Source organism: Salvelinus alpinus, chromosome 10, assembly GCF_045679555.1.
Source record: "Salvelinus alpinus chromosome 10, SLU_Salpinus.1, whole genome shotgun sequence".
In the NCBI taxonomy this organism is placed as follows: Eukaryota; Metazoa; Chordata; class Actinopteri; order Salmoniformes; family Salmonidae; genus Salvelinus; species Salvelinus alpinus.
In genome coordinates, this window is record NC_092095.1 from 13,020,131 (window position 1) to 13,092,219 (window position 72,089).

The following is a 72,089-nucleotide window of genomic DNA, read 5'->3' on the forward strand; positions in this document are numbered from 1 at the left end:
TCAGTCCTATATAATACCTCTAGTCAGTCCTATATAACACCTCTCTAGTCAGTCATACATTTAACACCTCTCTAGTTAGTACTTTATACCACCTCTCTAGTCAGTCCTATATATCACCTCTCTAGTCAGTCATATATAATTTTTTTTTTTTTTTTACCTTTATTTATCCAGGCAAGTCAGTTAAGAACGACAGATTTGTACCTTGTCAGCTCGGGGATTTGAACTTGCAACCTTTCGGTTACTAGTCCAACGCTCTAACCACTAGGCTACCCTGCCGCCCGATATAACACCAATCCTTTGAGTAATTGCAGTAAGGAGTGTTCTACAATAATAAAGTGCTTTTGAGACTCTGTGTTCCAAAGTTACGAGAGGAATGCCATTGCTAACTCTTACTGGTACTGTATATCGATGACAAGAAGACCCTTTGTCTAGCATGAATAGCAGCAGATCAGTAGCCATGACTTTGCTGTACTCTTCACATGTGGAGCTAGTCTTGATGTACATTGCGCTAGCTGACAGAACAAGGTTACTACAGAATTGGAGAAAGGAACTGAACTGCTCTGACTCGATACGAACCTCAAAGACCACAAATCAAGTGATATTCAAATAGGCTGTGAAGTTTCTCACCCTTCTCATCTGGCATGAGTACAGGATCAATGAGGAACTGTGCATCACTCTTCTCATCTTGCATGAGTACAGGATCAATGAGGAACTGTGCATCACTCTTCTCATCTGGCATGAGTACAGGATCAATGAGGAACTGTGCATCACTCTTCTCATCTGGCATGAGTACAGGATCAATGAGGAACTGTGCATCACTCTTCTCATCTGGCATGAGTACAGGATCAATGAGGAACTGTGCATCACTCTTCTCATCTGGCATGAGTACAGGATCAATGAGGAACTGTGCATCACTCTTCTCATCTGGCATGAGTACAGGATCAATGAGGAACTGTGCATCACTCTTCTCATCTGGCATGAGTACAGGATCAATGAGGAACTGTGCATCACCCTTCTCATCTGGCATGAGTACAGGATCAATGAGGAACTGTGCATCACTCTTCTCATCTGGCATGAGTACAGGATCAATGAGGAACTGTGCATCAGTCTTCTCATCTGGCATGAGTACAGGATCAATGAGGAACTGTGCATCACCCTTCTCATCTGGCATGAGTACAGGATCAATGAGGAACTGTGCATCACTCTTCTCATCTGGCATGAGTACAGGATCAATGAGGAACTGTGCATCACTCTTCTCATCTGGCATGAGTACAGGATCAATGAGGAACTGTGCATCACTCTTCTCATCTTGCATGAGTACAGGATCAATGAGGAACTGTGCATCACTCTTCTCATCTGGCATGAGTACAGGATCAATGAGGAACTGTGCATCACTCTTCTCATCTGGCATGAGTACAGGATCAATGAGGAACTGTGCATCACTCTTCTCATCTGGCATGAGTACAGGATCAATGAGGAACTGTGCATCACTCTTCTCATCTGGCATGAGTACAGGATCAATGAGGAACTGTGCATCACTCTTCTCATCTGGCATGAGTACAGGATCAATGAGGAACTGTGCATCAGTCTTCTCATCTGGCATGAGTACAGGATCAATGAGGAACTGTGCATCACTCTTCTCATCTGGCATGAGTACAGGATCAATGAGGAACTGTGCATCACTCTTCTCATCTGGCATGAGTACAGGATCAATGAGGAACTGTGCATCACTCTTCTCATCTGGCACGAGTACAGGATCAATGAGGAACTGTGCATCACCCTTCTCATCTGGGATGAGTACAGGATCAATGCGGAACTGTGCATCACTCTTCTCATCTGGCATGAGTACAGGATCAATGAGGAACTGTGCATCACTCTTCTCATCTGGCATGAGTACAGGATCAATGAGGAACTGTGCATCACTCTTCTCATCTGGCATGAGTACAGGATCAATGAGGAACTGTGCATCACTCTTCTCAAGACTCTACAGTCTAGAAGCTTCGTTTTCAACACAACCACTTCAAGGAATGTCTTTTTTTTTTAGAAGTTTAAATTCTCTTAGATTTCAGAGTCCTGTGTTAGAATAGTCAATATGTTTTTGCCTTCCATTTTCGTGCCTGGTCAACCTTGGGTTTGTGTGTGTTTCTGTTTCAGAACCCTTACATGTTCTGTAAAGTGGAGAGAGGGCTTCTCTATATCTCAGTTTCACCTCAATTACTCCATTTCTGCACTGTTTCCCCAAACCATCCTCAAAGACTCACAGCTTCCACTGAAATCCCCTCCACTCCACGATGAATCATTTTCAGTTCAAAAGGGTGTGAAGAGGTTTTTTTTTCATCCCTCTCTCTTTCTTTCTCTCTATTTTTTCCATCCGTCCCTTTTTTCTGAGAATAATTATTGTGGGAATATTAGAAAGAAAGAGAGATAAAAAAGGTATGAAATAATTTAATCTTATTCTATTCAAATTTCTGGGTGACCTCTTTGATTTCCATATTGTGTGTGGAAGGTAACATGGAGGGCTGTGACAAACTGTCATCCTCCCCCTGGGGGCCGGGAGAGCTCTGAGAACTGGTCTCTGGACCTCCTTAATGATGAGGCTCGCTGTTTTGATGAGGCTCGCTTAACTAGAGAGAGAGGCAAGGTGACAGGGAGAGAGACAGAGAGAGGCAAGGTGACAGGGAGAGAGACAGAGAGAGAGGAAGGTGACAGGGAGAGAGACAGAGAGACAGGCAAGGTGACAGGGAGAGAGATAGAGAGAGAGAGGCAAGGTGACAGGGAGAGAGACAGAGAGAGAGGCAAGGTGACAGGGAGAGAGACAGAGAGAGAGAGGCAAGGTGACAGGGAGAGAGACAGAGAGAGAGGCAAGGTGACAGGGAGAGAGACAGAGAGAGAGGCAAGGTGACAGGGAGAGAGACAGAGAGAGAGGCAAGGTGACAGGGAGAGAGACAGAGAGAGAGGCAAGGTGACAGGGAGAGAGACAGAGAGAGAGGCAAGGTGACAGGGAGAGAGACAGTGAGAGAAGCAAGGTGACAGGGACAGAGACAGAGAGAGAGAGGCAAGGTGACAGGGAGAGAGACAGAGAGAGAGGGAGAGAGGGAGAGACAGAGAGAGGGAGAGTGGGAGAGACAGAGAGAGGGACAGTGGTGGCGAGAGAGGAGGAGAGAGACAGAGGGAGAGGGAGAGACAGAGAGAGGGAGAGAGGGAGAGACAGAGAGAGGGAGAGTGACGGAGAGACAGAGGAGAGAGATGTGGAGGGGGAGATGGGGAGGGAGCGAAAGAGAGAACAGAAAGAGAGACAGAGAAAGAGAGAGAAATATACACACAGACATGCAAAACTTTCTGGCGTGGTTGAACTTCTCCTTTCCTCTACTTCACAAAGTTTAAAGCAGGTGTCTCAGAGGTCCGTAGTCATGCTGGTTCTCCAAGGCAAGTCATCGATTCGTTAATATCATTGACTGGCAAAGATCTCACATAGGCTACCTGGTCAGTCAAGTATAACTAAGTCTCTGATTAAAAAGTAAGGATTAAAACCAATAGACAGTCCATCCCTAAAGCACCAGGTGCGCGTATGAGCAAACTTAAACATTCTAAGACTAAATTTGCCGTGCTTTAATTTGACAATAAATCAATCATAAATGCCAAGCGATTGTGGCACTTGAAATTACAACGTTTACCTATTCATCTTGCAAATCTCAAGGTGCGTCAGACAACTTCATAACAGCTCATATAAACATAAGCAATAACACTGAAGTTGTTGTATGCGCGCACAGTGTAATGTAAATATGAAAAGAATAAATCTAGAGGACTAGTACTTCATCAGTGTGTATCCATTAGATGCTCTTCACCAACTATACTTTGTTTGTCTTCAATCATTCAGTAATTGATGATGTGGCATTTCACATTCACATTACCCAAAACACATTACCCCCCCCTCCTTCTCGCCCTCCCTCAGTCTCTTTCTCTCCAAAACACATTACCCCCCTCCAACTAGCCTTCCCTCATTCTCTCTCTCTCTCTCTCCAATCACGCTATCCCCCTTCATCTCGCACTCCCTCAGTCTCTCTCTCTCTTTCTCCAAAACACATTACCCCCTCCATCTCGCACTCCCTCAGTCTCTCTCTCTCTTTCTCCAAAACACATTACCCCCCTCCATATTGCCCACCCTCAGTCTCTCTCTCTCTTTCTCCAAAACACATTACCCCCCTCCATATTGCCCTCCCTCAGTCTCTCTCTCTCTCTCTCTCTCTCTCCAAAACACATTACCCCCCTCCATCTCGCACTCCCTCAGTCTCTCTCTCTCTTTCTCCAAAACACATTACCCCCCTCCATATTGCCCACCCTCAGTCTCTCTCCAAAAACACATTACCCCCCTCCATATTGCCCTCCCTCAGTCTCTCTCTCTCTTTCTCCAAAACACATTACCCCCTCCATCTCGCCCTCCCTCAGTCTCTCTCTCTCTCTCTCTCTCTCTCTCCAAAACACATTACCCCCCTCCATATTGCCCTCCCTCAGTCTCTCTCTCTCTCTCTCCAAAACACATTACCCCTCCATCTCGCCCTCCCTCAGTCTCTCTCCAAAAACACATTACCCCCCTCCATATTGCCCTCCCTCAGTCTCTCTCTCTCTTTCTCCAAAACACATTACCCCCCCCTCCTTCTCGCCCTCCCTCAGTCTCTCTCTCTCTCTCTCTCTCTCTCTCTCTCTCTCTCTCTCTCTCTCTCTCTCTCTCTCTCTTTCTCTTTCTCTTTCTCTTTCTCTCTCTCTCTTTCTCTCCAAAACACATTACCCCCTCCTTCTCGCCCTCCCTCAGTCTCTCTCTCTCTCTCTCTCTCTCTCTCTCTCTCTCTCTCTCTCTCTCTCTCTCTCTCTCTCTCTCTCTCTCTCTCTCTCTCTCTCTTTCTCTTTCTCTTTCTCTCTCTCTTTCTCTCTCTCTCTCTCTCTCTCCAAAACACATTACCCCCCTCCATCTCGCCCTCCCTCAGTCTCTCTCTCTCTCCAAAACACATTACCCCCCCTCCTTCTCGCCCTCTCTCAGTCTCTCTCTCTCTCCAAAACACATTACCCCCTCCTTCTCGCCCTCCCTCAGTCTCTCTCTCTCTCCAAAACACATTACCCCCCCCCTCCTTCTCGCCCTCCCTCAGTCTCTCTCTCTCTCCAAAACACATTACCCCCCCCTCCTTCTCGCCCTCCCTCAGTCTCTCTCTCTCTCCAAAACACATTACCCCCCCTCCTTCTCGCCCTCCCTCAGTCTCTCTCTCTCTCTCCAAAATACATTACCCCCCTCCTTCTCGCCCTCCCTCAGTCTCTCTCTCTCTCCAAAACACATTACCCCCCCTCCTTCTCGCCCTCCCTCAGTCTCTCTCTCTCTCCAAAATACATTACCCCCCTCCTTCTCGCCCTCCCTCAGTCTCTCTCTCTCTCCAAAATACATTACCCCCCTCCTTCTCGCCCTCCCTCAGTCTCTCTCTCTCTCCAAAATACATTACCCCCCTCCTTCTCGCCCTCCCTCAGTCTCTCTCTCTCTCCAAAATACATTACCCCCCTCCTTCTCGCCCTCCCTCAGTCTCTCTCTCTCTCCAAAATACATTACCCCCCTCCATCTCGCCCTCCCTCAGTCTCTCTCTCTCTCCAAAACACATTACCCCCCCTCCTTCTCGCCCTCCCTCAGTCTCTCTCTCTCTCCAAAACACATTACCCCCCCTCCTTCTCGCCCTCCCTCAGTCTCTCTCTCTCTCCAAAACACATTACCCCCCCTCCTTCTCGCCCTCCCTCAGTCTCTCTCTCTCTCCAAAACACATTACCCCCCTCCTTCTCGCCCTCCCTCAGTCTCTCTCTCTCTCCAAAACACATTACCCCCCCTCCTTCTCGCCCTCCCTCAGTCTCTCTCTCTCTCCAAAACACATTACCCCCCCTCCTTCTCGCCCTCCCTCAGTCTCTCTATCTCTCCAAAACACATTACCCCCCCCTCCTTCTCGCCCTCTCTCAGTCTCTCTCTCTCTCCAAAACACATTACCCCCCCTCCTTCTCGCCCTCTCTCGGTCTCGCTCTCTCTCCAAAACACATTACCCCCCCCTCCTTCTCGCCCTCTCTCGGTCTCTCTCTCTCTCCAAAACACATTACCCCCCCCCTCCTTCTCGCCCTCTCTCAGTCTCGCTCTCTCTCCAAAACACATTACCCCCCCTCCTTCTCGCCCTCCCTCAGTCTCTCTCTCTCTCCAAAACACATTACCCCCTCTCCTTCTCGCCCTCCCTCAGTCTCTCTCTCTCTCCAAAACACATTACCCCCTCTCCTTCTCGCCCTCCCTCAGTCTCTCTCTCTCTCTCCAAACACATTACCCCCTCCTTCTCGCCCTCTCTCAGTCTCTCTCTCCACAACATCCAAAGCTTCTTCTTCTTCTTCTCTCCCTGCATATTTTAGTTTAGATTGATTTCAGCTCTCCTGGAAGCCAATTTGTCCTGTTTGCATGTCCTGATATTCTCCTGATGCGATTCACAGGGGCATGGTTGTTAGCTGAAGAGAGACAACCGTGCTGAGAATTTGTGGGGTTAGATCTCATATAAAAAAAATGGTAATGGATGTAAAATATCAGGGGCGTTGGAAGGGAGGGGAGGGAGACTATGACGAGGCCTGTATCAGTAGGCTAGGGGTGAGGAGAGACTATGATGAGGCCTGTATCAGTAGACTAGGGGTGAGTAGAGGGAGGCTATGACGAGGCCTTTAACAGTAGAATAGGGGTGAGGAGCGACTATGACGAGGCCTGTATCAGTAGAATAGGGGTGAGGAGAGGGAGACTATGACGAGGCCTGTATCAATAGACTAGGGGTGAGGAGAGACTATGACGAGGCCTGTATCAGTAGACTAGGGGTGAGGAGAGGGAGACTATGACGAGGCCTGTATCAGTAGAATAGGGGTGAGGAGAGGGAGACTATGACGAGGCCTGTATCAATAGACTAGGGGTGAGGAGAGACTATGACGAGGCCTGTATCAGTAGACTAGGGGTGAGGAGAGGGAGACTATGACGAGGCCTGTATCAGTAGAAAAGGGGTGAGGAGAGACTATGACAAGGCCTGTCTATCTTTCTATCTTGACCTTTGTACATTAATAAATCACACGAGTGATGGAAGAACCTGGGGATAGAGATTGTGTGTGTGTGTGTGTGTGGGGGGGTTTGTGTGTGTGCGCGCGCGTGTGTGCGTGCATGCGCTTGTGCGCGTGTGTGTGTGTGATCATCCGTGCCACATGTAATGCAGTGTTTGAGAGATACTGCATAGGTTACGGGTGTGTATGCGATACATTTGTGTGTCCCTGCCGGGGGGAATTGTGAGATTGTGTGCTGTTTGAGGGTGGCAGTGTGGAGACCCTACTACATCTCCTCAATACAGCTGACTACATCCTGGAACACACATCCCACTGCAACCATCCCACTGCACACATCCAACTGCACACATCCAACTGCACACATCACACTGCAACCATCCCACTGCACACATCACACTATACACATCCAACTGCACATATCACACATCCCACTGCACACATCCCACTGCAACCATCCCACTGCACACGTCCCACTGCACACATCCCACTGCAGACATTCCACTGCACACATCCCACTGCACACAGCCCACTGCACACGTCCCACTGCACACATCCCACTGCACACATCACACTGCAACCATCCCACTGCACACATCACACTGCAACCATCCCACTGCACATATCACATATCCCACTGCACATATCCCACTGCACACATCCAACTGCACACATCCCACTGCACATATCACATATCCCACTGCACATATCCCACTGCACACATCCCACTGCACACATCACACTGCAACCATCCCACTGCACACATCACACTGCAACCATCCCACTGCACACATCCAACTGCACATATCACATATCCCACTGTACATATCCCACTGCACACATCAAACTGCACATATCACATATCCCACTGCACACGTCCCACTGCACACATCCCACTGCACACATCCCACTATACACATCCAACTGCACATATCACATATCCCACTGCACATATCACATATCCCACTGCACACATCCCACTGCACACATCCAACTGCACATATCACATATCAAACTGCACACATCCCACTGCACACATCCCACTGCACACATCCAACTGCACACATCCCACTGCACACATCCCACTGCACACATCCTACTGCACACATCACACTGCACACATCACACTATACACATCCAACTGCACATATCACACATCCCACTGCACACATCCCACTGCACACATCACACTATACACATCCAACTGCACATATCACACATCCCACTGCACACATCCCACTGCACACATCACACTATACACATCCAACTGCACATATCTCACATCCAACTGCACACATTGCACTGCACATATAACACCGCACACTGCACACATCCCACTACACATACCACTATACAGAACGCACTGCAAACATCCCACTATACACATCCCACTATAGAGAACGCACTGCACACATCCCACTATACAGAACGCACTGCATACATCCCTCTATACAGAACGCACTGCACACATCCCTCTATACAGAACGCACTGCACACATCCCACTATACAGAACGCACTGCACACATCCCTCTATACAGAACACACTGCACACATCCCTCTCTACAGAACGAACTGCACACATCCCACTAAACAGAACACACTGCACACATCCCACTATACAGAACGCACTGCACACATCCCACTATATAGAACACACTGCACACATCCCTCTATACAGAACGCACTGCACACATCCCACTATACAGAACACACTGCACACATCCCACTATACAGAACACACTGCACACATCCCTCTATACAGAACGCACTGCACACATCCCTCTATACAGAACGCACTGCACACATCCCTCTATACAGAACGCACTGCACACATCCCACTATACAGAACGCACTGCACACATCCCACTATACAGAACACACTGCACACATCCCACTATACAGAACGCACTGCACACATCCCACTATACAGAACACACTGCACACATCCCACTATACAGAACACACTGCACACATCCCTCTATACAGAACACACTGCACACATCCCTCTATACAGAACGCACTGCACACATCCCACTATACAGAACACACTGCACACATCCCTCTATACAGAACGCACTGCACACATCCCACTATACAGAACACACTGCACACATCCCTCTATATAGAACACACTGCACACATCCCTCTATACAGAACGCACTGCACACATCCCACTATACAGAACACACTGCACACATCCCACTATACAGAACGCACTGCACACATCCCTCTATATAGAACACACTGCACACATCCCACTATACAGAACGCACTGCACCATCCCTCTATACAGAACACACTGCACACATCCCACTATAGAGAACGCATTGCACACATCCCTCTATACAGAACGCACTGCACACATCCCACTATACAGAACACACTGCACACATCCCTCTATACAGAACGCACTGCACACATCCCACTATAGAGAACGCACTGCACACATCCCACTATACAGAACGCACTGCACACATCCCACTATACAGAACGCACTGCACAGTAAAAGTCAAGCTAGTTCTCTTCAACTCCTGTGAAGTAAAGTCAGAAAGAAAAGTGTTGCAGAGAGCATAAAGACAGATTTAAGACACAGGCATCGTCTGGAGGACTAGAAGGAGAGCGAGAGAGAGAGAGAGAGAGAGAGAAGAAGAAGGAGGAGGAGGAGGAGGGAGGGGACAAAGGGATGAGGCTACACTCTGTGAGAAGGATCCACAGTTTATATTTGTGTTTAAAAACCTCCTACATTTTGAGATATAAAAGGTATGAGCAAAAAACGCAGGACACAAAGGAATATTTAAGGAAATGTCTTTAGGGTTATTTTCAGGATGATCATCATATCTGACATGTTAGAAGATATAGCGACAATTGTTGACAGACGTTGCAGAGGTAGTCGGTGTTATTCCATGGAGAGAGAAGTGAACTTCTCCAACTTCACTCTCTTCCATCTCTCTAAATAATGTTAACTCTCCCACCTGTGACATCAAACAGCAGGAGGTATTCACTCGTTACCTCCAAGCTCTCACTATAATCTACCCCGACACGCCAGAACCTGTGTCAATGCCACTAAGACGCAAAAGGCTAAGTAAGTATTGGTGGTGAGGGGAAATGACACACTAAAACGCTGTGCCAGCCCCCAAGCGATTATAGTGTGTAGGACTCTTTACAACGTTAGACAATCCCTTATTCTTGTTGTTGATCAATGTATTTGGGAAAGGTATTCTATTTAACCAACAATTGCCATGATGTTGTCCAATATTTTGCTGCAGAGAATCTTGATCCTTCACGCTCTAGGGATAGGTCATGTGGAAGTCCGAGATGTCCTGCTGCCTCTTCAGATGAGAGATCCCCCCCTCACCAAGCATCGCAAAGCCTCCGACCCTTTTACTATGCCGGAAGCAAGTAAGACATTTAATTTGTACTTTTTAAAAAATATTATTGATAACAGTCTCTTATATTTGGATGAGAACAAATGTAAATCTACCTTGTTTCAGAATATCAAAAATAATCCTATATCTCTATTGTGAGATCTTTTTAAAGGACAGTCACACAAGTCCGGTTGAGGAATTCGACATCAACCTGAGCTAGACGGAAGATTTACTTAAGATGGAAAAGCAGTTAAATGGAGAATAATTTTTGAAAACGCATGGCTAGAAATTAAATGTTTAATTGGTATGAGTTGAATGACAGACTGCAATATAATATGTTTCTTATTTTTTATGCAATTCATATATATGTTATGAATGCCATTTCGTACAATTTGTTATAAATGTATAAGTGCTTAAGATCCCAGACTGGATCTTCAGTCATCTATGAAAACTGTCTTGGAGTATACTGGATTTTATAGGACACTTTCTCCCAGGGATCACCAGCGTATGCACACGCACGCACGCACGCACGCACACATGTGCAAAGGCGCACACACACACACACACACACACACACACACACACACACACACACACACACACACACACACACACACACACACACACACACACACACACACACACACACACACACACACACACACACACACACACACACTCTCTCTGTTGATGTTGAAAAAGACCGTGTGCATTGCCGAGCTTCAGGGAAGAGAACTCAGGGAAACTTCAAGCAGGAAGTGAAGAGCAGAGAAAGGAGATGGGAGAGGTGACGAGAGAGGAGATGAGAGAGGAGACGAGAGAGGAGACGAGAGAGGAGACGAGAGAGGAGACGAGAGAGGAGATGACAGAGGAGACGAGAGACGAGAGAGGAGATGAGAGCGGAGATGAGAGAGGAGACTAGAGATGAGATGAGAGCGGAGACGAGAGAGGAGACGAGAGACGAGAGAGGAGATGAGAGAGGAGATGACAGAGGAGACGAGAGACGAGAGAGGAGATGAGAGCGGAGATGAGAGAGGAGACTAGAGATGAGATGAGAGCGGAGACGAGAGCGCTGTGAAAACAACTGATTTCCATCAAAACAGATTGTCAAACCAAATTACTATTTTTTTTAACTAGGCAAGTCAGTTAAGAACAAATTCTTACTTACAATGACGACCTAGGAACAGTGGGTTAACTTCTTATGGCTGGGGGCTCTATTTTCACATTCGGATGAAAAGCGTGCCCAGAGTAAACTGCCTGCTACTCAGGCCCAGAAGCTACGATATTCATATTATTAGTAGATTTGGATAGAAAACACTCTGAAGTTTCTAAAACTGTTTGAATGATGTCTGTGAGTATAACAGAACTCATATGGCAGGCAAAGACCTGAGAAGAATCACACCAGGAAGTGGGAAATCTGAGGTTTGTAGTTTTTCAAGTGATTGCCTATCCAATATACTTTGTAAAATTTGGTCCGATTGCACCTCCTAAGGCTTTCACTGGATGTCAACAGTCTTTAGAACATTGTTTCAGGCTTCTACTGTGAAGGGGGAGCAAATAAGAGCTGTTTGAATCAGGGGTCTGGCTGAAAGCCATTAGTTTAGTCACATGTGTGGCCGTGCGGCCACGAGCTCTCTTCCTTTTCATTTCTAAAGACAAAGGAATTGTCCGGTTGAAACATTATTGAAGATTTATGATAAAAACATCCTAAAGATTGATTCTATACATCGTTTGATGTTTCTACGAACTGTATTAGAACTTTTTTTACTTTTCGTCTGGATTTAGGGATCGCGCCTTGTGCATTTGGATTACTTGACTAAACGCGTGAACAAAAAGGAGGTATTTGGACATATATGATGGACTTTATCGAACAAAACTAACATTTATTGTGGAACTGGGATTCCTGTTAGTGCATTCCGATGAAGATCATCAAAGGTAAGTGAATATTTATAATGCTATTTCTGACTTTTGTTGACTCCACAACATGGCGGGTATCTGTTTGGTGGCTGAGCGCTGTACTCAGATTATCGCATGGTGTGCTTTTGCCGTAAAGCTTTTCTGAAATCTGACACAGCGGTTGCATTAAGGAGAAGTATATATTTAATTCTATGCATAACATTTGTATCTTTCATCAACGTTTATGATGATTATTCCTGTAAATTGATGTGGCTCTCTGCAAAATCACCGGATGTTTTGGAAGCAAGACATTACTGAACATAACGCGCCAATGTAAACTGAAATTTTTGGATATAAATATGAACTTTATCGAACAAAACATACATGTATTGTGTAACATGAAGTCCTATGAGTGCCATCTGATGAAGATCATCAAAGGTTAGTGATTCATTTTATCTATATTTCTGCTTTTTTGACTCCTCTTTTTGGCTGGAAAATGACTGTGTTTTTGTGACTAGGCGCTGACCTAACATAATCGCATGGTATGCTTTCGTCGTAAAGCCTTTTTGAAATCGGACACTGTGGTGGGATTAACAACAAGTTTATCTTTAAATGGTGTATAATACTTGTATATTTGAGGAATTTGAATTATGAGATTTCTGTTGTTTGAATTTGGCGCCCTGCACTTTCACTGCCTGTTGTCAAATCGATCACGTTAACGGGATTTCAGCCGTAAGAAGTCAGGGGCAGAACGACAGAGTTGTACCTTTTCAGCTTGGGGATTCGATCTAACAACCGTTCGATTACTGGTACAGTGCTCTAACCACTAGGCTACCTGCCACCTCTGCACTCTAACCTCTAGGCTACCTGCCACCTCTACACTCTAACCTCTAGGCTACCTGCCACCTCTACACTCTAACCTCTAGGCTACCTGCCACCTCTACACTCTAACCACTAGGCTACCTGCCACCTCTACACTCTAACCACTAGGCTACCTGCCAACTCTGCACTCTAACCTCTAGGCTACCTGCCACCTCTACACTCTAACCACTAGGCTACCTGCTATCTCTACACTCTAACCACTAGGCTACCTCACCAGAACTGGTGCAGGATAGATGGATGCAAGGGATGGGTAGAGAGACTTTGATTGGTTAAATGTGCCATCTTCAACAACACATAGACTGTACTTTCCTATATACACTGAACAAAAATATAAACCCAACATGTAAAGTGTTGGTCCCATGTCTCATGAGCTGAAATAAAAGATCCCAGAAATGTTCCAGATGCACAAAAAGCTTATTTCTCTCAAATGTTGTCCACATCTTTGTTTACATCCCTGTTAGTGAGCTTTTCTCCTTTTCCAAGATAATCCATCCAACTGACCGGTGTGGCATATCAAGAAGCTGATTAAACAGCATGATCAGGTGCACCTTGTGCTGGAGGACAATAAAAGGCCACACAACACAATGGCACAGATGTCTCAAGTTTTGAGGGAGTGTGCAATTGGCATGCTGACTGCAGGAATGTCCACCAGAGCTGTTGCCAGAGAATCAAATGTTCATTTCTCTACCATAAGCCACTTCCAACGTCGTTTTACAGAACTTGTCAGTATGTCCATCCGGCCTCACAACCGCAGACCGCGTGTATGGCGTCGTGTGGGTGAGTAGTTTGCTGATGTCAACATTGTGAACAGAGTGCCCCATGGTGGCAGTGGGGTTATGGTATGGGCAGGCATAAGCTACGGACAACAAACACAGTTGCATTATATCGATGGCAATTTGAATGCACAGAGATAATGTGATGAGATCCTGAGGCCCGTTGTCGTGCCATTCGTCCACCGCCATCACTTCATGTACCAGCACAATAATGCACGGCCCCGTGTCTGTACAACATTTCTGGAAGTTGAAAATGTCCCAGTTCTTCCACGGACTGCATACTCACCAGATATGTCACCCGTTGAGCATGTTTGGGATGCACTGGATCGACGTTTATGACAGCATGTGTGGAATACTTTGAGTGACAGGCACACATGCTATGTATCCCAAATGGCAAGGGCTCAATTCAACTAAACTTCCATCCAGTATTATTCAGTAGTTCCTATAGTCAGCATGCTTCTAGGGCTCAGAATACGAAGTGCGTGCGCAGAGGCAGTGGTTTGTATAAGCTCACAGTACATGTAGCTATAGCAGGAAGGCTTGGCTTCCAGGCATAGAATCAAACATTCATCATGAAGTCAGCTGATGTATCCAGGGAACACAGCATTTTCTTACTTTTCTGGACTGAAGACTTCCTTTGAACTGCAAAAGGTTAATTTCTCTCTCAGGAGGCTGGTGAGTGTGTGTGTGTGTGTGTGCGTGCTCTTCATGCATGCCCACAGCGTAGTCTATCTAGGCAGTATGTGCAGACGTTCATTAGGTTCCCCCATAGACTCTCATGGCTGGTGGTGTGATTCTGCATGCATTTGGCCATTAGCACATTGCGTTTTGCTACACCTGCACACTGCTCATCAGCCTGCCTGGCTGGCACCGATCTACACAACGACCCACCTTACAACCAAACGAATTCAATGTATCCTTTAAAACAGGCATGCTTAGCCAGTACACACTGTCCTGGGCAGACCAAAAAAGTGTGTGTGTGTCTGTGACTTCCTGTTTCCTGTAAATGACGCAATATAACGTGATTATTTCCCTCTCTGAAATATGATGCTATAATTTACAGTATAGTACCAGGAAGTGGTCTGAAATATGATGCTATAATTGACAGTATAGTACCAGGAAATGGTCTGAAATATGATGCTATAATTTACAGTATAGTACAATGAAATAGTCTGAAATATGATGCTACAATTTACAGTATAGTACCAGGAAATGGTCTGAAATATGATGCTATAATTTACAGTATAGTACCAGGAAGTGGTCTGAAATATGATGCTATAATTTACAGTATAGTACCAGGAAATGGTCTGAAATATGATGCTATAATTTACAGTATAGTACCAGGAAGTGGTCTGAAATATGATGCTATAATTTACAGTATAGTACCAGGAAATGGTCTGAAATATGATGCTATAATTTACAGTATAGTACAAGGAAATGGTCTGAAATATGATGCTATAATTTACAGTATAGTACCAGGAAGTGGTCTGAAATATGATGCTATAATTTACAGTATCGTACCAGGAAGTGGTCTGCAACATACTGGTTGGAGGTTGATCATTGATTCTGAGAAATATATTCCCATTAAAAATATTCCCCTTCACTCTCTGTAGTAGATTGATTGTAGATTAAACTGAAGCCTCCGTAGAAGTATATATTGTGTATTTTGCCCTTTACCACGCCTGTCGTGCCTGTCGTGCCTGTCGTGCGTTCCGGGTCTGCTGTGGAGCCGCAGGCTAAATTCACTCCAGTCTAATTCAATCATTTTGCCAAGTTTTATGTTGGTGATGAACTGAGGTTGGACTTGACACGTTCAAGCTTTTGTTTTTACTGGTAGAGTCTGCTCTGATCCATGACGGACAGACCGTCTGTAGATCTTTAATAGCTTTATGTCTGTCCTGAAAACTTAGGGCTGGATCGCAAACTGACTGCCGGAAAAACATGTTACTCTGTGGACAATCCTTGCTAAGTAAAATATATGATAGCAACCGTGTAACCCCAATATTTCAGACAATCTTTCATTGACATCAGAACTTGAATATCTGGCATATTTTGAGATTGACATGAATACATGATTTACAGTATGTGGAGTTTAAAGATTTACGTGCATCACAACTTAAACTTCTGCTTTCAATGACTAGTTAGTTATGTAAGTCGTGCTTATCTGTGTAGGGTTCTGTATTGTGGTAACTATGGTGATTGTACATTCAGTGTGGATATATTGGCATAAATGTTGTAATAGCTCTGTCCAACCTGCAAATCTCAAATAAATATTTAACATGTTCCTGCTGCTAGTTTAGTTTTGCTGCTTGTTAAATGAAAATTATGGTTTGATATTGGAAGTGTTTCACAGTCCTATACACAAAAGTATAATGTATGTAACCCATCACTGCAAAAACCATTTCCCAAACATTACCCTTGTCTAGCCTACAAGCCACATTTATAACTCAATAACTTCTTGTTCATGAAAAAATCTATCCAGAGTAAATAACAATGCTAGAATAGCACAAAACTTCAACTGGCACAGGTTGTTTACAGACAGGCAGAATACCAACAGGATGTTTACAGACAGGCAGAAGCCCAACAGGATGTTTACAGACAGGCAGAATACCAACAGGATGTTTACAGACAGGCAGAATACCAACAGGCTGTTTACAGAGAGGCAGAATACCAACAGGATGTTTACAGACAGGCAGAAGCCCAACAGGATGTTTACAGAGAGGCAGAAGCCCAACAGGATGTTTACAGAGAGGCAGAAGCCCAACAGGATGTTTACAGAGAGGCAGAAGCCCAACAGGATGTTTACAGAGAGGCAGAATACCAACAGGATGTTTACAGAGAGGCAGAATCCCAACAGGATGTTTACAGAGAGGCAGAATACCAACAGGATGTTTACAGAGAGGCAGAAGCCCAACAGGATGTTTACAGAGAGGCAGAAGCCCAACAGGATGTTTACAGACAGGCAGAATACCAACAGGATGTTTACAGACAGGCATAATCCCAACAGGATGTTTACAGACAGGCAGAAGCCCAACAGGATGTTTACAGACAGGCAGAAGCCCAACAGGATGTTTACAGACAGGCAGAATACCAACAGGATGTTTACAGACAGGCAGAAGCCCAACAGGATGTTTACAGACAGGCAGAATACCAACAGGATGTTTACAGACCAGCAGAATACCAACAGGATGTTTACAGACAGGCAGAATACCAACAGGATGTTTACAGACCAGCAGAATACCAACAGGATGTTTACAGACCAGCAGAATACCAACAGGATGTTTACAGACAGGCAGAATACCAACAGGATGTTTACAGACCAGCAGAATACCAACAGGATGTTTACAGACAGGCAGAATACCAACAGGATGTTTACAGACCAGCAGAATACCAACAGGATGTTTACAGACCAGCAGAATACCAACAGGATGTTTACAGACAGGCAGAATACCAACAGGATGTTTACAGACAGGCAGAATACCAACAGGATGTTTACAGACAGGCAGAAGCCCAACAGGATGTTTACAGACAGGCAGAATACCAACAGGATGTTTACAGACAGGCAGAATCCCAACAAAGGACACATTCTAACCTGATTAACCCTACTGATCTATCAAATGACCATACCCATAGCCCAGAACCTGTAAAAGTGTGTGTGTGTGTGTGTGTGTGTGTGCATGCGTGCGTGTGTGTGTGTGTTTCACTGTGTTGTTTGTCTTGCCACACAGGACAGTACCTGATGTACTTATGACATCCCCCTCTGTGGCAGAGCTTCTCTCAGCTCACATCTCAGTGTGTTTATGTCATCCACCTAGTTCAGCTGCAATGCTGATGCACACTGTTTCCCATTCTAATACCTGGGGTTAAATTGGTAAGGCTATAAGGCTGGTATGTCTCATCCCAGCCTCGGCACTGACTGAATCTATTGTGTAGACAGAGGATTTATTGGGGATTATTACATCATAGAAGTTCCTGTATGACATTGGCTTGCATTGCTTAACTCTACATAGCCTACTGTATGGTCTGTGTAAGTAGGAGGGATAGGGTGTGGGGAGAGGGGGATAGGGGGGAAGGGGGGGGGGGGGGCAGGAGTGGGGGGAAGGGGGGAGAGGGGTGTGCTTCTTTTGGGAATTGCCCGTTTCAGCAGTATGGATAATGAAAGACAATGAATAAACAGAATCTCCCTTTATCTCTATTTCTCTCTCTCTTTCTCTCTCTTTCTCCTCTCTCTCTTTCTCTCTCTTTCTCCTCTCATCTCTCTCTTTCTCTCTATTTCTCCTCTCTTCTCTCTCTCTTTCTCTAATCGTCTCTCTCTCTCTTTCTGTTTCTCCTCTCTTCTCTCTCTATTTCTCCCCTCCTCTCTCTCTTTCTCTCTCTTTCTCCTCTCTTCTCTCTCTCTTTCTCTCTATTTCTCCTCTCTTCTCTCTCTCTTTCTCTCTATTTCTCAAATCTTCTCTCTCTCTTTCTATCTATTTCTCCTCTCTTCTCTCTCTATTTCTCCCCTCTTCTCATCTCTCTTCTCTTTCTCTTTCTTTCTCTCTCCCCCTCCTCTCTCTCTCTGTCTCTTTACATTGCCAAAGCAAGTGAAATAGATAAAAAACAAAAGTGAATTAAACAATAAAAAATTAACAGTAAACATTACACTCACAAAAGTTCCGAAAGAATAGACATAATATGTAAAATTAGGTCTATATACAGTGTTGGAAAGTACAAAAGGGAAAATACATAAACATAAATATGGGTTGTATTTATAATGGTATTTGTTCCTCACTGGTTTCCCTTTTCTTGTGGCAACAGGTCACACATCTAGCTGCTGTGATGGCACACTGTGGTATTTCACCCAATAGATATGGGAGTTGATAAAAATAGTTTTTTTTTATCTTTGTGGGTTCTTTGTGGGTCTGTGTAATCTGAGGGAAATCTGTGTCTCTAATATGTTCGTACATTTGTCAGGTTAGGAAGTGCAGCTCAGTTTCCAATTCATTTTGTGGGCAGTGTGCACATACTGTAGCCTGTCTCCTCTTGAGAGCCAGGTCTGCCTACAGCAGCCTTTGTCAATAGCAAGGCTGTGCTCACTGAGTCTGTACATAGTCAAATATTTCCTTTATGTTTGGTCAGTCACAGTGGTCAGGTATTCTACCACTGTGTACTCTCTGTTTAGGTCCAAATAGCATTCTGGTTTTCTCAGTTTTTTGTAAGTTCTTTCCAATATGTCAAGAAATGATCTTGTCATTTTTTCATGATCTGGTTGGGTCTAATTGTGCTGCTGTCCTGGGGCTCTGTGGGGTCTGTTGGTGTTTGTGAGCAGAGCCCCAGAACCAGCTTGCTTAGGGGACTCTTCTCCAGGTTCATCTCTCTGTAGGTGATGGCTTTGTTATGGAAGGTTTGGGAATCGCTTCTTGTTAGGTGGTTGTAGAATTTAACGGCTCTTTTCTGGATTCTGATAATTAGCGGGGCATGGGCCTAATTCTGCTCTGCATGCATTATTTGGTGTTCTACGTTGTTCACAGAGGATATTTTTGCAGAATTCTGCATGCAGAGTCTCAATTTGGTGTTTGTCCTATTTTGTGAATTCTTGGTTGGTGAGCGGACCCCAGACCTCACAACCATAAAGGGCAATGGGTTCTATAACTGATTCAAGTATTCTTAGCCAGATCCTAATTGGTATGTCGAATGTTATGTTCCTTTTGATGTGATAGAAGGCCCTTCTTGCCTTGTCTCTCAGATCGTTCACAGATTTGTGGAAGTTACCTGTGGTGCTGATGTTTAGACCGAGGTAGGTATAGTTTTTTGTGTGCTCTAGGGAAAAAGTGTCTAGATGGAATTTGTATTTGTGGTCCTTTTTTGGAACGTCATTATTTTTGTCTTACTGAGATTTACTGTCAGGGCCCAGATCTGACAGAATCTGTGCAGAAGATCTAGGTGCTGCTGTAGGCCCTCCTTGGTTGGGGACAGAACCACCAGATCATCAGCAAACAGTAGACATTTGAAATCAGAATCTAGTAGGTTGAGGCCGGGTGCTGCAGACTGTTCTAGTGCCCTCGCCAATTCGTTGATATACATGTTGAAGAGGATGGGGCTTAAGCTGCATCCCTGTCTCACCCCACAGCCCTGTGGAAAGAAATGTGTCTTTTACCAATTTTAAACACACACTTGTTGTTTTTGTACATGGATTTTATAATGTTGTATTTTTTTCCCCCAATACCACTTTCCTTCAATTTGTACAGCAATTTGTACATGCCAAACTTATTCAAATACTTTTTGAAATAAACAAAGCATAAGAATCCTTTGCATTTGTTTTGGTTGTTTGTTTGTCAATTAGGGTGTGCAGGGTGAATATGTGGTCTGTCGTAAGGTAATTTGTTAAAAAGCCAATTTGACATTTTCTCAGTACATTGTTTTTGTGAGGAAATGTACGATTCTGCTGTTAATTAATGATAATGCAGAGATTTTCCAAAGGTTGCTGTTGACGCATATTAGTTATTGGGGTCAAATTTGTCTCCACTTTTGTGGATTGGGGTGATCAGTCCTTTTTTCCAAATATTGGGGAAGATGCCAGAGCTGAGGAGGCGATTAAAGAGTTTAAGTATAACCAATTGGAATTTGTGGTCTGTATATTTTATCATTTTATTTAGGATACCATCAACCCAACAGGCCCTTTTGTGTTGGAAGGTTTGCATTTTGTACTGTAGCGCATTCCATGTAATTTGAGAATCCGGTTGGTTCTGGAAGTCTTTAATAGTTGATTCCAAGATGTTTCTATTTGAGCCAAAGAAATTGGATAAGTGGTTTATCCATACTTCTGCAGAATGAATAGATAACTCTTCGTGTTTGTTTAGAGTTTTATACCTTTTCCCAGAAGTGAAGATTCTAGAAATTCTTAAATTATTCTGATGTGCTGTTCCTTCTTTTTCCGTAGTGTATTTCTGTATTGTTTTAGTGATTCACCATAGTGAAGGTGTAGACTCAGGTTTTCTGGGTCTCTATATTTTTTGTTAGATAGGTTTCTCAATTTCTTTCTTAGGTTTTTGCACACTTCATCAAACCATTTGTCACTGTTGCTAATTTTCTTCGGTTTTCTGTTTGAATTATTTTTATTTGATAGGGAAGCTGAGAGGTCAAATATACTGTTTAGGTTTTCTACTGCCAAGTTTACACCTTCACTACACCTTCACTTCATTCTGTAATACAGGGTATTACAATGAAACCTTCTGTCCAGGAAATTGTTGTTGCCTAATTGTTTTTTGGTAGGTTTCCACCATACATTCCTTTCATCTACAGCATTTCTTAATATTATTCAGTTAATTTGGCTTTAATGCCTCATGATTGAGCATAACTCTGTTCAACTGTGATTTTGCTGTGATCTAATAGGGGTGTCATTGGACTGACTGAGACTGATCTAAGAGACTCTGGGTTGAGGTCAGTCATATTCTACAGTACTACTGCCAAGAGATGAGCTATCGGTGTACCTACCATAGGAGTCCCCTCGAACCCTACATTTGACTATGTACATACCCAGCGTCTGACAAAGCTGCAGTAATTGTTACCCGTTTTGGTTGGTTAAGTTGTTGTAGTTGTGTCTAGGTGGGCATATGGGGAGGGAATACTGTCACCTTCAGGTAGGTGTTTGTCCCCCTGTGTGCTGAGGGTGTGGGGTCCTTATCCAGTTCTGGCATTTAGGTCACCACAGACCATTACACGTCCCTGATCCTGTAAATGGTTGATCTCCCCCTCTGGGATAGAGAAGATGCATCGTTAAAGTATGGGGATTCTATTGGGGGATATAGATAACACACATGAGGACATGTTTCTCTGTTATTCATTCTATTAATTTCTAGCCAAATGTTCCTGTTTTGACTCATTTAATAGAGTGGGTTAGGTCTGCCCTCTACCAAATTAGCATACCACCTGAGTCTCTTCCCTGTTTCACACCTGGTAGTTTGGTGGATGGGACTACCAGCTCTCTGTAACCTAGAGGGCAACCGGTGGGTCCGTCTCCTCTATACCACCCACCTGGTAGTGTGGTGGATGGGACTACTAGCTCTCTGTAACCTAGAGGGCAACCAGTGGGACCTTCTCCTTTATACCATGTTTCTTGTAGGATGACAATGTCTACATTTCAATTTCTTTGATTAAGTCTGGGTTCCTGCTCTTTAGGATAAAGGCAGATGACCTTAAACCTTGTATATTCCAGGATGAGATAGTAAAAACTTTGTGTTTCATCTCTCTCTCTATTTCTCCTCTCTGTTCTTTCTCTCTCTCTCTATTTATCCTCTCTCTTCTTTCTCTCTCTCTATTTATCCACTCTCTTCTTTCTCTCTCTCTATTTCTCCGCTCTCTCGCTCCTCCCTCTCTATTTCTCCGCTCTCTCGCTCCTCCCTCTCTATTTCTCCGCTCTCTCGCTCCTCCCTCTCTATTTCTCCGCTCTCTCGCTCCTCCCTCTCTATTTCTTCTCTCTCTCGCTCCTCCCTCTCTATTTCTCCGCTCTCTCTCTCTCTCTCTCTCTCTCTCTCTCTCTCTCTCTCTCTCTCTCTCTCTCTCTCTCTCTCTCTCTCTCTCTCTCTCTCTCTCTCTCTCTCTCTCTCTCTCTCTCTCTCTCTCTCTCTCTCTCTCTCTCTCTCTCTCTCTCTCTCTCTCTCTCTCTCTCTCTCTCTCTCTCTCTCTCTCTCTCTCTCTCTCTCTCTCTCTCTCTCTCTCTCTCTCTCTCTCTCTCTCTCTCTCTCTCTTCAGGGAACTGATTGACACAGGGGTCCTTCCACAGAGACAGGTGTCTGTCTGATGTTTGGGTGTGTGATATGTGCCTCATTATTTGGTAGGCAAACAGATGCATTATTAACCAGCCACCGTGCCGTGCCCGCCATGCATGCTGTCTAACTCTCCTCTCTGTGTATTATCCCTGCTTGCTACTGTGTCTTCTCATTCATGTGTAAATTAGCCCGGTCAACAGGCGTCCATGACGTGATGGCAGGGGCTTTCAACCTAACAATCACCTTCAACAGAAGGGATAGAAGTTACAGATGCTGCTCACCCTGAGTGGCGCAGCGGTCTAAGGCACTGCTTCTCGGTGTTAGAGGTGTCACTACAGACAGCCTGGTTTGATTCCAGGCTGTCTCAGAACCGTCTGCAATTGGGAGCCTCATAGGGCAGCGCGCAATTGGCCCAGCGTCATCTGGGTTTGGCCGGTGTAGGCTGTCATTGTAAATAAGAATTTGTTCTTAACTGGCTTGCCTGGTTAATTAAAATTAGAAAATAAAAACGTCTACTGGTTGTGAGCAGGTGCTGGATATCAATAAATGATTTAACGTTCCATATCTTGAAAAACTGTGTTTCAATACAGTTACCGTATGATCACTTTCTGAATAGGTTTTTCATCAGCTCTGACCTTTTTGTTGTTGAGATTTGTGACGGGTCTTAGCATTAATATGTGATTGAAGAATAAACATTTTGAGGTTTTATTCCTTTGGAAGAGAAGAGCACAGGTGGTTACGTGCCTGTTGCTATGCAGACAAAACTGTGGCCGTTACTGCAGGGCCATGAAATGAACAGACATCATTTGGAGAGAAACACATGAAAGGAGGTTTTAAAGTTGATATAAAAGAGGTCATTAGGGCTAGCTATAAAGCCTGCCATTCAGCATGCATTTCCTTTTTAGCTTGCAGCCACATTATATATTACATTGAAGAGGAGGTGGGGGGGGGGGCGCTAAGCATCGTTTAAACCCCGAAGGAAGTGCCGCTAGTTTTGCCTGAAAGCACCTGAATATAAAAATACTGCTGTGAAAGGATTATTGTCACCTAGAATCACACTTAGGCCAACTTTAGCCTCAAATGGATAACCGAGGAACACTTGAGAAAATGAGTGGTAGACATTTTGTGTGAGGGATATTAGAGGCAGTGACTACTGGAATTTACTGGACTATTATTCATTGTTGAATAAAAATGTTAAATACAGTACATGGTCCGTGTTTCTCTTGTGATTGTGATGCTTGAGTTGTTCTTCAGCGTCCCCCATGAGGAAAGCATGTAAGCAGGATGGAAGTCCTATCAGTCTTTTTGGATTCGTACAGGGAGACAATAGAACACAGCCTGGATGAAACTCTGAACAGCAGGCGGTGAAACATGTATCCTTCTGCCAAGATGACTATCTCTCCAAAAAATCAGAGAGATAGCGAGCCAATCTGTGTGTCTGATAGCGTCAAACTTTGGGCCAACTACTGGCATCGGCTTGTCGTCATCCGACAAGCAGTCCGGTCCTCTAACGTTTAGAGGACTCTGTAGAGAACAAGATGAAATACTTTTAAAGTGGAGAACAACAGCCCCTCACAATCACATTATGTATGCTGATTCATGAGGTCCACTTGGTTTTTCAGCAAAGAGAAATACACACAGCAATAAATGGTCCAAATGTGTATAGTTACTTCAACCCTTGAGGGCAGGGGTCTCAAAGTCCACTAACAGCTGGTAATTTGAAGGCGCAGGGGTCTCAAAGTCTACTAACAGCTGGTAATTTGAAGGCAATCCGGTGACTAACGGTGATTGTCAATGGGATCCAACTTATTTCCATGGCATATACTCAGTTTTCATGAAGATGTGAGTAGTTATTCACCGTTTTACTCCACTGTTGGAGTACTATTGGTGATAATAAATGAACGGTCTTATTTCAGCTACCGTAGATAGATCAAACGTCAGGCAAGGAAAATATACACAAAAATACTCCCTACATATTGACGATTGAAGGCTATTAAATTCCAACATCGTTACAGTTGTAATGCTCTCTTGATGACAGCCCTCCAATCAACACCAGAGGACATCAACACCAGAGGACATCAACACCAGAGGACATCAATATGGGATTGCTCTAATCGATTTACTGTTGTGTTTTTCTCTGTCAGTTTTGAAATGTTTAGGTACGTGGCATTTTGTTCAAGCCTGCCTGGCTAGGAATTACAGTTGTGTCTCTGCGGGGAGCATCTAAGCGCGTGTGTGTATGTGTGTGTGTGTGTGTGTTTGTGTTTAAGACTCCTCGCCAAACTTACAGTTTAATGAATAACTGAAATTACCATTCACTTAGAACTGGCTGAAGTCACAGATAATATGCCTCGGATGCCTTTAATATGTCATTTAGACTGTAATACATAAAGTATTGTCGTGCTGCATGCTGTGAGGTCCCACATTGAAGTTTACGACCCTGCTGGGTGAGCGGCTAAAATGAAAGATGAGCCCAAAGACAAAGCCACGAAGGATATTTAACAAGAAGCACACCAGCCACCAAGAGACTAACCCTGAAACAAAGGCGTCTTTAAAACATGAAAAGGCTATATTAGCTCAGTGGGTGGTACCAGTTGTATCGTTATATTTATAGGGCCCACAAAGCACAATATGCTGCTGTCTGTACATTCATAAAAGTCCCCCCCCCCTACATAAACAGGGATTGATGGTGCTATTGGGGCAGACACATGGTGTTTTTATCATTTCACATCTTTGATAAATGCCGAAGATATCAAACACCCAATACAACCATGGTTCACACTTATAAACGAGTGCTGCTGCCAGAAGACGTAAAGATGTGCACGTCAGCCAGGTGGCTAACTTTTATATCCCTGCTACATGACGCTAACATCAAATACACTCATCCAGCCAGGTGGCTAACTTTAATATCTGTGCTACATGGCGCTAACATCCAATACACTCATCCAGCCAGGTGGCTAACTTTCATATCCCTGCTACATGGCGCTAACATCAAATACCCTCATCCAGCCAGGTGGCTAACTTTTATATCCCTGCTACATGGCGCTAACATTAAATACACTCATCCAGCCAGGTGGCTAACTTTCATATCCCTGCTACATGACGCTAACATCAAATACACTCATCCAGCCAGGTGGCTAACTTTCATATCCCTGCTACATGACGCTAACATCAAATACACTCATCCAGCCAGGTGGCTAACTTTCATATCCCTGCTATATGGCGCTAACATCAAATACACTCATCCAGCCAGGTGGCTAACTTTTATATCCCTGCTACATGACGCTAACATCAAATACCCTCATCCAGCCAGGTGGCTAACTTTAATATCCACGCTACATGGCGCTAACATCAAATACCCTCATCCAGCCAGGTGGCTAACTTTCATATCCCTGCTACATGGCGTTAAAATCAAATACAGTCATCCAGCCAGGTGGCTAACTTTCATATCCCTGCTACATGGCGCTAAAATCAAATACACTCATCCAGCCAGGTGGCTAACTTTCATATCCCTGCTACATGGCGCTAACATCAAATACCCTCATCCAGCCAGGTGGCTAACTTTCATATCCCTGCTACATGGCGCTAAAATCAAATACACTCATCCAGCCAGGTGGCTAACTTTCATATCCCTGCTACATGACGCTAACATCAAATACACTCATCCAGCCAGGTGGCTAACTTTCATATCCCTGCTATATGGCGCTAACATCAAATACACTCATCCAGCCAGGTGGCTAACTTTCATATCTCTGCTACATGACGCTAACATCAAATACACTCATCCAGCCAGGTGGCTAACTTTAATATCCCTGCTACATGGCGCTAACATCAAATACCCTCATCCAGCCAGGTGGCTAACTTTAATATCCCTGCTACATGACGCTAACATCAAATACACTCATCCAGCCAGGTGGCTAACTTTAATATCCCTGCTACATGGCGCTAACATCAAATACCCTCATCCAGCCAGGTGGCTAACTTTTATATCCCTGCTACATGACGCTAACATCCAATACACTCATCCAGCCAGGTGGCTAACTTTAATATCCACGCTACATGGCGCTAACATCAAATACCCTCATCCAGCCAGGTGGCTAACTTCTATATCCCTGCTACATGACGCTAACATCAAATACACTCATCCAGCCAGGTGGCTAACTTTAATATCCCTGCTACATGGCGCTAACATCAAATACACTCATCCAGCCAGGTGGCTAACTTTAATATCTGTGCTACATGGCGCTAACATCAAATACCCTCATCCAGCCAGGTGGCTAACTTTAATATCCCTGCTACATGGCGCTAACATCAAATACACTCATCCAGCCAGGTGGCTAACTTTAATATCCCTGCTACATGACGCTAACATGAAATACACTCATCCAGCCAGGTGGCTAACTTTAATATCCACGCTACATGACGCTAACATCAAATACACTCATCCAGCCAGGTGGCTAACTTTAATATCCCTGCTACATGGCGCTAACATCAAATACACTCATTCAGTGACAATCGGGGTATATGGTGTTTTGGAGTTATCATGGCTAGCAGCAGATCGCCGATATTGTACCAGCTTCCTGTGGAAAAAGATTCACCGTCGCTGGCTGTAAACCCAACATTATATAGAATATACACAGAAATAATCCCTTATATCTTTGTGTATGGATTAAAATCATTAGAACAACCAGAATCATTTTAGGAAATCAAGCCTTGAATAGATAAGCGAATGAGACACTACTATAATAAGGGAAATCAATGGTCCCAATATAGACCGTTTGAGTTAGTATGGGCTTAATCACAAGTTTATGGAGCGTTATACAATGCTGTCCAAATAGCTATGGAGAGGGAGGCGGTGAGTTGTAGGTTGGTTTCCAGGTCCATTCTACTCTTATAGCTGGCCTGTCATCTGTCTTAGTAACAGCAGGCCTCCCTGCTCTGCTGTGCTCTCAGCTGTTGGTCCCATTAGAACATTTAGGTCTCGTTATGGAGAAATGAATGTCCATATCAACCAGATGTGTACTAGGGGGTAGGTAGACTAGCGGTTAGAGCGCTGGGCCAGCAACCTTTCAGTTGTTGGTTCGAGTACCTGTGCCGACAAGGTGAAAAGTCTGTAGATGTGCCCTTGACAAGGCACCTAACCAAAATGTGCAATGTGCTATGATGGCTGACCCTCTAAAACAACCCACTTCACCTATATATTACAATAAAACATATTTTGTATAGAAAGTGCACTCATAGTGTCTGGTATGTTCAGGGTAGGAACTGTATAGAACTAGTCAAGGCTGATTCCCTAGACAGTTGCCAGCTGGGTTCCACTTCCAATGCCAATTCTGCTGCCATCTTGGATTTTGTCATGAAGATTTCTTGGACATTACATTTTATAAGATTTTTTGAGGAATAGGCTATACAAATCTCTTTATTTTGTGCCATTGACATGTTTGATAGGTGGATATAAAGTCACTAAAAGAGATCCTGCTGAGATAATCAACTTCGATCAATATTAGTTTAGAAATGATCATCCGCATAAGAATATTTTAGCATTCTTTTGAGGATAGCAGGTCTCAGCCAATCCCATTGATCCACCCCTAAAGTCCATCTTGCTGTTGTCATGACTGCTTGGCTTACAGCACAATGCACACCTGCATCATTTTCAAAATACCAGACCTGGGTTCAAATAATTTTTCAGTTACTTCAATTACTTTTTAATCCATTTCAATACATGTATTCAGTTCTTTTATTTGAAATAACAAGTAGCTGAAAATTGGAATGTATTTGGAAATACACTAGGAAGTTATTTGAAAATACTAAAATACACTGACTCGAATACACTCCCATGAATTTAACCAAGGTATTTAAAGATAGTATTTTTGACAAATAACCATTCAAATACTCAAAATGAAAGTACTTGTTTAGGCCTGTGTATATGCAAATGCTCAAAAATGTATTTAAATAGAAAATACTCAAATATACAGAACACAAGTGTTTAAATATAAAATACTCAAACACACATGTATTTGACCCCCAGGTTTGGTCTCCACCTTTAGAAAACGATCGTTCAAAGCCCCCTTCCGGTCAGTCTGGGCACGCGCGCGCAAAGCAATTTGAGCACCGCCTTCGCCTCATCCTGATACGTTCAAATGCCCAAAGAAGAAAACTCCAAAACCCAAACAAATGCTGCTCGTCATCACATACGTCCCATTCAGCCCCGATTCTTCGGGCTACACGCACAATCTGCCCACGAGAGATACGTCATAAACATCGAGTTTAGCTGTTAGCTGTTTAAAACGGTGTACCTATGTAAAACAACCCATGGGATTTTTAGCATCACGTAGCAACAGGCAAGTAAGTGGTTTTGGATTCCAAACCACAGATGTTCTGAGGGTCCAATGCAAAGGTCAAAGTAAAGTATTCCAGTGAAGCCTAATAAGAGCATAACGGAGATGGTATGTACACATACGATTTGTCATGGTTTCCTCTGGATAACGGCCTGTGGGTTTCAGCAAGGCGAGGCTGGGACGCAGCCCCCGAAGTAAACCAACAACGACAAAATCCTAGGTGCACTTACCATCTCCGTTATGTTCCTGAACTGTAACTACACCACACCACACCAATTCCTTTTGTTCTACCATCTGTTTCATTTATGGCCGTTATCTTTCACAATGTTTGTTTTAATTAGTTCCTTTTTGACCTACATCAGAGAACCAATGGCAATAAGATTGCATTGTAGAGGCCTATATTCCACATCTATATAATGGTGGCACCATTAGGCACCATTAGGTATAACATCTACTTATATTTTTGCTATCACACACACACACACACACACACACACACACACACACACACACACACACACACACACACACACATATACACACACACACACACACATATACATATACACACACATACACACACACACACACATATATATACACACACACACACACACATTACCTCTGCAAATAGACCAGGCATGTACACAGCTTTACGTTCTACATGATATGATAGTGAAGACCTGTTCCCTTTGTTCCTGTGTGATGAAGGGCTGTTTTTCTACAGCAGGCCCAAAACAATATCGCATTGTCTCTGCATTGCATAATTATTTAGCGAAGATAATTACAGTTATTGAGTACTTCTTTCGCCACTCAAATCAAAATATAGCGGTTTTGAGAATGTCAGTATGCTATTGTATTGTATTGATTTGTCTATGCTTTGATCTCACAATAATGAAACATGCAAAGTTGATAACAATCGTTTTTTTCAATTTTGAAACCACAAGAGTGGCATGCGTATTGGTGTGGGCTCCAGTGCTCTGTGAAGTGTAGCATTGCATTCTGTTCAAGCGGCTGCTCGATCAGCACCATGGACAGCGTCAGTCAATAGTGCGCTACAGGTCTGAGGACGTTTGCTGTACACTACTTTATTATTGACCGATTCTATCACGATTACTTTCCTGATGCCTTTTCGACCTTGCATGTCATTTGCAAGCCTAAACTGGTAGCCTATATAATAAAAGTGAATACATACGCGTATACAATGCAATATTATTTATTAGGCGGGACATCATATAATTGGGATTTTTCTGTTGTTATTTTCACAATGTACATTTGTGAGCAACGTCACTGGACACAATATCAGTTAAAGCTACGCAGATCCGAAATGTAGAACACACCATAATGTGAATATGTACTTTATAAATTAGATAAATATTTTTTTGTAAAAGAGTTTCTATAGATGTCTCCATTGGCTGAAATATGTCGCTTTTTTAAAAATCTTTTATATCATCTCTGGATAGTTAGGCAGCCTATATTTGCCTTCTTTTCAATATGTTCAGCATCCAAACGGAACACCATGAAAAGCACAAAACAAAAACATTATTCCATTCCTGCAACAACAAAAAAGCCTTCGACGTGAAAGCGCTCTTCTTCTCCTGGACGTCCATACGAATTCCATACACCTCACTTGACGGAAACATTATTATTTAAGGCTACACAAACACAAAATAGAGAGAGCATTGGTAAATACACGTTAGTTCGGGAAGTTTTAAGCTTTTCGATTCATACAATATTATTCTCATCTGTTCAGCAGTCAGGGTACACAGAGGTAGACTGACTTGACAGTCTGTTGACAAAAGTTAGATGACTCCCAAGCGATAAAATCCAAATAATCGACAAGTGGTAGGCCTATACATCACGGGTAGATCGATTCGAGTATCCTTCCAGATAGGGTTTTAGTCGATGGATTTGGATGTACGAACTCCATGGAAACGTTAATGTTTGAATGAAATAGATACTGTAAAGTGTGTAGTGTGTACACATACGAATCTGTCTTCTTCCTCTGACAGTTCACTTCAAATAAAATAGCAAACGTTTATTTTAATCGTTCCTCAACCATGGAGGAGTCACGTTTGCGATTTCCGTGATCACATATTAAATTATAGTGGAAAGACTAGGAAGCCTGAGAACGTGGAATATTTCCATCCACCCATGAGCGTGCCCCGTTCCAGCTTCAGATACACTCGGTCCTCGCGCTCCAACTGCAGAAGAACGCCGTTGCTTGCCGCCTCCCGAGTGACGTCCTGGTCACCGGCGAAAGCTGATATGATCGGGTAGTCGTTCTGCATCAGGTTGACCTGGGGTAACAGAAACAGCACGATCATAATTCAGACCTGTTACATCGTAGGCCTACTCTTTTTACGCACCAAATAATGTACCCATTTGGGTAGGCTGCTCCACGACATACAACAACACACTAAAGTAGACTAATTAGGCCTACAAACAGAAAACTTTGAATAGAGATCATAGTGAAGCAAATGTTGACAATTTGTCTTACCTGTATGGTCTGTCTGTTGTAGACCTTGACCACATGAAAACCGAAGCTGTATATTCCCCTCCTTGGCGCCTGGAAGACACTCGCTTTCAGATCGAAATGGTTGCCGATGTTCACTAAAGCCTGAAACACAAAGTGCGTCAATATGACGCACAATCTGCACCCAGAGTCAAAGAGTAACAGACTGAGACACGGCAAGGGTTAAACTAACCAAATTATCAAGCACTTACACTCTGCATGTGGTGACCTTAAGGCGCAACGCATAATCAATTGGCCAACGCTGTTTGCCTGTAGGCTACAGCTCACTGTTTTCCAGTTGGACAATATATGTTTCTAATTGAAGACGATCAACGCAGCTGTAAGATTAGCTAATAATGGGGGGGGGGGGGGGGGAATTAACATAATACGGTCCATAGTATCCCAGCTCACCAGCGGGGGGGCAAAAAAATACTCCACTTGATGTTTGGAGCATTTACAGCGGCAGTCACTTCTATAGTAAACCCCGCAGTGTCTGCGTCCCTCAAACCTACAGCATAGCTAGAACGGACTAGATAAAACAGCTGACGTCTTTTCAAATCAACTTGCAACGAGCTGCAGCTTTAATGAATAGGCTAGTTGGGGCAAATTACGCACGACGATCACAATGTTCCCATTATCATGTTCTGATCCCCAGAACTGCTCTCTTAATTAAAGAGACACAAGGGAAATGTGCGCGTCTCCAAACGGATCAACGCAACCCACGACAAGTTATCATAACCTTTTACAGGAAGACAATAATGTTGTAGCAGCTCCCGAAAAATATATATTAAACAACTTCTTCTTCTAATCCCCACATTAATTATCTATCCAGATAGGGACAATATTTGCATGCGCAAATTCCGGGGACGGCTGACCTGGTCAAAGTAGATGGTCATTGACGTGTTGCTCATGTCGGAGGGCTCGTGATTCGTCCCGCGCACCGCGGAGAAAGCTACCTTGGCTCCGGCCGACCGGACGGATATCCCGAGCGATGAAGTCACCCCGCCGTCCGAGGACGGGTTGGAGTCGCAGACCACCAGACACTTCCCCTCCAGTACGATGGGCTCCGTGTCATTCTGGCCGGCGATGCAGCGCACCACGCCGTATCCCATGAGAAGGCTGAGCGCCAGCATGGCACAGGGGCCCGGGCAGCGGGCTGGCACCACCATCTTCTGGTCGGAACTCTGATCCTTCCTGTAAACACTGATCCTGGCCGGCAGCTCCTTGGAGGTTTGATAGGACGTGATCACCTGGTCCAACCTTAGTCCTCTCTCTCGCTCTCTCTAACATGCACACTTTAACACACACACACAACCTATATTTCTCACACTCCCCTCCCTCCTGTACGTTTCAGTTGATGTGAGGCTGTTCTTCAGACAGCTGGTGTGGTGTTTCCTGGTGATTAAGAGACAGATAACAACAGATTTATGACAGAGCCCATTAGGTGTTTAAGAGACAGACTACTACATTGAGTGCTAAAACATATTCACTGGGATCCTCCTAGAACTAGATTCAACTCGTGCGTAATACGCACAGAAGGTATTTTGTAGGTGCGTCAACTATATGGTATTTTATTTAGGCTATATCATTCATATTCATTCATATTAGTCAGAATTATCACTTCCCATGCACGTTAAATAATTGTTGAATTTAGAAATCCTAAAAATATTTTTTTATATATTTCTTCCTCTCAAGTTTAATTTGGCTACTCTAATACTAGCCTACTCTTTTCTAACACAAGCACCAAACACCATAGCCATCTGTTTCCCTGAAAAGGCGCCTGGACGTTACCTGTCGTATCCATAGCGTCTCTCTCTCACCCCGCATAGGAAGCAGCGCGCAGAGTGAACTGAGCAGTGAGCTCGCCTTCTGTGCTGAAAATGGATCCCCCCTCTCTTCCTTTTCGAGGGCGACTCACGCCCATCCTTTATATTCAAGTACAGTAGAATGTCGACAGCACCGCGTACAATGACTCCCCACTCACTAGTAGGATAGTAGAATAAGCACACGTCTGGATTAATGAGTTTGTTTACATAACCAGTTGAATGTTGTGAGATCATACATCACCGGACCTCACGGGACAGCAGAGTTCACGGCTGACTCCCGGTGTGTAGCGGCAATTTATTTCCCCCTGTCTTGTCGCGCGCTGATTAATCAGAGATGAAAGGGTAAGACAAGAGGATATCATTGCTTTTTTTTGCGCTATTCCTATAATTGGTTATGCATGATGTCACTAATTTGAGCTCAAAGATGGCAGTTTTACAGGAGACACAGCGAAATACTTGTGCGACACCAAACGGTAGAAAGGCGACACTGTCCACTGGTCTTTTCCTCCTCACCGCAGGCGCATGGGGAACTTGTCTTTGACTCACGAGGAGACTTGTCAAACTACCATGCTATCCTGTTTTGATTTACAATGCTTGTGTTTCTGATGCAAAATCAGAAGGTTAAATTGAACAGCAACTTGCAGTCTCTCATTACCACTACGCTGTCATTAGCTATAGCAGTGGGGGGAATTACACGAGTCTATATTGCTTTGCGACCTTCCAATTCATAAACAGGGTATCTATGAATATTGATATTATGTCTATCTGATATTATTGATAATATTGGCTGGAGGGACGATTGGGCGGGATTCAGTTCCATTTGTGTGTCTTGCATTAAACATGTACAGTGAAGCAACATGTGATTTCAGTTAATTAATTTGTCTTAAAACGGATAATGAATTATTATTATTATTTTTTTTTTGAACCTTTATTTAACTAGGCAAGAACAAATTCTTATTTACAATGACCTCCTAAGAACAGTGGGTTAACTGCCTTGTTCAATGGCAGAACGATAGATTTTTACCTTGTCAGCTCGGGAATTCGATCTAGCAACCTTTTTGGATACTGGCCAACGCTCGAGCCACTAGGCTACCTGTCGCACCATTAACACTTTGGAATCCCTCACACCAAGGGCCAAGGGTTTACCCATCCTGATCCTAACCACGTGACCGGACCAGGAAAAACTCTGCTCCCTATATACAATGTATTATCTGACGTGTAGGCCGTTATTGTAAATAATAATTTGTTCTTAACTGACTTGCCTAGTTAAATAAAGGTTAAATAAAAAAAGTATTATTATTATATATAATGTACACCTCACCTACCCCCAGCCCTACCCTCTCTGCCCAGCCCTGTCCAAACATGTCATACTACCTTTGAAGAACTCTGCAGAAGGGTCCCTATCATGGTTCCTTGTCTCCGATGGAACTAAGGGGTTCTTCCTCAGAACTGCTGAAGCTTCACCTAACCTTCCCAATGAGCTGTCACTCTGCAGCTCTAAGATTAGCTAATTGGTCAGATAACATTTGAACATCTTGGCCATGTTCTGTTATAATCTCCACCTGACACAGCCAGAAGAGGACTGGCCACCCCTCATAGCCTGGTTCCTCTTTAGGTTTCTTCCTAGGTTCTGGCCTTTCTAGGGAGTTTTTCCTAGCCACCGTGCTTCTACACCTGCATTGCTTGCTGTTTGGGGTTTTCGGCTGGGATTCTGTACAGCACTTTGTGACGTCAGCTGATGTAAGAAGGGCTTTATAAATACATTTGATTGATTGATCTATAACGCAAGGAGTTCAGATTCATATACTATGATACGTTTGATTAACCCAGGGAAGAGAGGAGGCAGGAAGGATTGGAAGCAGGAAGGATCGGAGGCAGGAAGGATTGGAGAGGAGAGGAGGGGGAAGGTGTATCGTTAAGGATCTTTTAGGTACAGTATGTCATCCATATTTTAAATGCCATTAAAATTAGATTTTTTGACCAGAGGTTGTGTTAAAATATCATATTTAAGCAATAAGGCACGAGGAGGTGTGGTATATGGCCAATATACCACGGCTAAGGGCTGTTCTTAAGCACGACACATTGCGGAGTGCCTGGACACAGCCCTTAGCCGTGCTATATTGGCCATATACCACAAACCCTTGCGGTGCCTTATTGCTATAATAAACTGTTTACCAACGTAAAAATGTTTTTTGTCATACCCGTGGCATATGGCCTGATATACCACGGCTGTCAGCCAATCAACTTTCAGGGCTGGAACCACCCGGTTTATAATCATCTATTTAGCAACGTCATCTGTTAATCTTTTTTTTCTTCTATTCATTCATTTAAATTCTTCCGTCCACCCATCACCCATCACCCTCTAACCATCACCGTTCAACCATCACCCTCAACCATCACCCTCAATCATCACCGTCCACCCATCACACTTCACCCATCACCATCCACCCATCACACCCCACCCATCACCATCCACCCATCACACTTCACCCATCACCATCCACCCATCACACATCACCCATCACCCTCTAACCATCACCGTCCAACCATCACCCTCCACCCGTTCACCATCCACCCATCACACCCCACCCATCACCCTTCACCCATCACCATCCACCCATCACCATCCACCCATCACACTTCACCCATCACCATCCATCCACCCATCACCATCTACCCATCACCATCCACCCATCACCATCCACCCATCACACTTCACCCATCGCCATCCACCCATCACCATCCACCCATCACCCATTTCTATTAAGCATATAACAGCTTGGAATGCTATATGAAATCTGAAATATTTTGACATCATAATCATCAACACACTGGAAGCCTTATCTGTCATTCCACATGTATGTTCTTTTATCTGTCATTCCACATGCATGTTCCTTTATCTGTCATTCCACATGTATGTTCCTTTATCTGTCATTCCACATGTATGTTCCTTTATCTGTCATTCCACATGTATGTTCCTTTATCTGTTATTCCACATGTATGTTCCTTTATCTGTTATTCCACATGTATGTTCCGTTATCTGTTATTCCACATGTATGTTCCTTTATCTGTCATTCCACATGTATGTTCCTTTATCTGTCATTCCACATGTATGTTCCTTTATCTGTTATTCCACATGCATGTTCCTTTATCTGTTATTCCACATGTATGTTCCAGGCTGACATGGTAAAAATCTGTCATTCTGCCCCTGAGCAAGGAGGTTAGCCCACTGTTCCCCGGGCGCCGAAGACGTGGATGTCGATTACGTGCGGAAGACACATTTCAGTTAAAGGCATTCAGTTGTACAACTGACTAGGTATCACCCTTTCCCTTTCCCTTATCTGTTATTTCATATGTATGTTCCTTTGCAATGACACATCTCTGCTTTTCCAACCACTATCCCTGCTGTCATGAAGGGAATGAACATGTTTAGCAGTGTAACATGTGGAGAAGAAATCTCCTGACAGCTAACTGGTGTGGGAGCAACTGTATACATACACAACATATACAGTTGAAGTCGGAAGTTTACATACACTTAGCCAAATACTTTTAAACTCAGTTTTTCACAATTCCTGACATTTAATCCAAGTAAAAATTCCCTGTTTTAGGTCAGTTAGGATCACCACTTCATTTTAAGAATGTGAAATGTCAGAATAATAGTAGAGAGAATTATTTATTTCAGCTTTTATTTCTTTCATCACATTCCCAGTGGGTCAGAAGTTTACATATACTCAATTAGTATTTGGTAGCATTGCCTTTAAATGGATTAACTTGGGTCAAACGTTTCAGGTAGCCTTCCACAAGCTTCCCAGAATAAGTTGGGGGAATTTTGGCCCATTCCTCCTGACGGAGCAGGTGTAACTGAGTCAGGTTTGTAGGCCTCCTTGCTCGCACACGCTTTTTCAGTTCTGCCAACACATTTTCTATGGGATTGAGGTTAGGGCTTTGTGATGGCCACTCCAATACCTTGACTTTGTTGTCCTTAAGCCATTTTGCCATAACTTTGGAAGTATGCTTGGGGTCATTGTTTAGTTGGTAGACACATTTGCGACCAAGCCTTAACTTCCTGGCCGATGTCTTGAGATGTTGCTTCAATATATCCACATACTTTTCCTCCTCATGATGCCATCTATTTTGTGAAGTGCACCAGTCTCTCCTGCAGCAAAGCACTCCCACAACATGATGCTGCCACCCCCCGTGTTTCACGGTTGGGATGGTGTTCTTCGACTTGCAAGCCTACCCTTTTCCTCCAAACATAACGATGGTCATTATGGCCAAACAGTTCTATTTTTGTTTCATCAGACCAGAGGACATTTCTCCAAAAAATACCTTTCTTTGTCCCCACGTGCAGTTGCAAACTGTAGTCTGGCTTTTTATGGCGGTTTTGGAGCAGTGGCTTCTTCCTTGCTGAGAGGCACTTCCAGGTTATGTTGATATAGGACTCGTTTTACTGTGGTATAGATACTTTTGTACCTGTTTCCTCCACAAGGTCCTTTGCTGTTGTTCTTGGACAGATTTGCACATTTCGCACCAAAGTACCTTCATCTCTAGGAGACAGAACGCGTTTCCTTCTTGAGCGGTATGACGGATGCGTGGTCCCATGGTGTTTAAACTTGCGTACTATTGTTTGTACAGATGAATGTGGTACCTTCAGGCATTTGGAAATTTCTCCCAATGATGAACCAGACTTGTGGAGGTCTACCATTTTTTTCTGATGTCTTGGTGATTTCTTTTGATTTTCCCATGATGTCATGCAAAGAGGCACTGAGTTTGAAGGTAGGCCTTGAAATACATCCACAGGTACACCTCCAATTGACTCAAAGGATGTCAATTAGCCTATCAGAAGCTTCTAAAGCCATGACATCATTTTCTGGAATTTTCCAAGCTGTTTAACCTCTCTGGGATATGTGTGACGCTAGTGTCCCACCTGGCCAACATCCAGTGAAAATGCAGAACGCCAAATTCAAATAAATTACTATAAAAATTAAACTTTCATGAAATCACACATTCAATATACCAAATTAAAGCTACACTTGTTGTGAATCCAGCCAACGTGTCAGATTTAAAAAATACTTTACGGTGAAAAGAGGATAGCACCCCAGCTAACAATCACAGACCATCATATTTCAACCTTCCAGGCGCGACACAAAACGCAGAAATAAAGATATAATTCATGCCTTACCTTTGACGAGCTTCTTCTGTTGGCACTCCAATATGTCCCACAAACATCACAAATGGTCCTTTTGTTCGATTAATTCCGTCGATATATATCCAAAATGTCCATTTATTTTGCGCGTTTGATCCAGAAAAACACCGGTTCCAACTTGCACAACGTGACTGCAAAATATCTCAAAAGTTACCTGTAAGCGTTGTCCAAACATTTCAAACTACTTTTGTAATACAACTTTAGTTATTTTTTTACGTAAATAATCAATAAAATTGAAGACGGGATGATCTGTGTTCAATACCGAAGGAAAACAATGTGTAGCTTGTTTTCTGGTCACGCGCCTCTAACAAACAGTACACTTCACTGGAGCCTCATTCTGAACATGGCTACTTCTTCATTTCTCAAAGGAAAAACCTCAACCAATTTCTATAGACTGTTGACATCCAGTGGAAGCGATAGGAACTGCAGGAAGATCCCTTAGAAATCTGGATTCCCAATGAAAAGTTATTTAAAAGAGAGTCACCTCAACAACAAAAAATATCTGAATGGTTTGTCCTCGGGGTTTTGCTTGTCAAATAAGTTATGTTATAGTCACAGACATTATTCAAACAGTTTTAGAAACTTCAGAGTGTTTTCTATCCAATACTAATAATAATATGCATTGTGGCAAAGAAGGGGGTCGAGTGATAAATGGCAGATATGTGAGAGCAGAACTAATAAACGGGCTCTGCCCGATCACTAAAATGGCCACCCCGATCAGAACTACAGATCACAAAATGGCCGACTGCCAAAACTACAAGTCCCAGAAGCAAGGGGAACCCTCAGAAGGTGGAGCCGACACACAGATAAAGGGTCAAGAAAAACCAGGAAGAGAGAGAGAGGGGTGGAAGGATCTATGAACCGTAGAGAAAGAGACAATAGATATTGGCTGGATTTACCGTGTATGAGCTGGACTGTTTTGGACTTACCTGTTGGCGTTTGGACCTGGACATACCGAGAACCCGATTCGTGTACCGAACCCTGCTATCCTTGACCTTGCCTACGACCTGGGTGGACCAGGACGGAGAGACAAACACACAGGTACTGTCCTGTTCGAAAGAACTCTCATTCTGGGGTAATTTGGTGACAGTTTCCCACTTAATTTGTGACAAATGCTCATAACCTTGAAGAGGTTTGCCACAGCATATATTAGCATCTGGGACTGAGTAGGAGGCAGTTTACCTTGGGCACACTTTTTATCCAAACGTGAAAATGCTGCCCCCTATCCTAGAGAAGTTAAAGGCACAGTCAACTTAGTGTATGTAAACTTCTGACCCACTGGAATTGTGAATCAGTGAATTATAAGTGAAATAATCTGCCTGTAAACAATTGTTGGAAAAATCACTTGTGTCATGCACAAAGTAGATGACCTAACCGACTTGCCAAAACTATAGTTTGTTAACAAGAAATGTGTGGAGTGGTTGAAAAACAAGTTTTAATGACTCCAACCTAGGTGTATGTAAACTTTCGACTTCAACTGTACATAGCAGTGATAGGCCAAACATCCACTGTATTTAATCAAATAGCCTATCAAACTGTGTTTTGTTCATCTACATTGGAATAAAACTATTTGTCCTTATGAAAACACAGAAGGACATTATTAACCTCCACCAGTTATCCAAGTCACATCAGCAAGTGACCCACTGGCCTTGCAGTTGTAAAACACCAGACATTATTATAAACGTGTAACTAGACATAACATCTTCATTACAGCTACCCAACATGCACTCCTCTATCCCTTCCTTTTCCCCTCTTACCTCCTTTCCACTTCATTTGACAAATATCACACTGTCAGTGCTGAGTGACAACCGAAGCAAAATCATGGCGTCAGACAGCCCAGAGCAGTGTTCGACCCGCAGGCCTGCAGAAGGAAGAGTTACAGCTACAGACATTAAATGTCAAGAAGAAGAGCGGGCATGGGGTCATTGGGGGGTCACGGGGCCATTACCAGAGGCTGCCTCGGCCCTGAGAGAGGCCAGCAGTGGTACACGGCTATGTAATCAGGCGAAGGGACTGGCAGTAGGGAGGACGTTACAGCTATCTGCAGTGACAGCTATCTGCTGGCCGAGCAGACCAGCTCCCAGGACTAGGGGGGATCCCGACCCTTCGCAGTGCGCTGCCGTGTCTGTCTAAGAGCACACACATTTGCTCTAATTAAAAGAGACTTATCGTCAGTGCTGCCGGTGGTGGCTGGCTGCCGTTGTTAATCTCTGGTCGTTATTTAGAACGCAGTTGGCTTGGTAAATATTAGTATTAGAGAGATTAGAAACACGGTGGTAATGGAGGAATTTCCCCTGGTGGAGTGTTTGATTTGCCATGATGTGATGAGCTAAGCTTTGATTAAGCCAATCAGGGTTGCGATAGTTCTGATGTGTCGAAGAAGAATGTATGTTTATTTGATTATTCCTTTAGTTCCCGTGGCTGTAGTTGGATGTAGATCAGATAAGACCAATCCCCACTCTGCCATATTCTCCAAAGAGCCCAAATACCTTGTGCAGTGTATTAGAAGGAACATGGTGTTTGTGCAGTGTATTAGAAGGAACATGGTGTTTGTGCAGTGTATTAGAAGGAACATGGTGTTTGTGCAGTGTATTAGAAGGAACATGGTGTTTGTGCAGTGTATTAGAAGGAACATGGTGTTTGTGCAGTGTATTAGAAGGAACATGGTGTTTGTGCAGTGTATTAGAAGGAACATGGTGTTTGTGCAGTGTATTAGAAGGAACATGGTGTTTGTGCAGTGTATTAGAAGGAACATGGTGTTTGTGCAGTGTATTAGAAGGAACATGGTGTTTGTGCAGTGTATTAGAAGGAACATGGTGTTTGTGCAGTGTATTAGAAGGAACATGGTGTTTGTGCAGTGTATTAGAAGGAACATGGTGTTTGTGCAGTGTATTAGAAGGAACATGGTGTTTGTGCAGTGTATTAGAAGGAACATGGTGTTTGTGCAGTGTATTAGAAAGAACATGGTATATATGAGCCCAAGATGGTCAAAGATCTTCAATATGAACCTAGACCTCCATCTTAGCATGTGCCGCAGGAGGCAAGTAACATTCATTTCCCAGGTGTCCTCCACTGTAGTTTGACCTTTGACAGCCAACCTCCCTGTTGACTGCTATATTGCTAACGTGGAGCACTGGGGGTTGCTTACATTTTAAAAGTTAACTGTATATCCAATAGGGTTATCTCGCCCACCACCCCCAGCCACACACTCACTCACTCGCTCTAATATCTGTAGGAATCCCATTAAAACTAGATTAACCTAGGCGCTTGCATGCATTGTTCTCCAGCTGTTTTCTCTCCCTCTCCTCTTCTCACTCCCTCTCTCCTCCCTGACCCCTTTTTCAGATCTTTCCTTTGATTGTGTACTCTCACAGTGAATGGCTGAGTTGGGAGACAGGTTGTTTACAATACACACAAACTCTCAATCTCATGTTAACCTAGCTGTGTTTGTGTGTGTGTGTGTGTGTGTGTGTGTGTGTGTGTGTTTGCCTTTCACTTTACCACTTGACAGTCAGCCACCAAGTATCTATTCTCTGTAATTGTTTCAAAATAATTGATAAGACTTTAGCAGCACCATATACAGTACCAGTCACAAGTTTGAACACACCTACTCATTCAAGGGTTTTTCTTAATATTTTCTACACTGTAGAATAATAGTGAATACATCAACACTATGAAATAATACAGGTGAAGTTGGACGTTTATATAAACTTTGCCAATAGCTATCACCTACACTGTGACATGACAGGTTGTAGCCAATAGCTATCACCTACACTGTGACATGACAGGTTGTAGCCAATAGCTATCACCTACACTGTGACATGAAAGGTTGTAGCCAATAGCTATGACCTACACTGTGACATGACAGGTTGTAGCCAATAGCTATCACCTACACTGTGACATGACAGGTTGTAGCCAATAGCTATCACCTACACTGTGACATGACAGGTTGTAGCCAATAGCTATCACCTACACTGTGACATGACAGGTTGTAGCCAATAGCTATCACCTACACTGTGACATGACAGGTTGTAGCCAATAGCTATCACCTACACTGTGACATGACAGGTTGTAGCCAATAGCTATCACCTACACTGTGACATGACAGGTTGTAGCCAATAGCTATCACCTACACTGTGACATGACAGGTTGTAGCCAATAGCTATCACCTACACTGTGACATGACAGGTTGTAGCCAATAGCTATCACCTACACTGTGACATGACAGGTTGTAGCCAAAAGCTATCACCTACACTATAACATGTAGGCTAATTATTTATGTACATTTACAGTTCATGTCAGAAGTTTACATACACTTAGGTTGGAGTCATTAGAACTCGTTTTTCAACCACTCCACACATTTCTTGTTAACAAACTATAGTTTTGGCAAGTCGGTTAGGACATCTACTTTGTGCATGACACAAGTGATTTTTCCAACAATTGTTTACAGACAGAATATTTCACTTATAATTCACTGTATCACAATTCCAGTGGGTCAGACGTCCACATACACTAAGTCGACTGTGCCTTTAAACAGCTTGGAAAATTCCAGAAAATTATGTCATGGCTTTAGAAGCTTCTGATAGGCTAATTGACATTGTTTGAGTAAATTGGAGGTGTACCTGTGGATGTATTTCAAGGCCTACCTTCAAATTCAGTGCCTCTTTGCTTGACATCATGGAAAATCAAAAGAAATCAGCCAAGAACTCAGAAAAAAAATTGTAGACCTCCACACGTCTGGTTCATCCTTGGGAGCAATTTCCAAATGCCTGAGGGTACCACGTTCATCTGTGCAAACAATAGTACGCAAGTATAAACACCATGGGACCACGCATCCTTCATACCGCTCAGGAAGGAGACACGTTCTGTCTCCTAGAGATGAACGTACTTTGATGCGAAATGTGCAAATCAGTCCAAGAACAACAGCGAAGGACCTAGTGAGGATGCTGGAGGAAACAGGTACAAAAGTATCTATATCCACAGTAAAACGAGTCCTATATCGACATAACCTGAAAGTGCCTCTCAGCAAGGAAGAAGCCACTGCTCCAAAACCACCATATAAAAGCCAGACTACGGTTTGCAACTGCACGTGGGGACAAAAATCGTACTTTTTGGAGAAATGTTCTCTGGTCTGATGAAACAAAAATAGAACTGTTTGGCCATAATGACCATCGTTATGTTTGGAGGAAAAGGGGGAGGCTTGCAGAACACCATCCCAACCGTGAAGCACGGGGGCGGCAGCATCATGTTGTGGGGGTGCTTTAATTTTCCTTCCAATCCCTTCTTGCATTATGTGGATATATTGAAGCAACATCTCAAGACATCAGTCAGGAAGTTAAAACTTGGTCGCAAATGGGTCTTCCAAATGGTCAATGACCCCAAGCATACTTACAAAGTTATGGCAAAATGGCCTAAGGACAACAAAGTCAAGGTATTGGAGTTTCCAAAACAAAGCCCTGACCTCAATCCTGTAGAAAATGTGTGGGCAGAACTGAAAAAACGTGTGCGAGCAAGAAGGCCTACAAACCTGACTCAGTTACACCAGCTCTGTCAAGGAGTAATGGGTCAAAATTCACCCAACTTATTGTGGGAAGCTTGTGGAAGGCTACCCGAAACGTTTGACCCAAGTTAAACCATTTAAAGGCAATTCTACCAAATACTAATTGAGTATATGTAAACTTCTGACCCACTGGGAATGTGATGAAAGAAATAAAAGCTGAAATAAATAATTCTCTCTACTATTATTCTGACATTTCACATTCTTAAAATGAAGTGGTGATCCTAACTGACCTAAGACAGGGAATTTGTACTAGGATTAAATGTCAGGAACTGTGAAACTGAGTTGACATTTGTTTGGCTAAGGTGTATGCAAACTTCTGATTTCAACAGTACATATGGAGTCATGTAGTAACCAAAAATGTGTTAAACAAATCAAATTTTATTTTGGATTTTAGATTTTTCAAAATAGTCACCCTTTGCCTTGATGACAGCTTTGCACACTCTTGGCATTCTCTCATCCAGCTTCACCCGGAATGCATGATTGTGGAGGCCAGGTCATCTAATGCAGCACTCCATCACTCTCCTTGTTGGTCAAATAGCCTGTACACAGGCTGGTGTGTTGGGTCATTGTCCTGTTGAATAACAAATGACAGTCCCACTAAGCGCAGGGCAGATGGGAGTGCGTATCACTGCAGTATTCTGTGGTAGCTATGCTGGTTAAGTGTGCCTTGAATTCTAAATAAATCAAGGTCACCAGCAAAGCACCATCACATCTCCTCCTCCATGCTTCACGGTGGGAACCACACATGTAGAGATCATCCGTTCACTGGCTGTCCTGATGAGAGCCAGTTTCATCGTAGCTTTTGATGGTTTTTGCGACTGCACTTGAAGAAACTTTAAAAGTTCTTGAAATGTTCCGGATTGACTGACCATCATGTCTTAAAGTAATGATGGACTGTTGTTTGTCTTTGCTTATTTGAACTGTTCTTGCCATATAATGGTATTTTACCAAATAGGGATATCTTTTGTATACCACCCCTACCTTGTCACAACACAACTGATGGGCTCAAACGCATTAAGGAAGAAAGATTTTTTTTATTTATTTACTTTTAACAAGGCACACCTGTTAATTGAAATGCATTCCAGGTGACTACCGCATGAAACTGGTTGAGAGAATGCCAAGAGTGTACAAAGCTGTCATCAAGGCAAAGGGTGGCTACTTTGAAGAATTCCAATTATAAAATCTACTGTATTTTGATTTGTTTAACACTTTTTTGTTTACTACATGATTCCATATGTATTATTTCATACTGTTGATGTCTTCACTAGTATTCTACAATGTAGAAAATAGTGAAAATAAAGAAAATCCCTGGAATAAGTAGGTGTGTCCAAACATTTGACTGGTTCTGCAGGTCCATCAACATCATTCACTAGTAGCCCTCTAACCATTGCTACATCTCTTGATTGCTCATCAAGATCATTGGAAAACTGACCTTGAACCACCTTTGTCTGGGGGTCAAGAAATTCCAAACCTATAGGAGGCAGTGTTGAGTAGGGAGTCTCCAAAACTATATAACTTGAGTCCTGCAGCCCATCTACGGTAAGCATGGCTACTAGAGTGATATAATGCATGCACTGCGAAGCGAGGGTCGAGGATGTACAGGCAAAAAGAAGTCCAGACGTTCTAAAATAACCCCCTGAGCACTCAAAGGAAGGAATAGCGTGGACAGAATGTCCAGCCCTATGTTCCCTCAGACCTATGTTCCCTCAGACCTATGTTCCCTCAGACCTATGTTCCCTCAGACCTATGTTCCCTCAGACCTGTGTTGACTGAGTGGGCTGAGTGAACATAGGGCTGAGGGAACAGAACATAGGGCTAAGGGAACATAAGGTTGATAGAACATAGGGTTAAGGGTACATAGGTCTAAGGGAACATAGGGTTGAGAGAACATAGGGCTAAGGGAACATAGGGTTGAGAGAACATAGGGCTAAGGGAACATAGGGTTGAGAGAACATAGGGCTAAGGGAACATAGGGTTGAGAGAACATAGGGCTAAGGGAACATAGGGTTGAGAGAACATAGGGCTAAGGGAACATAGGGTTGAGAGAACATAGGGCTAAGGGAACATAGGGTTGAGAGAACATAGGGCTAAGGGAACATAGGGTTGAGAGAACATAGGGCTAAGGGAACATAGGGTTGAGAGAACATAGACATGGTCCCGTATAGCCTGTCTTTTTACTGTTTTTATTTCTATACTTACCTGTTGTTCACCTAATACCTGTTTTGCACTATTGGTTAGAGCCTGTAAGTAAGCATTTCACTGTAAGGTCTACACCTATTGTATTCAGCGCACGTGACAAATAAACTTTGATTTGTTACAGAGAGACTTCTTTGCTGACTTTTTTGTTAGTTTGCTTGCTTGCTACTTGTGGTGCATTATGCTTAGTTCATGTCCAGCTAGCTAGATGCTTGGCTACCAACAATACAAAACGAGTGCCACTACCACAGAAGAAGGCCTCTGTACCCAGCCAGCCAGCAAGGGTACCAACAAAGTGACTCACCTCTCTGGTACCAAGGACTGGACATGTTGCCGATTGCTGTGGTGCTTTGAGTCTACCCAAATGCCAGGATAAAACTCTAGGGTTGGATGATGTACCCACTTAATCCTCATTTTTGAACGGCAACATGGGCTGTATCAGCATTGTGTCAACCTTTTTACAGTAGCTACTTTGAAACTTAAATCATATGTAACAGGGTGGAGCTGCCTCGTGAATTAACGGTAATCCTCATGTGATTTAGAAATGTGAGCATATTGGTCCGTTTGAATTAATTGTTTTCATGTTCTGATTGGTTTCAGGAATGATGATACTGCACCTCCACCCATTCTCTACAAAAATGTTCTGTTCTCTGCAAAAAGGGTGGTCCATTTCCTGTTCTGTTCTCTGCAAAAAGGGTGGTCCATTTCCTGTTCTCTACAAAAAGGGTGGTCCATTTCCTGTTCTGTTCTCTACAAAAAGGGTGGTCCATTTCCTGTTCTGTTCTCTACAAAAAGGGTGCTCCATTGCCTGTTCTGTTCTCTACAAAAAGGGTGCTCCATTGCCTGTGCTGTTCTCTGCAGAGAGAAGGGACAGAGTTGCTACTGTTTCAAAGTCATACTGTTAGAATTAAATTGAGATGAACTTTATCAGATTCTTTACAGTAGGCCTATTTATTTGATTAAGTAGCCTGGAAACTGAAATTCATGAACAATTGACAGATATTCAATACAGGCTCTGTGTGTTTGTATTAAAGAGTTCTGAATATTGAGTACGTGTGTTTGGTCGTGAGGGACTTGGAGACAGCCAGCAAGTGCCTTTATTGACCCAGCCTTATCATGTTTGTTACACATGTCATTGGTGTTTCATTAGACTGCTACCTGACAGCCTGATGAAGATCCTGTGGTCTGTGGATGGCTCTTCTTTCTACTGTGTTGGTTACGTCAATAAGAACTTCTGTCAGCTGTACAATAACAAGTAAGGATAGTTCATAGCCAGAGGCCGTAGGACGCTTTTTCATTATCTAGCGATCCTATTTAATAGCTAAATATTTGTCTGATTTTCTTGTTGTGGCGCAAAATGTACTCTGCAAAATATGGGGAGAGTAAGAAGTGGAAAGGCACATGGACGAGGTTCAGTAATTAGTTGTAATTCCAATTGAATATCACTTAATTTATCCCACTAAAGTCAAAGTATTGGGTAAAGATAGTAAAGCAGCGTGAATTAAAATACCAGAAGCAGTTACACATATGCATATCATATATATATGCACACTAGATACAGACATGCTGTAACATGAAATATTGAAATATTCAATCTATAGACATACTGTACATAATACAATTATTATACGTTTTGAGTGTGAATGGTTCATGATATATTATGCATAGGTATCTATTTATGCTTGTATGTACTAAATATTGTGTTCTAACCCCAACGTATTATTTATTTAATTTAATCCTTATTTAAACAGAAAGTTCATTTGAGACACAGAGACATCCTACAGAAAATATTTACAATCCTTCTGAAAGAGTAGAGGAGAGACCAGAGGAGAGACCAGTGGAGAAATTGTAAGAAAGAGTAGGAGAGAGACCAGAGGAGAGACCAGAGGAGAGAGGAGAGATTACAGGAGAGACCAGAGGATATACTATAGGAAAGAGAAGAGGAGAGACCAGGGGAGACAGTAGAGGAGAGACCAGAGGAGACAGTAGAGGAGAGACCAGAGGAGACAGTAGAGGAAAGACCAGAGGAAAGAGTATATTTCAGAGAAGACGAGAGACAGTAATGCACTGTTCAGTATTGCACTGGCAGGCAGGCAGCGAAACAGACCGACTGTTGTGGTATTTACATAGATAACTAAACCATCAGGCTACATTCAACACTGTCAAGACAATCTCCTGTTGTACCTTCAAAGTTAAACGGTATAGTTTGAAGCGCTTCCGTGTTGAAATGTGTTCAGGCTGAAACACAGGGGTGATACGAGCCTCCCAATCTAACTGGCCTTCCGTTTGTTTTTCTCTTCTCTCTGTTAATGACCTCTCTTATTAAAGGGCAGGAAGGAAGCCTCCGTCTGAAATGCGATCCGTGCTGTGGGGAATAACGATACACACGCACACATACATACATACTGATACACACACTGATACACACACACACACACACTGATACACACACACACACACACACACACATACTGATACACACATACTGATACACACACACACACAAATACTGATACACACACACACACACACACACGGATACACACATACACACACACTGATACACGCACACTCACACACACACATACACACATACTGATACATATACACACAGAGGGGTTAAGAGCTCCCTTAGTGACCGCTATTTCAGATCAGTTTTTATTAGACGCCACACCTCCACTTCATTGTTGAGTTTCATGGCAGCGGCCACGGTTGAATAGAGGATGAGGAAGGAGAAATAATTGTATTCCTTGCAGAGGCTGGTCGAATTGTTGAAATAAATGACTTGGTCCCCTACCTTTCCCTCCATCCCCTCCCTCCTTCCCCAGCTGCCCAGACTACTCCCTCTGGGGACGTTGCTGCCACACGGGAGGATGGGATTTACCCCAGTAAAAACTATTTCACAAGACAACGGAACAAAAACAACAGGGCAGTGGAATTCCCCCAGGACAGTGGAATTCCCCCAGGACAGTGGAATTCCCCCAGGACAGTGGAATTCCCCCAGGGCAGTGGAATTCCCCCAGGGCAGTGGAATTCCCCCAGGGCAGTGGAATTCCCCCAGGGCAGTGGAATTCCCCCAGGACAGTGGAAATTCCCCCAGGACAGTGGAAATTCCCCCAGGACAGTGGAAATTCCCCCAGGACAGTGGAAATTCCCCCAGGACAGTGGAAATTCCCCCAGGACAGTGGAAATTCCCCCAGGACAGTGGAAATTCCCCCAGGACAGTGGGATTCCCCCAGGACAGTGGGATTCCCCCAGGACAGTGGGATTCCCCCAGGACAGTGGAATTCCCCCAGGACAGTGGAATTCCCCCAGGACAGTTAGGATCTTGGTTTTGTTATCTTGTTTAATTGATATTGGAGGACGATGGGGCCACTGCCAACAGACACAGGATGCACCATCAGGGCTTTGTTTGTAAGAAAAACGGAATGAGAAATATATCCTAATACATACAGTTTTAATTCAGCTATCTGCAAGCCATTTCCTGCTTTGTCAACGCTGTGATTTCAATAGTTAACAACACATCAGCTTATGGTTCCTCCTTCAAATGCTTTATTGACCAAGGAGGGTACTTTGGGAATTAATGTGGCTTTCATTGTATGGACTCAGTCACAAACACGTTACTAAAAGAAGAGGACATAATCCTTAAAGGGACACTGACATAGTGAGAACAATGTATACAGAAAGGCTACAGTACATTAGACTGGTTTTCAATAGGAAAACCATATCATTTGAATGAAGTGTTATGCTCCTCTCTTGTCCTGTGTCAGAGAGCAGCCTGGGAGATCACAGTGTGTGACAGGTCGGGCTGTGAGGGGGACGTTTGAGCAGAGCCACGCCTACTTCGGTGACTCGTCAGTGACGGTGTGCTAGAGAAACGGTTCATGGACCTCTTTCCGTCAACTGTCGACCACACACCTACACAGTGTCAAGGGAGTACCTCTCCACTGTCCCAATGCCGGCAAGTGAGTTTGCTTCCTCAAAATGTATTTATTGTTCCCTCCATCCTCTACCAGCAGCCTCTCTCTCTCTCTCTCTCTCTCCCCTGTCTCTTTCTCTCTATGTCTCTCGCTCCCCTCCTCTCTCTCTCTCTCTCTCTCTCTCTCTCTCTCTCTCTCTCTCTCTCTCTCTCATAAAAACTCCATTGATCCATCTGTAACGGCTTTCCTCTTCCTCCTCTGAGGATGAAGAGTAACAAGGATCGGAGAACCAATGCGCAGCGTGGTAAGTGTTCATGAGGAGTTTTAATAGAACAAAACTGAACACTGAAATACAAAACAATAAAGTAACGAACGAAAACCGAAACAGTTCTGTGTGGAACATACAGACACGGAAGACAACCACCAACAAAACACAACAGAAAACAGGCTACCTAAATACGGTTCCCAATCAGAGACAACGACTAACACCTGCCTCTGATTGAGAACCATATCAGGCCGAACACAGAAACAGACAAACTAGACATACAACATAGAATGCCCACTCAGATCACACCCTGACCAAACAAAACACAGAAACATACAAAGCAAACTATGGTCAGGGCGTGACACCATCCTTCTAGCAATCTCAAATCATGTCATATTTGGGAGGTGCTGATCCTGAGTGAAAAGAGCTCTTGTCGTTCTTCTGCCGTCAAACCTTTGTCCCCTCCACCCTCTCCCCTCAGGCCAGGCCAGGCTGGCAGTCTCTGATGGCTTAGTTGGACATGGGAACCATCTCTAGGAGCAGCCAGGTCATTGGTGGAGACAGCAGCATCTCCAAAAGCAGCCAGGTCATGGGTGGAGACAACAGCATCTCTAAAAGCAGCCAGGTCATTGGTGGAGACAACAGCATCTCTAAAAGCAGCCAAGTCATTGGTGGAGACAACAGCATCTCTAAAAGCAGTCAGGTCATTGGTGGAGACAGAATGGTCAACTTGCTGCTGCTGTCGCCTGGCATCATCATCGGCATATGGAGAGTAGGTCTACATTTACAGTATGCACTGATGGTGAGTTGATCTGTTCCTGATGAGGAGGAGGAGGGGGAGGGAGGGACATGTAGGAGGAAGGGAGGGAGGAGGAGGAGGAGGGGGAGGGAGCAGGGGGAGGGAGCAGAAGGAGGGGAAGGGAGGGAGGGAGGGGAGAGAGGAGGAGGAGAGGGAAGGGAGGAGGAGGGGAGGGAGGGAGGGAGGAAGAGGAGGAGGGGGATGATAATGAAGCTGATAATGTGTGTATTTGTCTATTCCCCAATGATGATGAGGAGGATGAGGATGATAATGAGGCTGATAATGTGTGTATTGGTCTATTCCCCAATGAGAATGAGGAGGAGGAAGAAGAGGAGGCGGAGGGAAGAGGAGGAGGGAGGCGGATCAGAAGGGACGAGGGAGGAGGAGGCAGAGAATGATAATGAGGGTCATAATGAGGGTATTGGTAAATCCCCGAGGAGTAGGAGGAGTGGGGGGGACATCCCTACCCCTAACCTTAACCACTACACTTACACTTACCCTAACCATAACCCTTACCTACCCCTAACCTTAACCCCTACACTTACACTTACCCTTACCTACCCCTAACCTTAACCCTTACACTTACACCTACCCTAACCATAACCCTTACCTACCCCTAACCTTAACCCCTACACTTACCATAACTCTTACCTACCCCTAACCTAAACCCCTACACTTACCATAACTCTTACCTACCCCTATAACCTTAACCCCTACACTTACACCTACCCTAACCATAACCCTTACCTACCCCTAACCTTAACCTTAACCCCTACACTTACCATAACTCTTACCTACCCCTATAACCTTAACCCCTACACTTACACCTACCCTAACCTTAACCCCTACACTTACACTTACCCTAACAATAACCCTTACCTACCCCTAACCTTAACCCCTACACGTACACCTATCCTAACCCTAAACCTTACCTACCCCTATAACCTTACCCCCAACACTTACACTTACCCTAACCCTTACCTACCCCTATAACCTTAACCCCTACACTTACACTTACCCTAACCCTAACCCTTACCTACCCCTAACCTTAACCCCTACACTTACCATAACTCTTACCTACCCCTATAACCTTAACCCCTACACTTACACCTACCCTAACCCTAACCCTTACCTACCCCTATAACCTTAACCCCTACACTTACACTTACCCTAACCATAACCCTTATCTACCCCTAACCTAAACCCCTACACTAAGCATAACCCTAACCTTAACCATTTTACATTTTAACTTCAATAGGTTACGGACGTCCCAAGGAACCAAGATAGCACAGACCATTTGGTATGCAGCTCCTGGCTCCTGCCGCCCCAGCCCCGCCCAGCCCAGCCCCGCCCAGCCCCGCCCTGCCCAGCCCAGCCCAGCCCCGCCCCGCCCTTGTCCAGGCCAGCCACAGTCCTGTCTCTATATTCACCTTCTCCATGTCTTTATTACCAACAGATGGCCCACTGGCTGTTTCACAGTGTCTTTAAAGACGTCATGACCAGATGTCCCGTAATATGACTAAGGGCCATTTGTTGTTCCACTTCCTACCCAGAATGATACATTATTCATATTTATTATAGCACTTATGCTGTTATTGACATTTTGGCCTTTCCCATCGTAAAGTCTATAATAGGTTCACCACTTTCAAACTCATCAAGGTTAAATAGAATTGTATTCTAATATATAACATTCATAAACCAATTTGAGTTCAGTTTAGAGGCAATCTTCATAATATCCTTGTGATGAGGTGTGCCAACTGCACGCTATCTCTAAATTGGTGCTGTGAGTTGATGTGACTGAGCCATAGACCTGCAGGTAGAGTGCTACCTCCCTCTGCTGGTAAAAGATGGGGATGGTCCTATAGTCCTCTGTTCAACATTCATTAATTATCTCTCTCTGTGTCTCTTTCTTTCTCTCTATCACGCTCGCTCCCTCTCCCCCTCTCCCCCTCTCCCCCTCTCCCCCTCTCTCTCTATCCCTCTATCTCTCTATCTCTCTATCTCTCTATCTCTCTTTCTCTATCTATCTCTCTATCTCTCTTTCTCTATCTATCTCTCTATCTCTCTTTCTCTATCTATCTCTCTATCTTTCTCATCTCTCTTTCTCTATCTATCTCTCTTTCTCATCTCTCTTTCTCTATCTATCTATATATCTCAATTCAAGGGGCTTTATTAGCATGGGAAACATATGTTGACATGGTCAAAGCAAGTGAAGTAGATAATATACAAAAGTGAAAATGAACAGTAAACATTACACTCACATAAGTTCCAAAAGAATAAAGACATTACAAATGTCATATTATGTCTATATTCAGTGTTGTAACGATGTACAAATGGTTAAAGTTCAAAAGGGAAAATGCATTAGCATAAATATGGGTTGTATTTACAATGGTGTTTGTTCTTCCCTGGTTGCCCTTTTCTTGTGGCAACAGGTCACAAATCTTGCTGCTGTGATGTCACACTGTGGTATTTCACCCAATAGATCTAGGAGTTTATCAAAATTGGATTAGTTTTATCAGTTTCCACCTCATGTTGTGGGTAGTGTGCACGTAGCCTGTCTTCTCTTGAGAGCCAGGTCTGCCTACGGCGGCCTTTCTCAATAGCAAGGCTAGGCTCACTAAATCTGTACAAAATCAAAGCTTTCCTTAAGTTTGGGTCAGTCACAGTGGTCAGGTATTCTGCCAATGTGTACTCTCTGTTTAGTGACAAATAGCATTCTAGCTTGCTTTGTTTTTTGTTATTTCTTTCCAATGTGTCAAGTAATTATCTTTTTGTTTTCTCATGATTTGGTTGAGTCTAATTGTGTTGCTGTCCTGGGGCTCTGCGGGGTGTGTTTGTGTTTGTGAACAGAGCCCCAGGACCAGCTTGCTTAGGGAACTTTTCTCCAGGTTAATCTCTCTGTAGGTGATGGCTTTGTTGTGGAAGGTTAGGGAATTGCTTCCTTTTAGGTGGTTGTAGAATTGAACGGCTCTTTTCTGATTTTTGATAATTAGCGGGGCATGGGCCTAATTCTGCTCTGCATGCATTATTTGGTGTTCTACGTTGTACACAGAGGATATTTTTGCAGAATTCTGCATGCAGAGTCTCAATTTGGTGTTTGTCCCATTTTGTGAAATGTTGATTGGTGAGCGAACCCCAGACTTCACAACCATAAAGGGAAGTGGGTTCTATAACAGATTCAAGTATTTTTAGCCAGATCCAAATTGGTATGTCGAATTTTATGTTCCTTTTGATGGCATAGAATGCCCTTCTTGCCTTGTCTCTCAGATCGTTCAAAGGTTTGTGGAAGTTACCTGTGTCACTGATGTTCAGGCCGAGGTAGGTATCGTTTTTTGTGTGCTCTAGGGCAATGGTGTCTAGATGGAATTTGTATTTGTGATCCTGGGAACTGGACCTTTTTTGGAACAGCATTATTTTTTGTCTTACTGATAATTACTGTCAGGGCCCAGGTCTGACAGAATCTGTGCAAAAGATCTAAGTGCTGCTTTAGGCCCTCCTTGGTTGAGGACAGAAGCACCAGATAATCGGCAAACAGTAGACATTTGACTTCAACATACCATTCTAATGCCTAAATTCAAGGTCGGAATACACCTAGAGAAAAGTGCATGAAAATGTAATTCCATTCCATTTACGCACATTTAACACGGGTCGGAATTCCTCCTTTGTTGACTTGATGTGGTTCTTGTGGTTTTTTATGGTCAGGTTGATGATGGCTTTATCCAGCTCGTCTCTACTCTCTCTGGTAGGGTCATCAGGAGTAACCAGTCCCAGCACACCCCTCTCTCTTGTAGGTTCCGTCTATCCTGAAGGTCTGAGGCTCAGGACTGTCGAGGTACTGCAGAGGGCTCCCAGTGGAACCACCAGTGAACAAGTCTCTCTCCCATCTCTCTCGCTCCCAAATCATATTGCTCTCTATCTCCCTCCTCACTCAGTCTTTCTCTCTTTCTTTCTCATTCTCTATCGCTCTCTCCCCCCTCCTCTCTCCCCCTCCTCTGTCTATCTTCCCCTCTCCCTCTCTCTCTCCCTCCCTCTCCCTCTTTCCCCCTCTCCCTCTTTCTCTCTCTTCCTCTACCTCTCCATCCTCTCTCTCTCCTCATCATCTCTCTCTCTATCGTTCTCTCCCTCATTCTCTCCCTCTCCCTCCTTATCCTTTCTTTCTCTCTCCCTATCGTGTTCAGTCTCTCCTCTCTCCCTCCTCTCTCCTCTCTCTCTCCTCAATCCTCTCACGTTCTTTCTCTCCTCCCCCCCACTATGCCTCACTCTCCCTTTCCCCTCTCTCGCATTCTCTCTCTCTCTCTTCCCCTCTCCCCTCCCACTCTCTCCCTTTCCCCCTCTCTCGCATTCTCTCTCTCTCTCTTCCCCTCTCCCCCCCACTCACTCTCCCTTTCCCCCTCTCTCGCATTCTCTCTCTCTCTCTTCCCCTCTCCCCTCCCACTCACTCTCCCTTTCCCCCTCTCTCGCATTCTCTCTCTCTCTTCCCCTCTCCCCTCCCACTCACTCTCCCTTTCCCCCTCTCTCGCATTCTCTCTCTCTCTCTTCCCCTCTCCCCTCCCACTCACTCTCCCTTTCCCCCTCTCTCGCATTCTCTCTCTCTCTCTTCCCCTCTCCCCTCCCACTCACTCTCCCTTTCCCCCTCTCTCGCATTCTCTCTCTCTCTCTTCCCCTCTCCCCTCCCACTCACTCTCCCTTTCCCCCTCTCTCGCATTCTCTCTCTCTCTCTTCCCCTCTCCCCTCCCACTCACTCTCCCTTTCCCCCTCTCTCGCATTCTCTCTCTCTCTCTTCCCCTCTCCCCTCCCACTCACTCTCCCTTTCCCCCTCTCTCGCATTCTCTCTCTCTCTCTTCCCCTCTCCCCTCCCACTCACTCTCCCTTTCCCCCTCTCTCGCATTCTCTCTCTCTCTCTTCCCCTCTCCCCTCCCACTCACTCTCCCTTTCCCCCTCTCTCGCATTCTCTCTCTCTCTCTTCCCCTCTCCCCTCCCACTCACTCTCCCTTTCCCCCTCTCTCGCATTCTCTCTCTCTCTCTTCCCCTCTCCCCTCCCACTCACTCTCCCTTTCCCCCTCTCTCGCATTCTCTCTCTCTCTCTTCCCCTCTCCCCTCCCACTCACTCTCCCTTTCCCCCCTCTCTCGCATTCTCTCTCTCTCTCTTCCCCTCTCCCCTCTCCCCTCCCACTCACTCTCCCTTTCCCCCTCTCTCGCATTCTCTCTCTCTCTCTTCCCCTCTCCCCTCCCACTCACTCTCCCTTTCCCCCTCTCTCGCATTCTCTCTCTCTCTCTTCCCCTCTCCCCTCCCACTCACTCTCCCTTTCCCCCTCTCTCGCATTCTCTCTCTCTCTCTTCCCCTCCCACTCACTCTCCCTTTCCCCCTCTCTCGCATTCTCTCTCTCTCTCTTCCCCTCCCACTCACTCTCCCTTTCCCCCTCTCTCGCATTCTCTCTCTCTCTCTTCCCCTCCCACTCACTCTCCCTTTCCCCCTCTCTCGCATTCTCTCTCTCTCTCTTCCCCTCCCACTCACTCTCCCTTTCCCCCTCTCTCGCATTCTCTCTCTCTCTCTTCCCCTCCCACTCACTCTCCCTTTCCCCCTCTCTCGCATTCTCTCTCTCTCTCTTCCCCTCCCACTCACTCTCCCTTTCCCCCTCTCTCGCATTCTCTCTCTCTCTCTTCCCCTCCCACTCACTCTCCCTTTCCCCCTCTCTCGCATTCTCTCTCTCTCTCTTCCCCTCCCACTCACTCTCCCTTTCCCCCTCTCTCGCATTCTCTCTCTCTCTCTTCCCCTCCCACTCACTCTCCCTTTCCCCCTCTCTCGCATTCTCTCTCTCTCTCTTCCCCTCCCACTCACTCTCCCTTTCCCCCTCTCTCGCATTCTCTCTCTCTCTCTTCCCCTCCCACTCACTCTCCCTTTCCCCCTCTCTCGCATTCTCTCTCTCTCTCTTCCCCTCCCACTCACTCTCCCTTTCCCCCTCTCTCGCATTCTCTCTCTCTCTCTTCCCCTCTCCCCTCCCACTCACTCTCCCTTTCCCCCTCTCTCGCATTCTCTCTCTCTCTCTCTGTAGAACTGCTGGATGATGAGTCCCAGAAGCCCTTCTGTTGTGTCAGCATGCCCGTCCCAACGGTGCTGGCCAATGAGCAGCCTTGTTCCAACGAATACCAGGGCCAACACTTCCTGATCAAGTACAAGGATGCAGAGGGCAAGGTTTGTTAATTTGTGTTTTTTGAAAACACTGATCATGTGGGGACGGTATACGTGTGGCTCATGTGGGATTGGTTAACCAGAGAAAGACCATGTTGGTCAAAATGTTTTATCTGTATCACCCTTTGCTTTATCAATCACCCTTTGCTTTATCAATCACCCTTTGCTTTATCAATCACCCTTTGCTTTATCAATCACCCTTTGCTTTATCAATCACCCTTAGTTTTACTAATCACCCTTAGCTTTATCAATCACCCTTTGCTTTATCAATCACCCTTAGCTTTAATAAAGCATCATTGGGTGCAGCAAACAGTTAGGATGCAGAAATGTTGTTTCTCTGCCTAAGTGAAAAAGAACGATCATTTCTGTATTTGATTATTTAATATCATTGTGTATAGGTGCAAATGGGTCTGGCATGTCTAGAGGAACTGTTATTCCTTATTGATCTGGTGGTGTACATCATATCAGCCAAAGTCAACATGCCAAAGTCAACATGCCAAAGTCAACATGCCAAAGTCAACATGCCAAAGTCAACTTGCCAAAGTCAACATGCCAAAGTCAACATGCCAAAGTCAACATGCCAAAGTCTACATGCCAAAGTCTACATGCCAAAGTCTACATGCCAAAGTCTACATGCCAAAGTCTACATGCCAAAGTCTACATGCCAAAGTCTACATGCCAAAGTCTACATGCCAAAGTCTACATGCCAAAGTCTACATGCCAAAGTCTACATGCCAAAGTCTACATGCCAAAGTCTACATGCCAAAGTCTACATGCCAAAGTCTACATGCCAAAGTCTACATGCCAAAGTCTACATGCCAAAGTCTACATGCCAAAGTCTACATGCCAAAGTCAACATGCCCTTTGGGAGAAACTCCTGAGGCTCTCAGCTGTAGGTTGTTACTATCTGATCGCTGTATATTTCTAGTCTTTTTGTTTTGCGTTACTATAGTGTGTGATCCTATTCTTCTGAAGTACATTTCCTTAAAGGTCTGAAGAATACCTCACCTGTTATGTGTTTGTGTGTTTCTGATACCTTATGGGAGGCACAACATGGTATGATGCAGATGTTTGTCATGGTGACAGTAGAAAACCTCCTCCTGTAGCCCGGGTGGAATTCTTGCTTAATATTTAATGCTAAATGATATTGTATTTCAAGTGCCATACTCTTTAAGTTACTATGGTTCAGACATAGAATATATAAAAAGAAAACAAGAACAACTATGTGAATAAGGTTAAAAGACAGATAAAACTAGCAGAATGCAACTAATCAATATGGGTCTGTGATGATTTGATTATGGTTTTCGTGTTTCCAACTGTCATTTAGTTCCTCTGAGGGCCAAAATGGCAAAATCACTAGAAGCTTTTAACTTGTTACACATCTGAATGTTCCAGAATAACATCCCTGATATACCTAAACGTAGTACCCCGAATGCAGTTCTAACCATTATGCAATTACTGTCAGATGAAAACAGTGTTAATGTTGACTCTGAAGAGGCAGTCTCCTATTCGAGATACAATTTCGACCTCAGATCAACAATTGGAACCAGCCTGCGTCCGAAATGGCACCCTAATCCCTATATAGTACACTACTTTTGTCATGGCCTTGGTCAAAAGTAGTTCACTATATAGGGACTAGGATTCCATTTTTGGCACATCCACAGTGCGAGGGCATTTGGTGCAGTGTTGCTGATGGCGGTTCAAACACAAACCCTGGTTTTAACGGTATAGTAAGATTCCCCAGCCTGGTTCTTCAACCTAGGGGGCATTGTCACCTTGGAAAGATGTTAGTTGTTGATGTGTGTGGAAAAACCATGTTGGCACTCAGCGGCCAAATCTATTTCTGCAGTGCTTGCTCTTTGGGGTTTTAGGATGGGTATTTGTAAAGCACTTTGTGACAACTGCTGATGATAAAAGGTATTTTTAAAATACACGTCATTGAGTGATTGAAGAGAGGAGGAGGAAGAGGGGGGTTACTATGGCCTCTGGTTTTCTGTCACGGTTACTAGACTGAGGGCTGGAGAGGTTGAGGGCTCCATAGGTCGTCCCCGCCATCAGAACACTGTTTATTGGCCCTGAGTTGCTCAGCTCCTCCTTCTCTTCCTTCACTGCTTTATTTAAAAAAAAATTATTTCACCTTTATTTAACCAGGTAGGCCAGTGGGGGAACAAGTTCTCATTTACAACTGCTACCTGCTTTATAATCACAACCAGATTGCTCACAACCTCTCTGGTTCCCAATGAGACTTCTGGGTAGCCGTGTATGAAGGGCCAGCCCTAGGAGTGGTTACAGAATGTTTAGAACACATTCTATTCTAGGACCTTTAGTTTGCTTGTTTCCATAGCAATGTGACCTGCCTGGTGAAAAGGCTTCAATAAAGGACTGAGAGTTTCTCCTGGTGACTTGGTCTACAAAAACCTCTGTTCCATGTAACTACCACCATACCAAAACAGGCTTCCATACAATGGATTCCCCATAGAGATCCTTAATTTCATTAAATGGGATACTACGCACACTATTCATGGTAAATCTACGGTGTTAGTACAGTAGTGTTAAAGTACTGTACACCACCATTCCACAGCTGAGACTTTCACCGCCAATCTAGCATCACATCAAACAGGCAATCCTTCACTGTGATTTAGGAGCTAAAACCAGGACCTCAAGGATACTGTGGTGTAGTAGTGACCTCACTAGATACATTCCACCTGATATGCCACTGACAGCCATCCAGGCCAGTCAAGGGAATCACTAACTAGATGACATTGATATTTTCAGTGAACAGCACTTGAACTGCGTAGTGTATTTCCAAAGGGTGACATGATGGTTTCTGGGTGTCACTGGCTCCATGGTTTTGAGTGATGTAGACCTACGAGGTGACAGGAGGGCTTGAATATTTCTGTACGGGATAATCTCCCAACATGCATTTACAATACCAGCAGTGACAGCCAGTTTGTTTGTGTATGTTTGTTGAATTCACTTTACAATACACCACCTGGTTATAATATCCATGTCAAACATATCTTGTTGAACCCCGTTACGGACGCTTCTATGAAGAGGGGACGCAACACCCTGCTACAACTCAACGTGGAGTGAAAGAGGTATGGGACTGTAGGTGCGAGTAAGGATGACAAGAGGCAGAGAATTGTACCTTTTACAAGGAATTTATTCCATCACATGGTAATTTTGGGGAAAAGGGGTTAGACAGAACAAAAGCAAAGAAAGTAAATGTCAAAGCCCCCTCTCCTACCTTACCTGCCTACCCACTATTTACCTAACTTAGCACCACCTGGTGCTCTAACCAAAATACAGGGGGTGGTCCACCCAGGTCTTACCTAGTGTGCCTAGACAGTAAATACTACGGGTATATGTATGCCCGCAGGTCTCTTGCCTAAGCACTCCCTAGGTGCCTTCTTCCCCCCTAGGAACAAATGAAAAATAAATATCCAAATGTAATTAAACAATTTCAAGAATCAAAAACACAGTTCTATTAGCACACACATACCTCAAATCAGCGGCAACAAAAATACTTAACAAAACCTGTCTCTGAGCCACAACCAAGACAGGACATCAAATCAGCTCTCTCTCTGCAACAACCACAGAACATACCCATCTCTGTTAGCAACAACCAACATAATGACCCTCAGCCATCAACCTCCTCTCTCGGCCATCAACCTCCTCTCTCGCCCATCAACCTCCTCTCTCGCCCATCAACCTCCTCTCTCGCCCATCAACCTCCTCTCTCGGCCATGATCTTTCTTCTGAGCAACAGAACACTGGTTTTTATACAGCTTCAGAAGGCATTGGTAATTGGAGACAGCTGCGTCCTGACGAGGGGGCGGGGTCAGCTCTCCAATTAGCAATGGAGTCGACCAATCAGCTGCTTGGGGGTTATTTCAGGAAGCCATCCTGAAACACACACGTAACAAACCACAACACAGAAACTGGGGAACGTAACAAACCCCTTTGCACAGTAAGATGCCCTGTTGTCCAGATCCAGTATGTATCTCTTTTTGGTAGGCCATTGTGAGAGAAGGCTGCCATGGTTGATTATGATTATTATAATAGAAAGACGTCAAAAATCATGATTGTTCAATTGTTTTTTCTCTCAGACAAAAATATTTTTGGATGATTGCAGTTTTCAATGATATTACATTTTTTTTCTGTTTTGATTGAATTGTATAAAGACAGAATTTAAGAATTGTGCGCCCGCCGCCAGAATATGATTTAGAACAAGGGTTTAATGACTATAAACAGTGAATTCTCTACATCGTTGATAAACTATCCCGTTGGTGAATCACATTGTTTCCACCCCACCTCACCCATTATAATGACATGAGTCACCAATTTCAGATCTTCTCAAGATCCAACAAAACAATGGGCCCACAGACATCATATCTTCAGTGACGTAGGTCTGAATATGTGGCCTTAAATCAGGTTCAAATTAAATAAATTATACCCTCCATTGAAATGGGTACATTAGCCAGCTCCCTGACAGTCTCAACCAATCAACTCATCTTAGAGGATAATTGGTTTCATTTTTAGACCCTAATTCTGTCCCCAGAGACTGACCAGCTGAGGCCATGCACCATTCAGAAAGAGACCGAGGCTGGATGACTGACCAGCTGAGGCCATGCACCATTCAGAAAGAGACCGGGGCTGGATGACTGAGCAGCTGAGGCCATGGACCGTTCAGAAAGAGACCGAGGCTGGATGACTGAGCAGCTGAGGCCATGCACCATTCAGAAAGAGACCGAGGCTGGTTGACTGAGCAGCTGAGGCCATGGACCGTTCAGAAAGAGACCGAGGCTGGATGACTGAGCAGCTGAGGCCATGGACCGTTCAGAAAGAGACCGAGGCTGGATGACTGAGCAGCTGAGGCCATGGACCATTCAGAAAGAGACCGAGGCTGGATGACTGAGCAGCTGAGGCCATGGACCGTTCAGAAAGAGACCGAGGCTGGATGACTGACCAGCTGAGACCATGGACCGTTCAGAAAGAGACCGAGGCTGGATGACTGAGCAGCTGAGGCCATGGACCATTCAGAAAGAGACCGAGGCTGGATGACTGAGCAGCTGAGGCCATGGACCGTTCAGAAAGAGACCGAGGCTGGATGACTGAGCAGCTGAGGCCATGGACCGTTCAGAAAGAGACCGAGGCTGGATGACTGACCAGCTGAGACCATGGACCGTTCAGAAAGAGACCGAGGCTGGATGACTGAGCAGCTGAGGCCATGGACCATTCAGAAAGAGACCGAGGCTGGATGACTGAGCAGCTGAGGCCATGGACCGTTCAGAAAGAGACCGAGGCTGGATGACTGACCAGCTGAGGCCATGGACCGTTCATAAAGAGACCGAGGCAGGATGACTGAGCAGCTGAGACCATGGACCGTTCAGAAAGAGACCGAGACAGGATGACTGACCAGCTGAGGCCATGGACCATTCAGAAAGAGACTGAGGCTGGGATATCTTCTATTTACATCCTCTCATTGATGGGATACAAGACACTTGCATTGTACATAGGGTGGGAGTGAGTTGGAGGGAGGTGTTGCTGGGTATCTGCGAGTGTGTGTGTGTGTGTTTGCGTACGTTTTTAACTATACTGGTGGGGACCAGAGGTAATTTTATTTCTGGGGGGTTTAGGGTTAAGGTTAGAATTCATTTTAGGAGCTAGGGTTAGTTTTAGTGTTACTTTTAGGGTTAAGGTTACGTTTTTGCGTTAAGGTTAGGGTTAGCGGTTAGGGAAATAGATTTTTGAATGGGACTGAAATGTGTCCTCACAAGGTTAGTTGTACAAGACTGTGTGTGTGTGTGTGTGTGTGTGTGTGTGTGTGTGTGTGTGTGTGTGTGTGTGTGTGTGTGTGTGTGTGTGTGTGTGTGTGTGTGTGTGTGTGTGTGTGTGTGTGTGTGTGTGTGTGTGTGTGTGTGTGTGCGTGTGTGTGTGTGTGAGAACTGTGGCTGTATCAATCAACTGAGAGCAGTATTACTGTAGCTGTTTCACTCCTTATCAGGTAGAGGGCACTGATGGTATGAGGGAAACACGTGAGACAGGTTAATATCAAAATACATTATGTTCTTACTGAACCTCAGCAGCAGTATTCTAATCTGTAACATGCATTTTTTTTACCTCCCCAGTGTGTGTCTTACTTGGATCCTTAAGACTTTGAAATTCTCATCTTAAATGGTCTGATTAGTGTAATTTAGGTCAGACCTTGATTAAACAATTTTTAAAAATCATCACAAATTCTAGCCACGTGTTAATAACTATACAGCCAACAGACAATGTCACCGACTCTATTGACGCGCACTCTATTCTCAAGCTGGACTTTTTGAAGGGGAGTCCCGGGCAACTGAGGTCACATACAGTATGTTAATTACTGTGGGAATGATAATAATGAAGGGAATAGCAGAGAGACAGCCCTAACACCAAATGCAACCCTGTCTCAACAAGTTTCCCATCCTTCCATCACAACAAAGCATGGTGTACTGTGAGATACTGTGTTATAGAAACGAGTGTGCTTCGGAAGTACATATTTCCATTCTGCCACTGGGTGGTGTTTTGTGAAATACTGTGTCCTGTGAAATAGTGTGTCTCTGAAGTACAGTGCAGTAATCTAACTTGTGCTGCTGCCGGATAGTTAGTGCAGGTTGATTGGTCTGTCAGACACTGTCCCTCATCTTATGGCAGGCAGCAATGTAGTGCGCTGCCAACCCACAGCTCTCTGTGTCCTCCCCCAACAGGACGGGTAGCCTATCCTCATCAGAGAGGTCTTTGAAACCTTGAATAAGGGTTTCATATTTGGGGAAATGACACTCTCTAATTGTTTTATATTTTTTACATTTCGTCAGGAAATGCAGCTCTGTCTCAGGTTCTGCTGTGGTGCAGTGGTTGCACAGCCTTTCCTCTACAGGGAGCCAGGTTTTCCTGTGTCTACCCTTCTCAATGGCAAGGCTGTGCTCACCGAGCCTGTACTTTGCCAAGGTTTTTCTAATGTTTTGATCAGTAACCATGGTCAAATAGTTAGTCACGGTGTACTGTCGATTTAGTACACCGATAGCACTGCATTTTTGCTTTGTGCTTGTGCTTGTATTTCCCAATAAGCAATGTAGTTTTATTTTGATCGTGTTGTAATTTGTTTTATTCTGATTGATTGGATATTCTAGTCCTGAGGCTTCAGTGTGTTAGTAGAACAAGTTTGTGAACTCAGCCCCAGGACCAGGTGGATGTTCTTTGCTCAGCTCTTGGCATTGCAGGGCTTGGTAATGATATCAGAGGATGTCACTGAATTTTAGATGTTTCCAAAGTTTAATTGCCCTTTTTGACTTGTTATTATTAGTGGATATTGGCCTAATTCTGCACTGCATGCATTGCTTGTAGTTTTCCTCTGGACATGTAGGAGAATCTTACAGAACTCTGCATGCAGGGTTTCAATGGGGTGTTTGTCCCATTTGGCAAAATCTTGTTTTGCAAGTGGACTCCACACCTCATTCCCATAAAGTGCAATTGGTTTAATGACACATTCAATTAGTTTTAGCCAAATTTGAATAGGTATTTCAATTTTAATTTGTTTTTTAATGGCGTAGAATGCCCTGCGTGCTTTCTCTCTCAGTTCATTCACTGCCTCATTAAGGTGTCCAGTTGAGCTTATTTTTAAACCTAAGTAATTGTAGAGTGTGCAGTACTCTACATATTTTGTACCAATTGAGAACTTTGGTCTAATTCCCTGAGATCTGGATCTTCTCTGGAAATCATTATTTTAGTCTTTTTGGGGTTTACTGCCATGGCCCAGGTCTGGCAGTACTGCTCTAGCAGGTCCAGGCTCTACTGTAGGCCATGTGCTGTGGGTGACAGCAGGCATTAGGTCATCTGCGAAAAGTAGGCATTTAACCTCTGAATTGTGGAGACAAACACCAGGGGCTGAGGATTTGTCTAGAATAGTGGTCAATTCGTTGCTGTAAATATTAAAGTGTGCATGGCTCAGATTGCAACCCTGGCGAAGGCCCCGCCCCTGGTTAAAGAATTCAGTTATTTTCTTGCATATTTTAATCCCGCATGTATTGCCAGTATACATTGATTTAATTATGTCATATGTTTTACCCACTACACCACTTTCAATAACATTATAGAACAGTCCTGCATGCCAAATAGAATCAAATTATTTTTGGAAGTCGATAAAGCAAGCATATATTTTGGTGTTATTTTGGTGGACATGTTTATCTATCAGGGTGTGTAGGGTGTAAATATGATCAGTCGTGCGATTATTTGGTATGAATCCAATTTGGCTTTTACTCAAGACATTTTGCTTATTAAGGAAGTTTAGAACTCTTACATTTATAATACTACAGAAAATCGCCCCTAGGTTACTTTTCACACAAATGCTTCTGTATTTGTTAGGGTCAAATTTGTCTCCGTTCTTAAAGATTGGGGTTATGAGTCCTTGATTCCAGATGTCAGGGAAAAAACCTACACTCAGGATCAAATTAAACAGTTTTAATACAGCCAATTTAAATTTTGCACTAGTGAGTTTGAGCATCTCATTTAGGATGGCATCAGGTTCACATGCTTTTTTAAATTTGAGAGCCTGAAGTTTCTTATAGAGCTCCTGGTCAGTAATTTGGGAGTACAATGGATTTTGATTGTCCTTTATAGCTTTTTCTAATCCATTCAACCTCTCATGAATTTGGAATTGCTCTGTGTTTGTGTCAATTTGAGCGGTGTTGCAGAGTGTTTTAAAATGGGTTGTCCATATGTCACCATTTTGTATCGCTAATCCCTCTTGTTTCGATTTTTATAGGTTTTTCCGATTTTGCCAGAAGTTGTTTGTGTTAATGGACTCCTCAATTAGTGTCAGCTGCTTGCTGTTGTGCTGTGCTTTTTTTGGTTCGGAGTGTATGTTTATAGAGTTTTAAAGTGTCAGAGTAATGAAAGCGTAATTCACCATTATTTGGGTCTCTGTGCTTTTGGTTGGATAGTGTTCTAAGTTTTTTCCTTATAATTTTACAATCTGCATTAAACCAGTTGTAATCTGTGGTCTTTTTTGTTTCGTTTTGTATCAATTTCAAAGTGCTTCTTTTGCCGTTTGCCTGAATATATAGTTGATGTTTTTTACTGCTAGATTGATGCCTTCTTTACTGTGAGTGAATGTGGTATCCAGAAAGTTATCTAAGAGTGTTTGGATATTTTGGTTACAGGTTGCTTTCTGGTATTCTTCTGTGCTGTTTTGGGCCCATCTGTAAGAATTGCTGATGTTGTACAGCTTACTGGGCTGTGAATGTCTGATGTTGTACAGCTTACTGGGCTGTGAATGTCTGATGTTGTACAGCTTACTGGGTTGTGAATGTGTGGTTGTTTCCATGTCTGTTCTTTTGAGGAACAACATAATTTGGCTGTGATCAGACAGAGGTGTTAGTGACTTGACAGTGCATGAGCTGAGAGACAAAGGGTCATTGTCTGTAATCATATAGTCTACTGTGCTGTGGCTAAGAGGTGAGCAATAGCTGAATCTCCCCAAAGAGTCCCCCCGTAACCTACCATTGACAAAGTACAGACCCAGGCTTCGACAGAGCTGCAACAGATCCCTTCCGTTTTTGTTGATGGTGCTGTCATTGTTGTTTTCTATGGGGGACATTAATTAACTTCTTTGAGATAGGGATAGCCAACAAAGGGTATATAACAATGTATTGAGATAAACTTTTGTTATTGACCAAATACTTATTTTCCACCATAATTTGCAAATAAATTCATTAAAAATCCTACAATGTGATCTCATTTTGTCTGTCATAGTTGAAGTGTACCTATGATGAAAATTACAGGCCTCTCTCATCTTTTTAAGTGGGAGAACGTGCACAATTGGTGGCTGACTAAATACTGTTTTGGCCCACTGTAAATGGACATAAATGATGGACATTATCGAACAAAACAAACATTTATTGTGGAACTGCGATTCCTGGGAGTGCATTCTGATGAAGATCATCAAAGGTAAGTGAATATTTATAACGCTATTTCAGACTAATGTTGACGGTGCAACATGGCGGATATTTCTTTTGGCTGGTTTGGGCTCTGAGCGCAGTTCTCAGATTATGCTTTTTCCTTCAAGTTTTTTTTAAATCTGACACAGCGGTTGCATTAAGGAGAAGTGTATCTAAAGGTCTATGCATAACACTTGAATTTTCACCAACATTTATAATATATTTCTGTGAATTTATGTGGCTCTCTTCAAAATCATAGCATGTTTTTGAACTACTGAACATAACACACCAATGTAAAATGAGATTTTTGGATATAAATATGCACTTTATCGAACAAAACATATATGTATTGTGTAGCATGAAGTCCTATGAGTGTCATCTGATGAAGATCATCAAAGGTTAGTGATTAATTTTATTTCTATTTGTGCTTTTTGTGACTCCTCTCTTTGGCGGGTTTTTCTGTGACTTGGTGGTGACCTAACATAATCGTTTGTGGAGCTTCCGCTGTAAAGCATTTTTGAAATCAGACACTGTGGCTGGATTAACAAGAATTTTAACTTTAAAATGGTGCCTAATACTTGTATGTTTGAGAAATTTGAGTTATGAGATTTCTGTTGATTTGTATTTGGCGCCCTGCAATTTCATTGGCTGTTGGCGAGGGGTTCCGCTAGCGGAACGGGGTTCCACAGTCCTAGACAGGTTAAGGCAGTTAGAAACAGTATGGCCTGTAATAAAGCTGTCCCCTCATGTGGTCGTTAGATCAGGTAGTGTTCCTGTGGACGCATTTGTGTCCCCACAGATGAGCACATTTCCCTGGGCCTGGAAATTCCACGTCTCTTCCTCAAGGGTGGGGAAGATCTCCTCTGAGTAATATGGGGATTCTGAGGGGGGATAAATATTGCGCAAAGGAACACATATTTTTCTGTCAGTAGAAGTTCTTTTTTCAGTTTTAACCAAATGTGACATTGGAACAAATGGATCAATTAGATTTTGTATTTTGTATTTGTACCAAATGATCAGTCCTCCAGAGTCTCTGCCTCTATTGACAGAGCTGTGTTTCTGTGATGGCACAATTACCTCTCTGTAGCCTGTGGGACAGTGAGTGACAGCGTCAGCCTTACACCATGTCTCCTGCAGAATGATGACGTCAACATCTTTCAGATGTTTGTTGAACTCCAGTGCTAAACTCTTCAATCCAAAGGTTGATAAGTTAAGGCCCTGAATGTTCCACATGCTAACTGATAGTGATTTCATGTTGCAAAAAGAAAGAATAGCAGTCAGAAATACAGTAACTACTAACTATTAAGTTGTTAAGAGTGAGATAAACAGGATAACAGCTAATATTTTTTCTGTTTTATATATAAATATTCCTATTCGTTGAACAAGTAAACTTTTAGTACAATAAGTGTGTGTGTGTGTATGTGTGTGTGTGTGTGTGTGTGTGTGTGTGTGTGTGTGTGTGTGTGTGTGTGTGTGTGTGTGTGTGTGTGTGTGTGTGTGTGTGTGTGTGTGTGTGTGTGTGTTCATGCATGCGTCCATGTGTGTTTAGTGCAGATGTATTGGAGGAGGTGTTTAATCTCACTTAATCCTACAGGGTTCTCCTGTCCTCTGACGACCTCTGCGTAGCTGCGCTGGTGCTGCTGTTGGGCCCTGTGGAGTGGAGGGGGGCCAGGTCTGGGCCGGGGGCTTCCTCTCTGGTCTGGTAGGGGTGGTGGTCTGGTGCGGGGTAGTAGGCTGGGCCCGGTCTAGTCTGGCTAAGCCGATGGAAGTGGTGATGCTCTGGTGGTGGGTGGGGCCTGTGGGGTGCGCTGGGTCTAGTGGGGCGTTGAAGGGGCCCGGGGCTCCTTGGAGGTGCAGTGGTCTGGTAGGGGTCTCTGGGTGGTCCTCTGTCCAGTGCGGCATGGGGTGTTTGTCTACCAAAGTGTCACGTCCTTTAGAGACTTGGCAAACATCTCTACTGTCTACTTCCTCAGGTGGGAGTGGTCGTGCAGATGCTCTGGGGTGATTGTTGGGTGGTGAGCAACGTGCACGTTCGGGAGTAGGCCACACCCTCTGGTGATGTCAGCGTTGACTTTCTGAATGGTACGGAGATGAAAGTCTTTGCGGGGCAGCAGAGTGAAGATGGTGATGTGGGAGTTGGGGAACCACTCAGCTACTCTGTTGACCAGGCTGCCTACTCTCTCCTGCTCCTATCGCAGGTTGTTGGTGCCGGTGTGAATAATAATGTGGCCTGGTATGCCAAAGTCAGGCTGGGACAGGATGTGGAGTGCATCTTGTGTTTTTGGGCACCATATTTTACACACTTTGTGGTGGGGGAAGAGTTTATCCTCTTGGATGAACATCCCATTTGAGTCAATGAGGATGGCCACCTCAGTGGGTTTTACCAGAGTAGTGGGTTTACGGTCTGGGGCTGGAGTACACAGGGCCTGTGTACATGGAGGGGTTTGTGGGGGTGTGTCAGGGGGAGCCATAGAGCTTCTCTCTGTAGTAGGTGTTCCCATGTGAGCCTCCTTGTTGACTGAGGGTGTGGGTAAAGGGTTGTCGGTATGGGGGGGATTGTTGGTAAAGGTGGGTCAGTGGTGTTGTTAGGGGTGGTGTGGTTGTTAGGGGTGGTGAGGGGCTGCAGCTTCTCTCTAGGAGGCTCTACAGTCTGCTCTCTGTGCTGCAGCACCCTCTTGATGACAGACAACTCCTTTACCATCTCCTCCTTCACCTGCACTAGCTCTCTCCTCATGGTGGCCTTCACCTCCTCAAGCGCTGTGGTAAGGCTCTCTCTCAGCTCCTGGACAGAGTTCTTCAGCTGGGTCCTGCACTGGTTGATCTGGTCCTGTAGAAGCTCTGTGTCTGGGCTGGTGGTGGTGTAGCTGAGGAGCTGCTCCTTCAGCTCAGTAACCCATACTTCTAACAGAGCCAGCCTGTCTCTCAGCAGGCTGATGGTAGTGTGGTCTTGGCTCTGGTGATTTTAGGCAGGCAGGGGGAGGATAGACCTGTTGTGTGATTGTAGGTCTGGGCCTGGGCTCCTGCTGTTGGGGAGCCTGAGGTGGGGGGTGCTGTCCTTGTCTTTTTTGTTTTCCGAAGTCCTGCACAAAAGAGCTGAGTGCAGCCTCACTGCCCTGGACCATGCAGTCGGCAAAGAAAGTTTCCGGGTTCTCCCTCAGAATTCTGTGTTTAAAATTGATTCTTCCCTTCTCTGACTTGATTTCTGCTGGGAAATAAAAATAAAAAAAATAGAGGGGGGGGGGGGGGGGGGGGGTCTCTCAGTATCTGCTGCTGCTGCTGGTGCTGCCTCAGTGGCTGTGTTGCTATGGTTACCACCAGTAAACAGTTGGAGCTAGACAGTAATCTAGCTGATTAAGATTGGTCTTTTAACTCACTCTCTGTCAATCTGTTCCTCCTGTGTTGATCTTCAGTTGTACAATTTGGTTACCTATACATTTTTTGCTAATTAAATCGTGTTATCTCACTCTTAACAACCAGAAAGTTATAACAAGTCAGGACCTGTCTGTCTGTCTGTCTCTGTCTCTGTCTCTGTCTCTCTCTCTCTCTCTCTCTCTCTCTCTCTCTCTCTCTCTCTCTCTCTCTCTCTCTCTCTCTCTCTCTCTGTCTCTGTCTCCCTCCCTCCCTCCCTCCCTCTCTCCCTCCCTCTCTCCCTCTCTCTCTCTCTCTCTCTCTCTCCCTCCCCCGTTCCAGGTTGGTGGGGGGATTGGGTCCCCTCCCATTCTCTGGGAGTGTCTGTAATTTAATTGGCTTATTATGCTCAGTGTGATCCCTGAGTTATCCCCGCCTCTAAATGCAGCATCAGGCCATACGTGTGTGGAGCAATCCCATTATATCAAAGCTTCCACTCATCCTGTGGCTGCCAGGGGAGGGGAGAGGAGGGATGTAAGTGAGAGATGCATGCTTTTACAGAAGATGTTCACTTCACCCACCACTCTCCGAAGCTTTAGAGCTAGGCTATAACATAACAGTGAGCGTAACTCAGTCAACTGAGGTATAATATCTTTAACAGGAGTTCAGCTACCCACCATCACCCTATCTCCTTCCCTTCTCTCCTCTGCCGTCTCAATTAGTTCTTAGAATACCTCTGTCATGTTCTTAGAATGTACTGTACCTGTAGCGTTTCTAGAATGAATGATGTTATGTTCTTAGAATGCATATGTTGTGTCTCTGGGTGAATGCCACTTCTTCACCTCAGTTAGCATGTTATGGATGAGAGCACTGCTGGTGATCTGAGTAATGACCAGAAGTCATATCTAGTGCTCTGGAGGGGCAGAGGCAAGAGAAACCCTCATATATATTTTGCTCTGGCCAGTATCTGAATCTCTTCCATTGTCACAGTCCCAGACACTCTGAGGGGGGAAAGAGAGAGAGAGAGATAGTATGAGTCATTTCATTATCACTAACGCCCCCCCCCCCCCCCCCCCCATCTGTATGTAATGTTTGCAAGTAGAGGACAATGTAGTGGTAAGGTAGAGGACAATGTAGTGGTAAGGTAGATGACAATGTAGTGGTAAGGTAGAGGACAATGTAGTGGTAAGGTAGAGGACAGT

At 44.2% G+C, this 72,089-nt stretch overlaps 1 protein-coding gene and 1 long non-coding RNA gene across 3 annotated transcripts; one reads left to right on the forward strand and one right to left on the reverse strand.

Moving 5' to 3' along the window:
* Positions 1–30,297: 30,297 nt before the first annotated feature.
* LOC139531515 (cerebellin-2-like) lies at positions 30,298–33,857 on the reverse strand. 2 transcript variants are annotated; one of them, XM_071328020.1, is made up of 4 exons: positions 33,404–33,857; positions 32,569–33,007; positions 31,598–31,717; positions 30,298–31,397 (listed from the first exon to the last, which is right to left on the reverse strand). In XM_071328020.1, the coding sequence occupies exons 2-4, from the start codon at positions 32,779–32,781 to the stop codon at positions 31,200–31,202; spliced, it is 531 nt and encodes a 176-aa protein (XP_071184121.1). In that variant the 5' UTR covers positions 32,782–33,007; positions 33,404–33,857; the 3' UTR covers positions 30,298–31,199. The 2 variants fall into 2 exon arrangements, with proteins under 2 accessions (XP_071184121.1, XP_071184120.1); XM_071328019.1 differs by having other exon boundaries at positions 32,488–33,007; positions 33,404–33,838.
* A 4,498-nt stretch (positions 33,858–38,355) lies between these two features.
* LOC139531516 (uncharacterized) lies at positions 38,356–58,578 on the forward strand. Its single transcript, XR_011666373.1, has 6 exons — positions 38,356–39,685; positions 50,171–50,365; positions 50,584–50,624; positions 51,067–51,387; positions 57,438–57,577; positions 57,973–58,578. It is a non-coding gene; the product is annotated as an uncharacterized lncRNA (long non-coding RNA).
* Positions 58,579–72,089: the final 13,511 nt, after the last annotated feature.

Coding starts and splice junctions, on each gene's coding strand:
- LOC139531515 (XM_071328019.1), bottom strand. CDS start 32,781: ATGGTGGTGCCAGCCCGCTGCCCGGGCCCCTGTGCCATGCTGGCGCTC. Junction 31,718..32,487: donor TGACCATCTACTTTGACCAG/GTCAGCCGTCCC, acceptor TTTGTGTTTCAG/GCTTTAGTGAACATCGGCAA. Junction 31,398..31,597: donor ACAACAGACAGACCATACAG/GTAAGACAAATT, acceptor CTGTTACCCCAG/GTCAACCTGATGCAGAACGA.